Source organism: Rana temporaria, chromosome 2, assembly GCF_905171775.1.
Source record: "Rana temporaria chromosome 2, aRanTem1.1, whole genome shotgun sequence".
In the NCBI taxonomy this organism is placed as follows: Eukaryota; Metazoa; Chordata; class Amphibia; order Anura; family Ranidae; genus Rana; species Rana temporaria.
The window spans coordinates 392,672,280-392,744,368 of record NC_053490.1 but is presented as its reverse complement, the minus strand read 5'-3'; the positions used below and the strand labels follow the sequence as shown (position 1 = coordinate 392,744,368).

Sequence of the window (72,089 nt, the reverse complement as noted above, 5' to 3'; positions counted from 1 at the left end):
TGCCCACAAGTATTCAATCATTGAAGCCTATGGGTGACATCATCGCTTTAGACTTTTTTGGAGCACTCTCCCCTGCAGCTGACTTAGGGGAGATCATGTGACCAGACCAGAGTGGGCTGAAAATAGGTAAATATACAGATTTATTTTACACAGATTAGTAAGGAGGGGGGAGGGGACAGTTTTAGGAGTATTTAGGGTTAAGCGCGGAATTCCACTTTCAGTATCAGGGTTGCGGATCACCTGCAGTATTTCCTGTCTAAATGTATGCACTCCAGTGATGGTTGCATGATGTACTGAGGGTGGATTTCCCGATAGAAGCAACAGTGGACCATGCCTGCGTAGTTTGTGTTGAAAGAGCTGCTTTTAGCCTCCTTTAGAATCTCATATGACATGGTAACAACACAGGAACAAAATTGGGAGACAGAGCATTGCAATTCCATAACAGGATGTGCCTGAACAAAAACCTTCATGGCAGGATTACTGCACACACCAGTGGGCTGGTTAGGTCTCAGAAACCCCTAAAGCCAGTTCACAGGGGATGACATGACCACCCAATGGGTGGCAAATGGATGAAATATGAACCCCTGCTGCCAGCACCTCCTCCTGGGCACTGGGGGAGCCAAAAGGAAATGTGCCAGTCACCATCAAGCTAAGCCTTTAGGGGAACCTGTTTTTTGAGGGACCCACTCAAAGCAACCCCCCCCCCCCTCAGTTCTTAAAGTGACACTAAAAGACTATCTTATTCAATTATGTATTTTTAACTCCCTATTTGACTCCTCCAAATTTCTTTGTTTGATGCTGTGATCCAACTTCCTGTTAGAGGGTGGCTACATTCGTCTCCATGTTACCACTGTATGTAGAAGTGTAGCCACCCTCTCTTGATTGCTCCTGCGATGGATTAGGGATCATGAGATTTTTAGCATGCACTGTTCATGTTCATGACCACAACTAATTTGCACTGTTTGTTCCAAACAAGTATAAGTTTGGTGGGAACAGGAGAGGTTGGAGAGTTCACAAAGAATTTTTACAAGGAGGCAGAAAAGGCCAGTAAGCAATTATTTCATGAAAAAAAAAAACATTACTGGACCACTAAGTATTATATGTGCATGCATTATTTGTGGAGAATAAGGATATTACTTTGTGCAACTTTAAGGGCATGTACATTAGCACCAGTTTAGCAGGGTGGCTGCATGCTCAAATCTACCCTGCTATGAAGATACCAGTCTGCATGCATTGCATTTGGAGAGAGGAGACATGCTGTTTTAAAAAAAATATGCTCAACCTGTATTAAAAGCACAAGTTAAAGTGTTTGTTACCCTAAAAAAAATGGATCCTGTTCCTTTAAAGCATGAATAACAGCACATACTGTAGCTTGTACTGTGTAATTTGGCCCCTTCTATCACCTGAAATACCTGGCCGATCCTGCTTGGTTCTGCCCTCCCCTCTGTAATCTGACCACGGTATATCATGGCTGCTGAGCCCTGACACCGTAGTCAGTTTATGTACCTCCGTCAGCCGCAGCTCTCCTCTCTGCTCTTCTGTGTCCTCCTCCCCCTCCCTGTCAGCTATGTCCACTCCATGATTCTCCCCTCCTGCTGCTATCATATCTATAGTATATGCATGCCATGCCCTCTGTTAACCACTTCCAGCCCAAGGACGTCATATGACGTCCTGGACTTTCAGTGGGGATATCTGAATGATGCCTGCACCCACAGGCATCATTCAGATATCCATCTCTTCAGCCGACGAATCCCTGCACCTCAAGAATGATCATAGCGGCGGTTCCACCGCTTGATCGTTCTTATAGGCGGCGGGAGGGGACGCCCCCCCCCTCCCGCCGCCATCCGGTGCTTCTCCGGGCTCTCCTTTGAGACCCGGAGAAACGATCCGCCGGCGTCCGATGGAAACCATAGAGTAGACTGGTGACCAGATGGTGGTTCTTGTCAGGCTTGTCGAGAATCTTGTCAAGCTTTCTTTGCATACACACTGTCAAGACAAAATCTCGTAGTTCTCAAACGTGGTGACGTACAACGCGTACGACGGCACTATAAAGGGGAAGTTTGATTCCACTGGCACAAACCTTGGGGCTGCTTTTGCTAACCTCATGTTACTGCGTGTTAAGTAAAAGTTTGGTGAGAGACGATTCGCGCTTTTCAGTCTGTTACAGCGTGACGAATGTGCTATTTCCATTACGAACGCTACTTTTACCGAAGGTGCGCTCCCGTCTCATACTTTATTCTGAGCATGTGCGGGTTTCTAAGCATACACACAAACGTGTTTCTCGTCGTAAACCAGCCCGACGAGAAACACGACGAGGAAATTGAGACTGACGAGAAAAAAGAGAACATGTTCTCTTTTTTTTCTCGAGATCCACAACAGTTTTCTCAACGAAAAACATACGCACAACCGTTTTCCTCGGCAAAAAACCTCTGCCACCAATTTTCTTGGTGGATTTTGTGTACGAGGCCTCAGAGGGGGTTTGATAATGAAGTTAGCAGTGTCTCCACCCCAGCCAAGACCTCTGTGAACAAAGGGGATTCCATTCCATGTAAACGAAGAAGTAATCTCTCTTAGTACAAACCCCCCCCTCAGTGCAAACCCCCCTTAGTGAAAACCCCCTCAGTGTAAACACCCCCTTAGTACAACCCCCCCTCAGTGCAAACACCCCCCCTTCAGTGAAATCCCCCCAGGTGCAAACACCCCCCCTCCCCATTCATTACCTCAGATCATCGCAGCGCCGCGGCACATGGACAGAAGGTCCCTTCGGCCCCTCCCCCTCTGTACACACAAACAGAGAAGAGGGGGCTGTGCCTGTGTGCCGACTGCCGAGCACCGCTAACAGCCCGTGGCTGTGAGAGGAGGGGATGGATGGTGCTGCGGTGTCACCCCGCAACCCCCCTCCTCTTGTACCGTGGCGCTCGGCGCTCCGATTCCACGGCACTCATTGCTGCGAGGGGGGGTTCGCATCGCCGGCCCAAGTGTCAAAAAAAAATAAAAATAAAAATTTAAAAATAAAATAAAAAATCGGGATGGTGTCACCCCTCTAGCGGGTGTCACCCGGGTGCGGACCGCACCCCCCTAGCAACGCCTCTTCTCTAACCTATCCACCCTTCTAATTTGCTCGAACCCTCCCTTGGCACACCAGATAAATGTAAATGTATTGCAAATCCCTTACTTGGCTGGGACCACAATAACACAAGTAGAGTATATAATGACATGCAATAATATTGTTACCTCCTTCTGGATGCAGTAAAGAATAACTTTACTTGGCATAAGAGAGATAAAGAAATAAACAGCGGAATTAAACACACTTAAAGCGGTTGTAAACCCGCATCAAAATTTTTTATTTATTTTTTCCTGCAAGGCAAAAGTCATAATGAGCTAATATGCACCGCATATTAGCTCATTATGAAATACTTACCTCGGAACGAGGTGTGTAGAACTTACCTGGTCCACGCCAAGCGAGATATCATCTTGACTCGGCGTGTCTTCCGGGTATCGCCGCTCCAGCGATGTGATTGGCTGGAGCGGTGATGACGTCACTCCCGCGCATGCGCGCAGGAGATTTAAATTCGGCAAGGTCCGGCGGCTGCCAGTCCTTTCGCCGTAGATCCCCCCTGCGCATGCGCCGCTGCAATCAGCGGCGCATTGCGAGGGGAATATCTCCTAAACCGTGCAGGTTTAGGAGATATTCTCCTTACCTACAGGTAAGCCTTGTTATAGGCTTACCTATAGGTAAAAGTAAAAAAAGTGGGTTTACAACCACTTTAAGTAGATATCTATACATATAGCTGACTCTGCAAGCGTCCCTGCAGAGGTCAATAGAACAGCACTGAAAACACTAATATTACTAAATCTACCAGTAGCTATGGATAGTCTATGCTCGCGAGCTCCCCCTAGTGGGTAGTCCTGTAGAAAGACAGTTGCAGGCAACCTTAAACCAGGCTTGGCCCAAATAGATTGAGAATGCTCCTTAAAGGTGAAGTCTATGATGAAACGTTGGTGCACTTAACTTATTTATAATCCAAGGGATTTAGGCTCAATCAAAGGGGTATGACAACACAGGTGCTGTGGACCGATCCTCCAGTCAGTATCAGTCAACTCTGCTAGCGTGACTTTCAGATGTAGGCCTCTAAACTAATTCAGTGAACAATACGTGGCTCGGTTTATGGAGTGCTATTAGTCGATAGGCTGAGGTAATGTTGAACTTGGGCATGTGCCCTCTCACCCAAACAGGCCCAGTCCGCCTAAGTTCCTCACGGGAGATGCGCTGATCAAACGCCGCTCCGCAACACACCGTCTCCGGTCTCTCGCTTTCCGCTGTTACGACCCTCAGCCGATGAGTTCCTCCGGTCTCTGGAAACATGAGCTGGAGGCACTTTATCTTGTCTCTCTCCGGATAGCTGATCCTCCGATGGATCCCGCCTCAGGCTTCAGGCCTAGCTGCTTGGCTGTAGTACTCTCCCTCGTTCCGCAGTGGGGAGAGCGCCGATCCCAAGAGAGCGAAATCAGCTCCTCCCAGCCTTTAAGTAACCTCCCCCATAAACCTGTGCCAGGGGGCGCAGTGTTCTCTGGAAACCCAATGCACTGTGGGTACTGTAGTCTGTTTCTACCAAATGTCAATGAAGTCCGTTTCTCCTAATCCTTCAAACCCCACAATGCATTGCTGTAAGAGGAAAAAGTAAACACATATACACAACGTAACTGGAACTCCCGGGGATTTAAGTATACATTACTATCAAATAGTTCCTGATAGTATGACCCCGCTACACTCATATTCGTAACAAGTACAGTCCGCAATTTTTTTATGCTTTACGTACCTTGTAATCCATCTTTTCAATCTACTTCTCCCCACGGGAGTAGGCGTTTCTATGCCTAGGGGGATTGTCATTTGGGAGGTCGCCCAGATGACTGACGTCTGTTCCCCCCGGCGGATAAGGCCCCGCCCCCCGTATTGCGTAGGCGCGCACGAGTTGCAGGGTTTCCGAAAAAAGCCGAACATGCAGAGATGTAAGTCGGCTCTATACGGCTCCTGCGCTCTGCCTGTTCGGCTTCTTTCGGAAACCCCGTAACTCGTGTGCGTCTACGCCAGTGTTTCTCAATTCCAGTCCTCAGGCCCCCCCAACAGGTCAGGTTTTCAGGATTTCCATTATTTTGTACAGGTGATTTGATCAGTTTCACTGCCTTAGTAATCACCACAGCCTTTTCATCTGAGGGAAATCCTGAAAACCTGACCTGTTGGGGGGGCCTGAGGACTGGAATTGAGAAACACTGGTCTACGCAATACGGGGGGCGGGGCCTTATCCGCTGGGGGGAACAGACGTCAGTCATCTGGGCGACCTCCCAGATGACAATCCCCCTAGTCATAGAAACGCCTACTCCCGCGGGGAGAAGTAGATTGAAAAGATGGATTACAAGGTACGTAAAGCATAAAAAATAAATAAATTGCGGACCGTACTTGTTACGAATATAAGGAAGTTGGTCAGATATACATGTTATTAGGGTGAACCTCCGCTTTAACATAGTCTAATCCAGGGGTCTTCAAACTACGGCCCTCCAGGTGTTCAGGAAATACAATTCCCATCATGCCTAGTCATGTCTGTGAATGTCAGTATGTTACAATGCCTCATGGGATGTGTAGTTCTACAACAGCTGGAGGGCCGTAGTTTGAGGATGCCTGGTCTAATCTGTCATGCAACTTGACCTCTAACCACCAGAAGTGACCGTCGGATGCCTAACCTGGCTCTAACCTATGCTGGTTATTGAACCTTAAAGCGGATCTCCGCCTAAAAAAAAAAATATTAAAAGCCAGCAGCTACAAATACTGCAGCTGCTGACTTTTAATATTAGGACACTTACCTGTCCTAGAGTCCAGCGCCGTCGGCAGCAGAGGAAGAGCGATCGCTTGTCACTCTGCTGCCCCCACCACCATCCTCGGTGAGGGAACCAGGAAGTTAAGCATTGTGGCTTTACTGCCCGGTTCCCTACGGCGCATGCGCGAGTCATGCTACGCCGTGCTTACTGGTCCCCGCTGTGTTCTGGGAGCCGTGTGTTTTCCAGAACACAACGGGGGGGACGGGATCTGACGTCCTGCCCGCAGTATACCCACAGACTGTGTGCCTGGAAGTGGGTGCAAATACCTTTCTTTAGACAGGTATCTGCACCCCCCTCCCCCTGAAAGGTGTCAAATGTGACACCGGAGGGGGGGAGGGTTCAGATGAGCGGAAGTTCCACTTTAGGGTGCAGAGGCGTTGCTAGGGGGGTGCGGGGGGTGCGGGCCGCCCCGGGTGACACCCACTAGAGGGGTGACACCATCCCGATTTAAAAAAAAAAAAATATTTTTTATTTAGCTGACATGTGGGGGGGGGGCGGCTCCCCCCCCCCGCGACTGCAGCGATGAGCGCCATGGAATCGTAGCACCGCGTGCCGCAGTACAAGAGGAGGGGTGGTTGCGGGGTGACACCGCAGCACCATCCATCCCCTCCTCTCACAGCCACGGGCTGTTAGCGGTGGTTGGCAGTCGGCACACAGGCACAGCCCCCTCCTCTCTGTTTGTGTGTACAGAGGGGGAGGGGCCGAGGGGACCTTCTGTCCATGTGCCGTGGCGCTGCTGCCTGCGATGATCTGAGGTACTGAATGGGGAGGGGGGGTGTTTGCACCTGGGGGGATTTCACTGAAGGGGTGGGGGGGGATGTACTAAGGGGGTGTTTGCACTGAGGGGGTTTTCACTAAGGGGGGTTTGCACTGAGGGGGGGTTGTACTAAGGGGGGGTGTTTGCACTGGGGGTTTGCACTGAGGGGGGGGATTTGCACTGAGGGGGGGTTGCACTAAGGGGGGTGTCTGCACTGAGGGGGTGTCTGCACTGAAGGGGGGTCTGTGTAACATGCAGGGGTCCAGAGGTGCAGGTGGCTGTGTAATGTAAATGGGTCCAGTGATGCAGGGGGCTGTTTAATGTAAAGGGGTCCAGTGATGCAGGGGGCTGTGTAATGTAAAGGGGTCCAGAGGTGCAGTTGTGGAGAGGGGTACACAGTAGTAACAAAAAGATATTGAAGGATGCAGAGGTATGCAGGGGGCACAGTGGGGTGTTTTTACATTTTAACGTGGGGGTGCCAGATATTGGATCCGCCCCGGGTGCCAAATGCTCTAGGTACGCCCCTGGCCTATAGGCTCCTGAGATGTGAATTCCGGTCCTGGAGAAAGAGAGGTGGGGGGAGGGGACAAAGAAAAATGGAGAGAAAGAAGATGTTATATCCTCTGTGTTGTGAGGGACACAAGACTCTGGGCTGGAACAATGGATGTTTATTCAGTACAGGAGGTACACTGCAACATGCATCTCAGGACAATACATATCTCTGCTTCTTACATGTGGTCTCTCTAAGATGGCTACTATACCCCTTGACCCTTGTCATCACTGCTGGGTGGAGCCAGCCTTAAAGTGCCAGTACATGTGAAACCCTTCAGGTATAACACCTTCCATCCATCCCTAAAAAAATAAAAAAAAAAAAACAAAAAAAAAAAAAAACACAACAAAACAATAACAGGCACAAAACATTAACTGATAGCTGTCCAATAACAGTCCTCCAAACACAGGAGAATTATGGGACTTCAAGCTTCCAGGAACCATTGCAGGGTTAATATGTCATCGGATCACTTCCGTCGGCCCCGTCGAAAGTCTCGTAACCGCTCTTGCAACTGAAACCGGTCAGGAGGGCGACAGTGTCGTTGAGGCCGGGCATCCAGTGATTCTGGACTGGAGGAAACAGGGCTGGCCGGAATGGGTACCGGCGGGGCCAAGAAGGGATCCCCCAGCTCAGAGGGTAAACAGACCTCCGGACCAGAGCTGGAGGGCTCTGTTGGAGATGAGTTCAAAAGTTCAGAGTCCCCACAATCATCAGTCTCTGTGCATCCTGATTCACTGGGAGCAGATCCTTGAGACACTGATGGTTCAGCCGGCATCAGGGATTCGGGCAGTTGAGAACGAGGACGCAGTTGGTCCGCATGACGTCTGCAAATGGAACCATCTTCCAGGCGTACCTTGTACATCTTGGGTCCCAAGGTCTCTGCAATGACAGCAGGAAGCCAACGGGTGTTGGAAGCCCCATAAGATCGGGCCCATACCTTTTGTTGGGCTGTGAATCGGGGGAGCTCATTGTGTTGGACCATCTTGTCTTGGGACTGTAGTACATGTTCCTGGACTGTTTGAGGGCGGAGCATATCCAAAACAGTCCATGGCTGCCGCCCCAGAAGGAGTTCTGCTGGAGTTTTCCCAGTGGTTGCATGTGGTGTGTTTCTGTAAGCAGAAAGGAAGGAGTCCAGCTGCTGGGGTGACAGGGACTGTTGTTTACTTGCAGCCACTGTAGCTTTGAAATAGCGTTTAAAAGTCTGCACAAACCGCTCTGCTTGACCATTTGTAGCCGGGTGGTAAGGTGCGGTCAACTTGTGCTTGATGTTGTGGGCAGTCAGGAAACGCTGAAACTCCTGACTGGTGAATTGTGCACCGTTGTCTGTGACAATTTCTCTGGGGTATCCAAACGTAGCAGCGAGATGTAACAGTATGGAAACCGTTGCCTTAGTCGTTGGCTGAGTAACAGGAATGACCTCAGGCCACTTTGAATGGGCGTCCACTATGATCAAGAAGGTGTGTCCTCTGATCGGGCCTGCAAAGTCCAAGTGTAGGCGAAACCAAGGAACCGTGGGCCAAGTCCAGGGCTGGATGCACCCTCGAGGAGGGTCTCTTGCCGTTTGTGCACATCCAGCACAAGCATTCCCATATGTTGTGATATCTGAGTCTAGGTTTGGCCACCATACATAGCCTCTGGCCTTTTGTTTCATACATGTGCTCCCAAAATGACCAGTATGTAGCAAGTCCAGAATGTGTCTCCGGAGGGTCTGTGGAATGATCACTCGGTCTCCCCATAAAACACAGTTGCCAGCCACAGTTAATTCCATACGCCTACGGAAATAAGGTTCATACTCCTGTGTGACAGTTGCAGGCCAACCGGAACGTACCCAGGAGAGTATGGTTTTCAGAAAGGTATCCTTGTTTCTATGGGCTGCTATCTCCCCAGAAGACAAGAAGGACAGGCTGGTGTAACGACAACTCTTGACCGGTGGAGAAGAGTCCATGGACCTCCCTGTCAGTCGGGACATAGCGTCCGCATTAGCATTGGCATCATGACCACGATACTGAATTTTGTAGCTGTATGCCCCCAAGAATAGGGCATAGCGTTGGAGGCGGGCCGCAGTAGTCTGGGAGATGCCTTTGTCAGGGCTAAAGATCTGAAGGAGTGGTTTATGGTCCGTCAGTATGGTGAATTCCCTACCATACAGGTAAAGATGAAACTTCTTAATTGCCCATATCAGCGCAAGAGCCTCTTTGTCAATGTGTGAGTAATTGCTTTCTGCTTTTGTCAAAGACCTGGAGGCAAATGCCACTGGTTTTTCTGACCCATCTGGTAAGATGTGAGATAGTACCGCCCCCAGACCATAGGGTGAGGCATCACAAGCCAAGGTGAGAGGCTTCTGGAGGTCATAGTGCACGAGCATGCGTGACGCCAACAGCTTCCGCTTAGAAACTTCAAAAGCACGTTGGCATGCAGCCGACCAGTCCCATCTGGAGTGTTTCTCCAAAAGCTTGTTCAACGGAAACAAGGTGTGTGCCAGATCTGGCAGGAATTTGTGGTAATAGTTCAGCAAGCCAAGGTATGATCGCAGCTGCTGGACGTTGGTTGGGGCTGGAGCTTTGACTAAAGCATCAACCTTGGCTTCCGTGGTGTGTATACCTTCTGCATCCACAAGGTGGCCACAAAACTCCAATTTAGGCACCATGAATTGGCATTTTGCTAAGTTCACTTTCAGACCCTGTTCTTGGAGTCTCGCCAACACAAGCTCCACATTCTGCTTGTGTTCCTGGTCGGTCCGTCCTGTAATGAGCATGTCATCTAGCAGGCACTGAGTGAAAGGAATGTCCGCCAAAATCTCGTCCATTTTTCGTTGCCAAATGGCTGGGGCAGAGGCTACCCCAAACACCATCCGATTATATTGATACAGTCCCTTGTGGGTGTTGATGGTCAGAAACTTGCGGGAAGAAGGATGGACCTCAAATTGTAAATATGCTTGTTTGAGATCAAGCTTGGTGAACTTTTGACCTCCTGCAAGAGAGGCAAAAATGTCATCTACTCTGGGTAGGGGATACTGGTCTATTTCCAGTTGAGAGTTCAGTGCCATGCGGAAATCGCCACAAATGTGCAAGTCCCCATTCGATTTCTTTACCGGTACAACTGGTGATGCCCACTCACTGTGCTCTACCTTTGAGATGACACCTTGTTCCTCCAGCCGACTTAGTTCTGCTTCCACACCTGCTCGGAGTGCGAAAGGTACTGTCCGAGCTTTGAAGAACTTAGGCTGAGCGTTGGGTTTCAGCTTGAGTCTCACACAGTCATGCTTTATTTTTCCCAACTGGTCATCAAAAATCTTTGGGAACCGCTGCTTCAGGGACACCACCCATCCCTCATTATCTCCTAATGGAATTGTAACGGTGTTACAGGGACTTATGGCGATGTCTGGCATCCCAAAGTGAGCAATCCAGTCTCTCCCAAATAGAGGGGGTCCCCCATTTTCTAGGATATATAATGGTAGTCTCTTTGTCTGACCCTTGTACAATACCTTTACTTTTGCGTAACCCAGTGGGTGGAGTATCTGCTTTGAGTATGTCTGCAGTTTGATTGGTGTTGGGCGGACAGTTTTTCGGGTCTGAAGTTGTCTCCATTGTTTCTGGGTGATAACTGAAACTGCTGCTCCATCCTGAGTTTCTTTCCCTCAACGGTTACATCTACAGTCATTGCGGAGGGTGCTGAATGCATATGATGTATGTCTAACCTGTGGAGCACTTGCTCATCCTCTGACTCAGATGATGATGTATATCTTCCCACCATATATGTCTTAGTCTTGGGGTTCAGAGGTTGTTTATCTCGCACCTTCTTGCTACGGCAAACTCGTTTCAGATGGCCGGTCCTACCGCAATTATGACAGGTCTGATCCTTAAACCGGCAGACTTTGTGGTCATGGTCTGTATTCCCACAATATTGATACAAAAAAATCACTGGCGCTCAATGGGAAATAACTAATATCCCATGAAATACTTAAAACCCTCGTATGGGCTGAGAACAGTCCGTGCTGCAGAGATCCGGATACCCTGAAGTACCACAAATACACAAATACACCAAAAGGAAAACTCTGCGCTCCTGAAAGTTCACCAATTATAAATCCACTTAATGTTTGTGAAGAAAAAAACATACATTAACACTTTAATTTTCGGAAGATCCAGTCCTTTATATGGTTAAAAAAGGGAAAGTTTCCACAATGTACACAATATAATAAAAAAAGTATAAAAAAAACTTTCCAAATGTCTGCATCAGACCAGCACCCTCTTCAGACTTCAAATGGTTAAAGCTTGCGGTTTTAGTTTGTGGGCTGTCTAGCAAGACATCATTAGTGCAAATGGTGAGCACAGTACATTACCCAGCCAGATGTACACATCGATCGAATGTCCTTCTCCTGGCTGATGTAACAATGTCCGGGATCCTAAGCTCTCTCCTATGCGGGTATGGAAGCTTCACAGACCCGATAAATGTGACTGCTGGAGACACAGGGTGGATCAGCCTATCAGAAAGGACGCTCTCCCTGGGTGAACATGCAAGCGTTTCGCCCTTACAAGAGCTTTGTCACAGTCAAAAAGTTTGACTGTGACAAAGCTCTTGTAAGGGCGAAACGCGTCGTCTAGGACCCCTCTTAATATCCCCCTTTTATGATGGAAGATCCTATTCATGCATAAGAACTTTTATATCCGATTATTTTAATCGCCATGCAACGCTGTTGATTTTTCAACAAGCGCATACTGCAATTTGCCCACTGGAGGGCGCCTAAACTTCTCCCTGCAGTACAGCTGGTTTACTGAAACAGTGTCTCAGACGTGGGACGCTTGCATGTTCACCCAGGGAGAGCGTCCTTTCTGATAGGCTGATCCACCCTGTGTCTCCAGCAGTCACATTTATCGGGTCTGTGAAGCTTCCATACCCGCATAGGAGAGAGCTTAGGATCCCGGACATTGTTACATCAGCCAGGAGAAGGACATTCGATCGATGTGTACATCTGGCTGGGTAATGTACTGTGCTCACCATTTGCACTAATGATGTCTTGCTAGACAGCCCACAAACTAAAACCGCAAGCTTTAACCATTTGAAGTCTGAAGAGGGTGCTGGTCTGATGCAGACATTTGGAAAGTTTTTTTTATACTTTTTTTATTATATTGTGTACATTGTGGAAACTTTCCCTTTTTTAACCATATAAAGGACTGGATCTTCCGAAAATTAAAGTGTTAATGTATGTTTTTTTCTTCACAAACATTAAGTGGATTTATAATTGGTGAACTTTCAGGAGCGCAGAGTTTTCCTTTTTGGTGTATTTGTGTATTCCCACAATGGTAGCAAGCTGACTCCCGGCTTGGTGGGGGTCTGTAGTTCCAGTTTGCGACAGTTGGCTTGACTACTGTTCTGAAAACTTCCTGCTTCACCTCTTCCCTTCTGCTCTGGGGGTTCAATTCCTCTGTATCTTTCACAGCCATTTCCATCACTGAAGCTATCTCAATTGCCTTTGTAAGGGTAAGGTCTTTCTCTGTTAACAGTCTCTTTTGTGTTGACTCACAATTCAGTCCCATGACAAACTTATCTCTCAGTGCAGTAGGTAGGTAGTCCCCAAAAGAGCAGGTAGAGGCTAGTCTGCGAAGGGCGAGCACATAAACTTTAATCTGTTCACCTGTCTGTTGCTGCCTCTGATAGAAGCGAAATCTTTCTGCAATCTCTAGTGGTTTAGGCTGGAAGTGATCCTCTAGCAGTGTCAGCAGCTCTGCCAATGTCTTAGCTGCTGGTTTTACAGGGGAAAGCAGATCTCTAAGAGTGTCATATGTCTTGGCCCCAACCACTGTCAGAAACACTGCTACTTGCCTGTTGTCTGGGATGGCATTTGCACTGAAATACTGTTCCAGTCTCTCAACCCAGGAACTCCAGGATGTCTGTTCTCCATCAAACTCACTTAATGTCCCGATTAATGACATTTTCCTGCTGGGATCTGTGATTGCTTTAATCCAGGTGACAATCCACAATGTCTTTGTCTCTCTCTCAGACTGATTGACACTTTGTAAATCCCATCCTCGTCGCCACTGTTATATCCTCTGTGTTGTGAGGGACACAAGACTCTGGGCTGGAACAATGGATGTTTATTCAGTACAGGAGGTACACTGCAACATGCATCTCAGGACAATACATATCTCTGCTTCTTACATGTGGTCTCTCTAAGATGGCTACTATACCCCTTGACCCTTGTCATCACTGCTGGGTGGAGCCAGCCTTAAAGTGCCAGTACATGTGAAACACTTCAGGTATAACAGAAGAAGGGATAGAACGAACAAGAAAGATGGATAGGGAGAGAGAGAAAAGGGGAAGAAAGGAGAACAGAGAGCAAACAGTAGGGTAAAAAATATTTGAAAAATGTTATTGGGGGGGGGGGGGGGGTGACACCATATTTTACCGCACCAGGTGACACCAACCCTAGTGACGCCACTGTTAGGGTGGAGCTCCGCTTTAAGCTAAAACTAGTTATAGAATCCCAGATCAGGGTTAACAAAAATAACAATAGCTGAATATAGAGTACATTGCAATAAACAGGTTCCCATACTAACATACTTAAAGGTGATCCCTACATACATACAGTATTACAGACCTACTGTAGCTATCTGGCACTGTTCATGTGCAGTTAAACTATTATGCCGCGTACACACGACTGTTTTTAATGTCCTAGAAATAACGTTGTTTTTCTCAACGTGATTCTTGTCAAGCCTGCCTTGCATACACACGATCGTGAAAAATAAATGCTCGAGCAAAGCGCGGTGAAGTACAACACGTACAAAGGCACTATAAAGGGGAAGTTCCATTCAGATGGCACCACCCTTTGGGCTGCTTTTGCCGATTTTGTGTTAGTAAAAGTTTGGTGAGAGACATAACTTGCTTCTGAGCATGCAAGTTTTTTTCCCGTAGTTTATGCCTACACATGACTACGTGAAAAACAACGACGTGAAAATTTAGAGCATGTTCTAAATTTTTAATGCCCATTTTTCACGTTAATGAAAGCCGCCTCCCTGTTTGCCATTGCTTTACCCTGCACTGTGCCAATCAAGCTCATGTTGCGCTGATGTGTGGCGATAGATTGGGTTCTCAGTTCTTCTACCTGATCTCCGAGAACAACCGCAGCACCACTGACACACCAGGTTAAGCAAATGGATATTGTACTACTACTGGGAGCACAAATATAGATACCCTGCACACAACTGAGATGCAGTATCAAATAGCAAGCATCAGACTGGTTAGTGGTAAATGAACCCAATACAGTATATGGTCATGAGTTGCAGTAAATTGCAGTATGCACATAAATGAGTACGTAAAGGATTAAGTCAATCACAGTTCACTAGGCTACAGCTGCGTAGAATGAAGTTCTATGCAGCTAAATTAGAGTAGACCTGGTTATTCACAAAATCATCACTAATAGTATTAAAAAACAGTATTAGCAATGAAAATCAACACTGTGATAACTCCTCTGTAAACAGTAGGCTATATCCACTATAGAGTGTACGCTATGAAATTTAAGATACCTCTTAATATATCAACAGACAAAGTTCTTTTAACCACTTGACCACTGGGCACGTAAACCCCCTTAATAACCAGACCAATTTTCAGCTTTCGGTGCTCTCACAATTTGAATGACAATTACTCAGTCATACAACACTGTACCCAAATGAAATTTTCGTCCTTTTTTTCACACAAATAGAGCTTTCTTTTGGTGGTATTTAATCACCGTTGGGTTTTTTATTTTTTGCGCTATAAGAGAAAAAAGACTGAAAATTCTGTAAAAAAAAATAATTTTTCTTTTTTCTGTTATAAAATTTGGCAAATTTAGTATTTTTTCTTCATTCTTTTGCATAAATGTGAAAGATGAAGTTACGCCGAGTAAATAGATACCCAACATGTCACCCTTCAAAATTGCACAAGCTCGTGGAATGGCGCCAAACTTCGCTACTTAAAAATCCCCATAGACGACGTTGCAGGGTATTGTGGAGTATTGTGGGGTATTGCGGAGTATTGTGGGGTATTGCGGGGTATTGTGGGGTATTGCGGGGTATTGCGGAGTATTGCGGGGTATTGCGGGGTATTGTGGGGTATTGCGGGGTATTGCAGAGTATTGCGGGGTATTGCGGAGTATTGCGGAGTATTGTGGTGTTTTGGGAGGCATTGCGGAGTTTTGCGGGGCATTGCGGAGTATTGCGGGGCATTGCGGAGTATTGCGGGGCATTGCAGAGTATTTTGGGGCATTGCAGAGTATGGGGCATTGCAGAGTATGGGGGCATTGCAGAGTATGGGGGCATTGCAGAGTATGGGGGCATTGCAGAGTATGGGGGCATTGCAGAGTATGGGGGTATTGCAGAGTATGGGGGTATTGCAGAGTATGGGGGCATTGCAGAGTATTGCACAGGGAGGGATGGCTGGATCTGTGACTACATGTGTCACAGATCCAGCCCGCAGCAGCAGCAGCAGCTGCTGCTGCTTCCGCTCTCTCCCCTCTCACACTGTACCGTTCGGTACAGAGAGGAGAGGGAGGAACCGGCGTCATCACATGACGCCGGTTTGTTTACTAGTGATCGCTCCGTCATTGGACGGAGCGATCACGTGGTAAACCGTCGCTGTCAGCGGCGATTTACCGTGATCAGTCGGGTCCGGAGGACCCGGCGATCACGGAGACTCCCGTGTGCGCGCCCCACAGGGCGCGCGGGAGCGCGATTCTGGGAGGACGTACATTGACGCCCTCCCAGAGTTAAGCAACCGCCTTGTAGACGTATTTTGTCTATAGGGCGGTTGCTAACTGGTTAAGGCAGCTATCTAAGTGAGCAGTGTTTAACTCTAGTTCTTCAGCTGGCTAGCTTTGGGGCCAAGTCTTTACATTGGTGCACATGAGTACAGTCCCAGTAGTGCTGCTAGTTAGATGGGCAGTCCCTATGACCTCAGCCTATGATAGCAGCAACAGGTTAATGGCAACATTTTCCCAAAGATACAGCAACAGAGGTATTGCTGTTCAGATGTCAACTCACTTCTGGATCTGCCTAGAACAAGTTCGGTCCTAAGCCCACAGCCACAGGCTTCTAGCAGGTTGATGTGCACACACGAGCAGCAATGTTCACACCTTGGTCTCCTCATAGCAAAGAGAAAGTTCCTCGGTATTCAGCCTGAGAAAATACAATTCTTCTCTTCTCTTATAACTGGCTTGCATTGGGAATTGTAGTCCAAAGGTAATATACCACTTCCTGAATGCCCTATAGCAGTTTTACTACTACAGAGCGGCTGCTCTGCATAGGATCACATATATATGCGATCCTGCACTTCCGACTGCAGGGGGCGTGCGTGCACTGCCGGTGGGCCACATCTGCTGTGATTCTTCACAGCAGAAGCTGATCTGTGGGTGCCAGGCACTTGATGTCCTCCGGCACCCGCTGATCGTTGGTATACAACACAGAATGGGGATCTGTCTATGTAAACAAGGCAGATCTTCATTCTGACAGGGGGGAGGGATGGATTCTGTGTTCCTGCAAAGCAAGGACTAGAATCCATCTCTTACCCTAGTAAAAGCAGCACATACAGTACACAAAAACACTGGCTAGGCACAAAGTTAACCCTTTGATCACCTTGATCAACAGTGTCATTAGTACAGTGACATCATTTTAGCCCTGATCACTGTATTAGTGTCACTGGTTCTCGCAAAGTGTCAAAAGTGCCAGTTAGGCCGCATTCACACCTGAGCGTAGCATTTTCGGTCGTTTTTTCTGGCATTTTGTCGCACGTAAATACGTGTATTCACACGTATTTACGTGTTTGCATACAGCGTTGTCCGACGTTTTTTAACTTTGTCGTTTTTTATTTTAGCCAATAGGAAAAATTATCATCTTTTTCATCATTTGTTGCTATGTTTGTAGATTTTTTTTTATCTTCTTCCTGGGTAAATGTTCTATTTCACAGAACAGATTAAAGCGACAAAACGCCCATAGAAACGCTCGTTATCGCGCTAGACGCTTGAATTGAGCGTTTCCATTAGTTTCTATGGGAATACAAAGTTCAAAAACGCCCAAATCAGCCTGATTCGCGCAACAAAAAAGGGTCCAGAACTTGTTTGAGCTTCAGGCGTTGGGCTTCAGGCGTTTTGGAGTGGAGATGTGAACCACCTCCATTGAGAATAATGTATTTTTTCCCCTCTAGCGTTTTATAGCTTCAGGCTACAAAACGCTCAGGTGTGAATGCAGCCTTAGTGTGCCGATTGTCCACCACTGTTGACTCACCAACTGTCCCATTAACTTTAAAGCGGAGTTCCGGCCACAATTTCACTTTTTAAATATAAATACCCCTGTAATACACAAGCTTAATGTATTCTAGTAAAGTTAGTCTGTAAACTAAGGTCCGTTTTGTTAGGTTGTTACAGCATTTAGACACTTTATAAAATAGAAATTGACTGGGGCCATCTTAAGTGTGGGCATCATGAAGCCAGACTGTATGACTTCCTGGATTTCAGCCTTGCAGATCTCGCACAAGCTCAGTGCTGCACAAGCAGTGTCAGATCAGGTTTCAGCACCTGTGCTGTCCAAGTCACATGATTCTTTGAGACTGGGGAGTGCACAGACTCCTGGAAAGTTACACCCACTACATTCCCAGGAGTCTGCGCGGTGTAGGTTAGGAAGCTTAAGCACCTAAGTGCAGGAAGTGGGAAGATTAACTATTCTGCCTAGCAACAACACTGTGAAGGCATCTAAAAAAAAAAAAAAAAAAAATCGTAAAGGACTAATGACATTTTTTTTAAAACTACTGATGTAATGTTATATTTATGGGTGGAACTCCATTTTAAGGTGACACAATAAGGTGAGGGACGTGGCGGCAGCAGGTGAGTGGATGCCTGCTAACAGGCGCTGGCTTGATGGATCTGAAATGACAGGTGCTCTTTAAATGTAAGGACTTATTTTTGCCACTATTAGAACCATTAGAATCTTTAATATTTGCAAACAAAATTAAGGTTTCCTGTTTAGAATAAAAAGCTGTCATGTTAGTAAAACAGCGATATCAGAACCGATTCAATCATACAGTTTGTGGTGTACATAGATTTTCAAAACAATAGGATAAAGGAATATTCCTGTACTTTATTTTATCTCATGGTTACTGTGAAATTGTGTGAATGCATCAATGCAGTTCATGTTATCTCAGCTTGGATTCATTGAATGAGTTTACAAAGTGTAAATATTGCAGAATATACAGCCTCATGCTACATAAGTAAGCTCCATTTCATGCTGAATAAACTAAATTATTAATGTATCTTAATTATTATTATTATTAAAAATGTATCTCAATTATTATTATTAAAAATGTATTTGATTCATAGATTTTTATCCAGGCCGACAGAAATTACTGAGGATTTAGTCCACCTCAAGTCATAGCCTCATAGAGGCTCAAAACATTTACTTGAGTGTAGCTGATCGCATTTTCTAGATTTTCTCCAGAGATGGAGTTTATGGTGCTGGATTGTAGCTGCAATTAGAATGGAACTGAGCTCTGGAATCTGGGGCTGACATTCTGCAGTTTCTATTTTCAATGCTCCTTCACTTGACTGTCATACTTTTAAAATAAATGCCTTTATTTTTTTAAGCAACAAAATAAATGGCTGAAGAATGAAAGATAGTATGTGTGCATGTCATGTGACAAAACTTCATGTGAATATGTTGCATCTGAACTCATGACCATCCTACCATTTTCTGTCTCGGGTCTGTGTCAATGGACGCAGCAGCAGGACTCCGGAGCGTGCCCGCAAGAGTGTCTCCATGGAAATCATCTCTCCATGGGGGCACTCGATGAGGAGGAGCCAGGAGCGCCAGCCGGGCACCCCAGAACAGGAGAATCTGAGCCACAGAGGCTACCCCCCTTTTTTTATATATATTTTTCTTTATTCCTTTTTTTTTCGTAAATGGCCCCCCCACTTCTCAATTCGCGGCAGCCACCCCGCTTCTCAATTTCGGCAGCCCAACCCCCCCCCCCGGTTCTCTGCTCCAGGGGGCCCATGCCTGAAGCTGTGTAAGGGGCCCCATAATTCCTGATGGCGGCCCTGCTTCTGAAGTTGTATTTTGTTGTAGAAGGATTTTCGTAACTTTAGTAACCTCTTCATTTTCGATGCGAGACTAGTGTGCAAGAAAAAAAAAAAAAGACGATAATTTGTCTGAAATTCTCATCATTTGTACGAGGCGTTATACATTCTTTATGAATTATTCGATTCAAGTTTAACAGGCCTTGCCTTCACATGCACTTAAATCCTGGAACCTCATGCCACAGGGCTAAACGTGGAGAGGAATTCATCAAAACTTGAGCAGCCAGATTCTCCAGCGGCTGTGTGTGCCCTCCAATCAGCTTCTATCTGCAACTTGTTTAGTTAAGCTTTGAAAATGAAAGAAAGAAGCTGATTGGTGGCCATGCACAGCTGCTCAATTCTCCTCAGTGTTCATGAGGCCCTAGTGAGGGGACCCTGTCAACCAACAAGTGTGTACACGAATGTACATGTGACCTCAGCACTGAGGTGTCCAGCCCAGTCACTGTTATTGTGACACGAAGTAGCAGTCGTCTCTCATGTGCTCCTTAGAAGGTTCAGTGACAGACGATGACAGGCCTCCAATCCCCGTGTTCACGTACTCGCCCCGCCCCTGTCCAGGCTCACAGTCGCGCCCCCTCCGGGCAGCTCGGAGTGCGGGATGCCGAGCTGCCTGCCGCCCCGTTATCGGCTCTTGGACCTCTTATTCGCGCTGTGCGGGACGGTGGCCTTCCTGTGGGACCTCGGCACCGATGTGTGGAGCGCCGTGAGCTACTATAAGTCCGGGGACCCCGTGTTCGCTGCCCTGCACTTCGGCCTGTACGTCGTGTCCTCCCTTGTGCTGCAGCTCCTTAGCTGGGGCTGGTTCTGGGCTGACTGGAAGGACTGGGCGGCTGAGGCTACCAGTGAAAGGAAGGCAGCCAATGGGCACCCAGGAGTGAATGGGATGAAGAGTCCTGAGGGGACAGAAGAGAGGGGATGCTCTGTGGATGCGGCTGTGTGTATGGATGAGCAGCCAACAGATGACACAGCCTATCACCACGAGTCCGTACTACAAGCTAATGGGGACACCCAGCAAGCAACTGTCACCACAGGGGCACCAATGCCTCACACTCCACCACAGGGACCTGAGGATGAAGAGCCCGCATTTCTTACTAATTTCTATACCTCCAGCATCTGGCTGCGGCCCCCCTGCCTCTCTATACTCCACGTACTCCAGTTAGGGTACCCGTTTAGGTAAGTTTTACCGTCTGACGGTCTGAATTGTTAACCACTTGCTTACTGGGCACTTCCGCCCAAAAAAAATATTAAAAGCCAGCAGCTACAAATACTGCAGCTGCTGACTTTTAATATAAGGACACTTACCTGTCCTGGAGTCCAGCGGCGTCCGCAGAAGATGACGAGCGATCGCTCGTCACCCTGCTGCTCCCCCCTCCATCCACGCTGAGGGAACCAGGAAGTGAAGCGCTGCGGCTTCACTGCCCGGTTCCCTACGGCGCATGCGCGAGTCGTGCCGCGCCCGCCGATTGGCTCCCGCTGTGTGCTGGGAGCCGAGTGTTCCCAGCACACAACGGGGGGGGGCGACGGGATGTGACGCAATGCCAATGCACCCCCCTCCCCGCTGAAAGGTGTCAAATGTAACACCGGAGGGGGGGAGGGTTCCGATCAGCGGGACTTTAGGGTGGAGAACCGCTTTAAACCCCCCTCCTGCCCGGACCAATTTGCAGCGCTGTCGCATTTTGAATGATAATTGCGCTGTACCCAAATGACATTTTTATACTTTTATTCCCCACAAATAGTGCTTTCTTTTGGTGGTATTTGATCACCTCTGCAGTTTTTTTATTTTTTGTTAAAAAAAAAAAAAAAAAATACAGAATATTTTGTTATTATAATTTGCAAACGGGTAATTTTTCTCCTTCATTGATGTATGCTGATGAGGCTGCACTGATGGGCAATGATGGGCTGCACTGCTGGGCACTGATAGGCGGCACTGAAGGGCATTGATAGGTGACACTGGACACTGAGAAGTGGCACTAAAAGGTGGCAGTGATGGGCACTAATGGGTGGCAGTAATGGGCACTGATTGGCACCACTGGTAGGCATTAATAGGTGGCACGCATGGGCATTGATAGGTGGCACGCATGGGCACTTGCAGGGGGTACTGTGAGGAGGTACTGATGGCACAGAGGAGGCAGATGTGTCTCCTTCCTCTTTGGGACCGATGTGCCTTTCACATAAGCCAGTGATCGGCTTGAAAAAAAAAACAAAAAAACGATTACAGTCTTATGTTTACATCACGTGATCAGCTGTCGTTGGCTGACAGCTGATCACGTGGTAAGGGGCCGGGACTGGCCCCTTACTCGGATCTGTTACCACCCGAGTCTCAGTGACTCTGGTGATCACAGCGCGTGCCAAAGGGAGGACATCAACGTTCTCCCGGCATTTGGGGGCCGTGCTGCAGCCGTCATTCGGCTATAGCGCGGGCGCCAAGTGGGTAAAGTAGCACAAAAATTGTTTGTATACCTCTTACGGGACTTTGCCGCCAACCAAATCTATAGACAAAAATAATTATATAAAAATATTTTTATTGATCTCATCAGATAAGAGTGGCCAATAGAAATGGCCTCATCTTAAAGGGTAAGTTCCCCTTTGTACACCTTTCTTCTAAATTCCAGCTCCAATATAGCATTCATGAACTTTTTTTAGAAAAAATATCAAAGCTTTCCGTTAAATCTAGTCACTTCCTTTTCTTGTCCTAATCCACATTTCCAGAAATTTCTATTAGTAATGTCTCTCCTCCTGATCAGACTGTAGGTCATGACACAGGAAGGAGTTGACCAGCTGACCTCATTAGCACACACCCTGCATCATCCACCCTCCCACTCCCAGGTGCACATTTTTTAAAGGGAATGCAATCAATCAGTGATAACCCTTCTCACTAAATACACAATCATATTTATACAAGTACGTAGGAGGGAGTGGACAGAAACACTCAGTTGCCAAGCCCTATTCACATCTCTGCATAGTGGGAATGTATGGCCACATGCGTTTTTTTTTTATTATTATTTTTTTTTAGCGATGGGGAGGTGTTTAGGAGCATTTGTACTCATCGCACATAGGGCAGCCCATCCACCTGAATGTGTTTGGTGTCCCGTCAACAATTAATAGGCAGTTCCCTGTTCTGCCTCTCCTCACCATGATCGTGGGTCGCTGGCGGACATCGAGTCTACGGGACCCGCGGGAACGTGCCTGCTATACTCGTTTGCACGGACCGACATACAGGTACGTCGATTCGCACAGGAGAGCTGACCTCTCTACGTGAGCTGGTCGGCTAGTGGTTGTAATCCACTAAAATGAATAAAGCATATCCCTCTAAAGCAGGGGTCTCAAACTGGTGGCCCTCCAGCTGTTACGGAACTACAAGTCCCATCATGCCTTTGCCTGAGGGAGTCATGCTTGTAACTGTCAGCCTTGCAATACCTCATGGGACTTGTAGCTTTGCAACAGCTGGAGGGCCGCCAGTTTGAGACCCCAGCTCTAAAGTAAGGATGAGCTCCGGCGTGTTAGTACAGCCCACGTGCAGAGCCCGCCAGGAAGTCGGCTCTGCGCTAATCACAGGCAGGGAGAAATTTCCCGATCTCTGCAGCCGTGCATCGGGACAATGTCTCCCTGCCTGTGATTAGCGCAGCGCAGTGCCGACTTCCTGGCGGGCTCTGCACGTGGGCTGTGCAAACAGGCCGGAGCTCATCCTTACTCTAAGGCCTTGTACTCACGGCAGGACATGTCCGATGAAAACGGTCTGCAGACCGTTTCCATCGGACATGTCTGGCCGGGGACTTCTGTTCGATGGCTATACACACCATCGTCTGCGGACCAGTTTCAGCAGACATGTTTGGTCGTGAGTACGGGGCCTAAGTGTTGACTAACCACGAACCAGATGTGGTTCCTAACTGATTTCTCCACCCTCTACAATCGACATGAAATACTGACAGTCTAACGCCATACCATGCACTCCAGGGAGACAGAACCCCCCCAGCACACAGAAGGTGATTGCCCTGCCCCTCAGCTGTGGATGTTTCCCTATAAGTGTGTTGGGGGTCCATTCCCTCCATTAAGGTCTCAGATTACACTCAGCTCTCCTCTTGTGCAGTGTGTGATGTCAGATCTCCATCCCTTGCCTTCTGAAACTAAGGAAAAAAAAAAAGGGTTTAATCTGTGTGTTTTATAAGGATGTAGAAGAGAGATGGCGGCAGATAAACAGACACAACTTATGTAGGAGGATTTGTTTTATCTCTGTATATCACCAGAGGCCAGTCGCTTCACTGGGTATATGTAAGGCTTTACAACTACTACAAAAGGGTTTCTTTTACAAAAACGTTATTGACAAATAGACAGCCCCTGACGATGTCTATTACAACAAAATGCATTGGGTGGAGCTTGCGGTGACGCCATCATCATGCTTTGGCCAAGTGGTCTCTTCATTTTTGTGAGCACCTGTCTGTAATACATTAATGAATTCTTGTGATATTACACTATTGTTGCCTCTGTTTGCCTTCCTATTCGTATGGCGCTGTGGATGGATTGGGTCATTTTTGAGTACACCTTATAAAAGAGGACAATGACATTTTAAATGGATAATAAAAGTGGCCTGGATGTTAATGCAATAAGAGCACTTTGGACCTCTTATGATATAGAGGTCTTGCTGTTCGGTAAGGAGAGTGTGCACCCGGTGGTGTGGAGAAGAGCAGCTGGCATTGACATTAAAATATACCCTGGCACAGCACTTTTCATTTCAATGTGTTTATTACAGTTCTCAGAATTTAAGCAGAGTACATTAGTTTAATGTGTCAGTACATAGCACCTGAGTACAGTATTAGCACATCACTCATATGTCAGATTCCTCACTTATGCATTTATGGACTTGGTTTATGCAATTCATTTCACCTTCTGATATACGAGTTGCACATTTGTTTTTTTTCTATATGTTGCACTTATTTGTTTATTTTTTGAATAAATTCACTTATTTTTTTTACCTGTTCACTTTTAAAGCGATAGCGCACCCCCCTTATACTGGTTGTTGAGTTTATTAAAAGTCAGCAGCTATAAAAAGTGATGCAGCCTCCCGATGCCTTGCTCCTCTCCCCCGCCTCTCTGCAGCGCCGGCATTGTAAGTGCGGACGCCCGGCTGTGACAGCTTGCGGCTTCACAGCCGGGCACGCGCTGCGCTGTCAGTGGCCAGTCAATCTTCTGGGATGTGTCCCAGAAGATTGCAGGGGTTGCATAGAATGAAGATCAGGATTCTCTCACCATTCTCCAATTGTTTTTACTTAAAGCGGTTGTAAACGGCATAAACGTTTTTTTTTTTCCCCAAACCTGCAATGCAAAAGGCATAATAGGCTAGTATGCACCGCATACTTGCCTATTATGAAATACTTACCTCGGAACGAGGTGTGTACCACTTACCTGGTCCACGCCGAGCAGGATGTCATCTTGCTCCGGCGTGTCTTTGGGTATCGCCCGCTCCAGCGCTGTGATTGGCTGGAGCGGCGATGACGTCACTCCCGCGCAGTGCGCGCGGGAGATTTAAAATCTGCAGGGTCCGGCGGATGCCGGTCCTTCAGCCGTGGATTCCCCCCTGCGCATGCGCCGCCCGCATTGCGGGGGTAATATCTCCTAAACCGTGCAGGTTTAGGAGATATTCTCCTTACCTACAGGTAAGCCTTGTTGTAGGCTTACCTGTAGGTAAAAGTCCAAATAGTGGGTTTACAACCACTTTAACCTACCTGAAAGGCAAAAGCTATAATGAGCTAGTATGCAGTCACCCCTACTCATGTTGCCACCTCTACTCATGTTGTCACCATTCCCCATGTTGTTGTCACCCCTATCCATGTTGTCACCATTGCCCATGTTGTCACCCCCTACTCATATATGTATACTCTCGCTCAGGCCCCAGGTAGTACAATGGTTCTCTCTCAGGCTCCGGGTTACACGGAACCCCTCCACGGCCCTCACCTTGGTGCCCCCCATCTTCTGCTCCTCCAGCGGGCAAAGCTCCGGCCGGGCTCCCCCAGCACCTGCCCTCATCTCCCCGTCTCCGGTCAGCATTCTCCGCTCCGCTCCCTGTCTGGCACCAGGCACGCTAGGAATCCTGGGATTGGTAGTTCTACAAGGAGACCTCCCCCTTCACTAACAACAGAGGTGGCACTACATATCCCGGCATGCCATGAAAACGTCCTGCAGTATCTAAGGTAACATAACCTAATTACTGGCAGCGGGCGGTGGATGATAGCGTTTCTGCTGCGGATTGGAGGATGGTGGTGATGGGGAATGTTAGCGACTTCCGGGACACATGCACATGGGTGAGAATAATGCAGTGTGTCACAGCCATTGAGGAGGGAAGCGGAGCCAGCTGAGGCTCTGTGTGTCTAGGACACACAAAGCTGGCTCAGAAGCGGGCATGCACAAGTGCCCCCCATAGCAAAGGGGCCTACTATGGAGGGCACTTGGGAGGAAGGAGCCAGGATGATTGGAGCTGCTCTGTGCAAAGCATTGAGTAGGCAAGTATGACATGTTTGTTGTTTAAAAAAAAAAAAAAAAAAAAGGGTTTACAATCACTTTAACTTCTGCGGTCTCCAGCAGCACATACTTGCCTTTACTTTATTCCCTCACTACTACATTTGGCCATTGGAAGTCAAGAAAAATATGCATTTATGGGGAGCATATTTCTTATACATGCTGGTAATTGGCCAGTCAAGCCTCGTACACACGCTCCATTTACTTGGCAAGAACCAGCAAGAAAACTGCTGACAGAGCTTTCTTGCCGAGTATACCGAGCGTGTGTACGAGGCTTTCAGGTTCTCTGATTTCTCCTTGTGAGATTCTTGGCAATTTTCCTGCCGAGAAACCAGAGAGTGTGTATGCTTACCTGGTCGCCGTGGAAACCCACGCATGCTTGAAATGACTTTGACGCATGCGCGGTAGCTTCCTAAGCAATAGGTAGGGATGCAGCAAGATATCGGACGACGGCTTTGAATGTGACGAGCGCATGCTCGTCGTACGCGATGATGTCACTGCGTTCTTGCCTTTCAAGAGAACCAGATTTTTTTCCTGACGAGATTCTGGCCCGTGTGTACGAGGCTTCAGACTACTAACCCCCGTCGCATGGGTCTAATAGGAAACTTAGCCAGGTCCATCTCTAGGTCGAACTTGGAGGTTACACATTTTTGGTTCCTATCTCGACTCTTGGTGGCCAAACATAGAATCAGGGCAGGGGAAGTAAGGTGGACATGGGCAGCAGTTGGGTAAGCCTATGTTCAGTTTACGTTTTTAGGTTAGCGTGCTGATTAGGAGTAGATGCTACTATTTACTATCTTGCTGGTTCCTGACTTTCCCTTAAAAAAAAAAAAAAAAAAAAGGAAACAAGATTATAAATAGCGAATCAGTGCCCTGCCCACATAAAATCACATGAGTAACACTGCTGCTGCATCACAGGGAGTAATCACTGTTAAGAATAGCATTGCCATTAATAATTAGTTTAATCATAATGTAGTGCCATAAAAGGTCAAGCTGGACTTTCCCTAAATTAATGGCTAAATTCTACAAACTGCCATTAGTGTTCAATGAGATTTCTTCAGGAAAGGCCCCCTCACGGAATCAGAGAGGGGCACAAAAAAGGATTGTCTGACTAATAAATGTGACATTGGACATCTTGTGGTGCCTGCTCTAAGGGTCCTTTCACACAGAGCGGACCGTTTCTGTGTCCGCTCCGTGTGTCAGCCAAAGCTCAGCGGGGATCCTCCGTCATCCCCGCTGAGCTGTCGCGCGTGAATAGGGCGGTCCCCGCCACACAGTGCAGAGACCGCCCTGTCTCTGCTCCGCTCTCCCCTATGGGGGATCGGATGCAGACGGACCGTCTGTCCGTCTGCATCCGATCCGTTCCGCCGGACGGAAGAAAAATAGAGTTTCTTCCGTTCGCAAAAGCGGATGCGGATGGTCGCGGACGTTAGCGGATGGTCGCGGACGTTAGCGGATGCTCCATCCGCTAACGGACGCGATCCCTTAGGGATTCATTACAAGTCCGTAAACGGACTTGTAATGAACGGACGAGCGGAGCGGACCGTCTGAAAGGGGCCTTAGGTAGAACATTTCAAATTGAGGTTCACTTTAGTGCTATTTTCAGCTTGACCCTTTATGGGCACTACATCTATGATTAAACTAATTATTAATGGCAATGCTATTCTTACAGTGATTACTCCCTGTGATTGCAGCAGCAGCTGTTACTCATGTGATTTTATGTGGGCAGGGCACTGATTCGCCATTTATAATCTTGTTTCCTTTTTTTTTTTTTTTTTTAAGTTTGACAAACAAAACATTCTACTAAGGCGGCATGATAATCTACAAAGTAAATGGCTCCATACTGTGCAGTCAGAGCAGTTTATTTGTTCATATTTTACAGTGCTAAAAAACTTCCAGTTCCGCATATGCAAGAATGAAAACTGAAGATATGCGGTGTAAACGGCTGCTGTTATTTTCGGTGCCAGTAATCATTACTTCCCAAGTAGAACCTCTCCCTAAGGGCCGTTTCACACTATCGGATCCTGTGAGGATCCATTCCTTAAAATTGATCCCCGCTGAGCCAGCAGATGACAAGGTGGTCCCCGCACACTGTGCAGGGACCGCCCTGTCAGATCTCTGCTCTCCTCTATGGGGGGATCGGATGAACACGGACCGTCTGTCCATGTTCACCCGATCCGATCTGCAGATGGAGGGAAAAATAGGATTTTCCTCCTTCTGCAGAATCGGACCACAGCAAGGACTGGTGAGATCAGGTGTCGGTGGATGTTCATCCACTGACACCCGCTATCCCATAGGGATACATGTATTTCATCCAAAAACGGATGGATGAAATACGGACATACTGTCCACATGTGTGAACGGGCCCTTAAGCGCACCACACATGCTAGTCTGATTGCCCAATCTGTTTTAGATCTACACACACTATGTAGTGCCAGCGCCTGCTTGATTGGACACATTAAGCAGAAGTTACAGAAACAAAATGTGAAATGAATGATGATACAAATCCCTCCTCTTGAGAGCTTTTATTTTGCTCCAGTGCAGCATTTCAACTGATTTTCCACTATTCTAGATGTAAATACATTTTGTTGACTGCTTACATTTAAAAAGTATGATGGTGGGAAGGAGCAAAAATTGAGCAGAGATGATATACATAACATTGACGCACAGATATCGTGTCCCAGCCCTCCTCATCAACTCGTGACAAAGGACTGGCCAATCCCGCACTGCTCTGTCACTTATGCCACTCTCAGCTGCACCCTGCACAAAGATTTTACAGCTTGCAGGACCCAATCTAGGTGCCAGCAGCCTGAGAGTGATTTAAACCCTTAGGCCTTTAAACTCCAAACTGCCACCAGATAGCTTTGGGCCTATAAACCCTTCACACTATTGGCAATACAACCTATGATTTTAGAATAAATATCTGTAACAGAAATAAAAATTGAAGAAAGGAGAGGGGAATAGACATGAACAGGGGGGACTTTATATGGAGCACACAGTCTTCAAGGAAAACCAAATATCAACTAGTTGAAAATATAATTGTTTTATTCGGTACAGTTGAACAATAGTTAAACAGAAAATTATATAAATATAATATACTTAATAGTATTGAGAACCATAAATACATAAAAAAACAGCAAAATTGATATTGCTTGTACACTTCCCATAAAATTCAAAGAACAATCTGCACATGCATAAATATTGTAAACATTCTGTAGGAACAGCTACAACAAAGGTAGAAATAGCCTCCAACCTTCCCGACCTGCATCGGTATAACCCGAAAGGAACCCTAGGTAGTGGCGTCCCAATCTATGGTTCACAAAGCTGCATAAGGTAAAATGTAAAATTGTAGAATTCATAAAGGTGCAACCACAGCTTGTAGCTAGCTCGACGCGTTTCGTGGTTTGATAGTACCACTCATCAGGAGCAGGCACGTGATGCATTTCTAGAAAAAATATATAGAGTAATATAATAATTATATTTCATAATTACTTAGCATGTGGCAGAGGATATAGTTGCACATATATAGTAGGACGAACCACTCCCATAGTAGAACTTACAGACAGGCATGCTGTGTAGGGAAATATGGCGTGGCCCATTGGACCCAGAGGTCCATCAGTGAAGTCTCCCATGAGAAAAGAGGGAGCGTGTGCCAGGAACACAACCCACCACATAGCCCCTCAAGGAAGGCATGGATACTCATGGTATAAAGGCAAAATCTCAGTAGCTTTGGTAATGAGGTATGGTGTAGCAAGGAAACATCTATTGGAGGCTTCTGTGGAGATAGCAATAATAGCACTTGTATAAGACTCCATGAAAACGGAGTATGATATCCTAGTAATAAGGCTATGGGGATTGGCGTCTACAATATAATATACCAACCCCAGTAATAATTACATATAAGGGCCCAGGTGGAATAATGTTACCTTGTATAAAAGCGTAGATGTTAATCCTTGGGAATACGATGATTGTAAGAGACTGGGAGCCAAGAGAGAAACCAACCACTAACGGGATTATGAGGACACGGCCCAAACAACACACCCCCAACACCACCCTGCGTGCGTGTGGGTCGGGAGGCACCGCCGCTTGAACGTCATAGACGTCTGGCGGTTGGCACCAAAACAGACCCCCATAGTGCACGCGGATGGACAAGTACCGCCAACGCTGCGGCGTCCCAACCAGGACGCAACACACGTGGAGGCACGTACGTGATGTCGATGTGCAGCGCATGGCACCCGCCCACCCCAACGTAAGGGGGGAGGAGGGGTCATCAGACCCTAGGGAATAAAATGGCGCTTGGTGCAACTTTTTATGTCGCACGATTTTTCAAACGTGTTTTAAAACCATTAATAAAAAACATGAATTAAAAAAAAAACACAGTAAAGTTAGCCCAGTTTTGTTTGTATCATGTCAAAGACGATGTTACGCCAAGTAAATAGATACCTAACATGTCACGCTTTAAAATTGCGCACACTCGTGGAAAGGCGCCAAACTTCGATAATTAAAAATCTTCATAGGCGGCGCTTACATTTTTTTTACAGGTTACATGTTTAGAGTTACAGAAGAGGTCTTGGGCTAGAATTTGTTGCTTTTGCGCCAACGACCGTGGCGATACCTCACATGTGTGATTTGAACGCCGTTTACATATGTGGGCGTGACTTGCGTATGCGTTTGCTTCTGTGCACGCGGATGGGTGCGCTTTAATATTTTTGTTATTCTTTTACATTTATTTTTTTATTTTTACACTTTCTCTTTCAAATTGTATTTATTTTTATCACGTTTATTGCTATTACAAGGAATGTAAACATCCCTTGTAATAGGAATAGTGCGTGACAGGTCCTCTTTATGGAGAGATGTGGGGTCTTACATGACGTCATAACGTCGTCCCCGGGCCTCCGAGGGTCAGGGATGACTGGGGACCATCTAGTCACCAGAAATCTCTATGCTAAAATTCCGGCAGCGTCAGATTCTGTCTCCGGGTCGCTGATTGCACAGGGGAGCCCAAAGAAGCACCGGAGGGCTGGGGGGAGGTGGGAGAATGTCCCCTCCCGCTGCCTGTAAATGCGATCAAGCGGCTGAACTGCCGCTATGATTGTTCTTACGGTGCACAAAATTGCTGGTGGAAAAAAATATCTGGATGGTTCCTGTAGCTGCAGGCATCATCCAGATATCACCACTCAAAGTCCATGACGTCATATGACATACCTTGGGCAGGAAGTGGTTAATAGTTCTCATCCCTGCTAGTCATCCAGATATTCTGGAATAACTGCTTAAACTAGCATGTACAGGAAGCCATCAAGATATAATAGGTTTGCTGCCATTGATGGTCTCTTTGGGCTCTGACGCTGTCATCCTTACCCTTGCTTCATGACTCCTGTGTCACTGGATTTGATTGACAGCAGTGGGAGACAATTGCTCCTGCTGCTATCAATTCGTCCAAGGGGACCCGAGACAGCGGCTGGAGCTGCTGGGTTTGTTCTCTTCGCTGGAAAGATCGGGTTTAGGTAAGTAAAAGTGGAGGGAGGTCTTGAAGTTTTTTTTTACCTTAATGCATAGAATGCGTTAAGGTGAAAAACAAAAGCCACCAGAACAGCTCTTATAATTCAATCCCAGAAACTTTGTTTGTAAAAGTATTTTATGACCCTTTGAGTATACTAATATAAAAGAAATACCCAACCACATAATTTTTATGCTCTGGAAAATATGTGAACTGAAAATTAGTTTGATGCTTAACAACGATCTAGCCATTCTGCCTCGACTCTCCACCTCATTTAGCCCTGGTTCACACTGGTGCAATTTGACATGTCAAATCAGCGGCAATGGCACCATCCTAATCGGGCAACGCCGATTTCAAAAAGTTGTTTTTATACTACTTTTTGCGATCTCGGGCCGCAATTTACATTGACATCTGTGCAGAAACCTGCACAGATGTCTCTGTAATCGCGGCCCAAATCTGGACTGATAAGCGGGAGTGAAATTGTGCGAGTTTATCTGAAATCGCACGGCTTCACTCCCGCAGCCCAGTGTGAACCTTGGCTTATCCAGAGAATGTTTTGCATTGAGAAAATGCAAAGTGATCTCTAAATGGTGCCCATGCTGAGCAGCCAACCTCCTGGTCAATACTGCACAATAATATATTTTGGACCCTTGAAGGTCCGTAATTGGGTGTGTTCTAACTGTGTTGGGGATGAGCTCACTGGGACAACACAGGGATCGCTGATCCTGATCACTAGGAACAGCAGATCTCCATGTTGTCCCCTGTCAGAATGGGGATCCGCCTTGTTTACATAGGCAAATCCTCGTTCTGCCTCTCTTCACCGCGATTGCAGGTGGCTGGCTGACATCAAGTCCGCTGGACCTGCACATAAGATACCCCAGCGTGCAGCGCGCCCACAGTATGCCATGCACGAAACTATGTATGTGTGGTGGGTGGTCCAGAAGTGGTTAACCGATCTGACATTCTGAGTGCCAACGTGTGACTGACGTGCTCAAGGAGAAAACTGGCATAGCTGCAAGCACTGGAAGGAGAGAGCCTGAGATGGGTACATGTTCTGGAGGGAAGAACAGATGTACAGCTCCTGGGAGTTTTTAGGCGAGGCCGCGGCTTCGGCCTAGTCCGTGAGGCTGGACGCCGCGGACTAAGCCGAAGCCGCGGCCTCGCCTAAAATCTCCTGCCTGCAGCTCCTCAGGACTGGCGCAGTGTCCATCAAAATTTTTTTTTATTCAAATCGTAAATCAAGTTATTTTTTTTAAAAATTAATTGCGTTTTTTTTTTTTTTAGGGGGGGGGGGATTGCCCAGCTCTACCAATCAGCTTCTCAGGCTCTTTTTGTCTAGTGCTTGCAGCTCTGCCAGTTATCTCCTTGAGCTTGTCAGTCCAGGTTACACAAGTGCAGTGCTTGTAGCTATCCACACGGCAGTCATCTGTCAGCATGCCTCTCTGAACCTGGTACCCTTCTCAGTGTGTTAGATCAAAACTCAATTTTGTTCCAGGAACAGAACAGGAAATCCCTGTACCACTGCTGAAGCACAGCGCTTTGTGTGTAACTGTTGCTACATACAGCTATATAGAGATGACAGGGGACAGATGTGTTAATGAAGAAAATAGTTGCTTTGGCCCAAATAAAGTATTTAAAATGATGTTGTAAATGAAACCTGAAGATATGGCTTTATTAATTTTTTTTTATAATTTTTATAGTTCTTAAACCACTAAAGACCCGGACCAAAATGCAGGTAAAGGACTTGGCCAGTTTTTGCAATTCGGCACTGCGTTGCTTTAACTGCCAATTGCGTGGTCGTGCGACGTGGCTCCCAAACAAAATTGACATCCTTTTTTCCCCCACAAATAGAGCTTTCTTTTGCTGGTATTTGATCATCTCTGCGTTTTTTATTGTTTGCGCTATAAACAAAAATAGAGTGACAATTTAAAAAAAATTTTTTTTTACTACTAATGGTGGCGATCAGCGTTTTTTTTTCCTGACTGCGACATTATGGCGGACACATCGGACAATTTTGACACATTTTTGGGACCATTGTCATTTTCACAGCAAAAAATGCTATAAAAATGCATTGTTTACTGTGAAAATGACAATTGCAGTTTGGGAGTTAACCACTAGGGGGCGCTGAAGTGGTTAGGTGTGACCTCATATGTGTTTCTAACTGTAGGGGGGCGGGGCTGGACGTGTGACGTCATTGATCGTTTTTCCCTATATCAGGGAACAGACGATCAATGACAGCGCCACAGTGAAGAACGGGGAAGCTCTGTTTACACACAGCTCTCCCCGTTCTTCAGCTCCGGGGACCGATCGCGGGACTCCGGCGGCCATCGGGTCCGTGGGTCCCGCGGTCACGGAGCTTCGGACCAGGTCGCGGGTGCGCACCTGCGACCCACGGCTGGGCACTTAAAGAGGGCGTACAGGTGCGTGCTTGTGCCCAGCCGTGCCATTCTGCCGACGTATATGTGCAGGAGGCGGTCCTTAAGTGGTTAAATAACTGTGTGAATTTACATGTAAAAGTAGTACTTATGTTGGTATTAGTTGTTTATAGTAACTTATATTTGATTTGTATTTTATTCTTCTTTTCACTCTAAATACCTATGAATTAAAGTGTAAATTCAGATTTTGACGTAAAATACCCTATACCAGTGATGGCGACTCCTGGCATCCTAGATATTTTGGAACTACATTTGCTCAACTACACTTCACTTCAGAGTGCATGATCATAATGGGAAATGTAGTTCCAACACATCTGGGTTCTTCATCACTGCCCTACACCTTTCCCAGGGCCCCCTCCCCCAGTGCCCGCTGCACTTACCTATGTGAGTAATTAGCTGTCAACTGATGCAGCAGTTCTAGGTTTGGAAAGCCCCTCTTCTCCTCCATCTTTCCTTGGGCTCCCAGCAGTGATTTTAAATGGTAATAGTGGTCACATGCGAGCATATGATCAATCAGAATCCTGCTGATCTGTCAAGGAAGCTGTTTTTTTTTTTTTTTAAACAATTTACTGAACTGCAGTAGTTCTTAAGGGAGTCTATTGCACATGTTCACAGCTCTTACTGTGAAGAAGCCTTTCCATATGTGGACGTTTCTCTTTTCTGCAGAGGTAAAGAGTACCCTCTTTGTTCTTTGTAATGTCCTGAAAGTGAATAACTCAACACTAAGATCACTATATGGACCACTTTTTTGTAAACCCTGAAAAAAACAAACAAACAAAAAAAAAACCTGCAAGACAAAGGCATAATAAGCATACTAGCGCATTATGAATTACTTGCCTCACATCGAAGCCCCCGCAGTGGTCCTCGTACCCCCCTCTGGTTGGCGACATCTCTCCAGAGGGTTACTTCCGGGTATCACAGCTCAGGCGCTGTCATTGGCCCGAGCCGCAATGACGTCACTCCGGTAACGGCACACAGACTGAAGCAACGGCACATATGTACCATTGCTTCAGTTTGCTTTAGTGAGCATGTGCCGATGATATCGGCACATGCAGGGGATATCTCCTAAACCGTGAAGTTTTACAACCACTTTAATCTTCTTCTCTTCTCAAGAGAGAATACATTCAGTTCAGGTGGGTATAAGCCATCTGGTCCAGATGTTTTATTCAAATTTATTTTGCCATTTGCTCAAGGAACCTCCTAAAAGAACCCTGGTTGAGAAAGAAAAGCTGATCCATATTGTATACATTTCTGGAGCCAATTTTTTTTTTTTTGACTGCTTGCCAAACACAATTCACAGAAGTTGCCAGTGCTGCCACATTGCATATGTTCTATGAGTAAAACTGGCAAGATCTAAAATTAATTTTACACCAGGAACCAAGTTGGATTGTTATCTGCCTTATCCTGTCTGCAGTCATACTGATGATTCATGTGGCCTTAAAACATTTGTTATTTGTCCCAAAGCAATAAAAAGTCACCTTGGGTCAATGTATATTGATTAATTATCATTCTGTGAGAAATAAAATCACACTTGCTATAGATGTTAACTCATGTTGGCTTCCTAGCACCTGATCAAGCTATTGGGAAACTGTAGGGGGCTATTATAAATGAATGAGAAAAAGCTAGGTGCCTGTTATCACTGTCTTTGTTAGGATGAATCGCCATACGTGGGACACAATAAAAATGTACAAAGCAAAGAGTTTTGGCCAGGGTGGTGGTTAGGGCCTCATTCACACTTGTAAATGAGGCTATTTGCGATTAGCTGAAGCTGTGTCAGCCTTTTTATTTCAATAGGGCAATGCGCTCACAGCTAAGTGCAGGGAGTCTAAAGATGGCGATACATTGAAATCTTTCATGCCGCATTCACACGATCATTTTTCGGCATGTAAAAAACGACGTTTAAAAAAAAATGTAATTTAAAATGATCGTGTGTGTGGGCTTCACATCATTTTTCGGGTTCTGAAAAACGACAAACAAAAAATTCGAACATGCTGCATTTTTTAACGACGTTTAAAACGATGTCGTTTTTCGGGTTGTAAAAAATTATCGTGTGTGGGCTAAAACAACGTTAAAAACCTGCGCATGCTCAGAAGCAAGTTATGAGACGGGCGCGCTCGTTCTGGTAAAACTACCGTTCGTAATGGAGTAAGCACATTCATCACGCTGTAACAGACAGAAAAGCGCGAAGCGTCTTTTACTAACACAAAATCGGCTAAAGCGGCCCAAAGGCGAATGGAACTTCCCCTTTATAGTGCCGTTGTACGTGTTGTACGTCACCGCGCTTTGCTGGAGCATTTTTGTTTTTAACGATCGTGTGTGGGCAACGTCGTTTTAATGATGAAGTTGGAAAAACGTTGTTTTTTCTACATGCTGAAAAACGTCGTTTTTTACATGCCGAAAAATGCTTGTGTGTACGCGGCATTAGGTTTAGCAGAGATAGACGAGTTTCAGTCAATGTGTGGCCCTAAAGCTAATGCTGGATACACATGATACAACTTTTGTGGTTTGATTTCCTTTGGATTTACCAAAACCATTTAGTGCAAGGGCCTGCCTGACTGCATACAAATAAAACTGTTAAGGTTTGACATCATATTACAGTGCCTTGCGAAAGTATTCGGCCCCCTTAAACTTTGCAACCTTTAACCACATTTCAGGCTTCAAACATAAAGATATAAAACTGTAATTTTTTTGAAGAATCAACAACAAGTGGGACACAATCATGAAGTGGAACGAAATTTATTGGATATTTCAAACTTTTTTAACAAATAAAAAACTGAAAAATTGGGCGTGCAAAATTATTCAGCCCCTTTACTTTCAGTGCAGCAAACTCTCTCCAGAAGTTCAGTGAGGATCATTGAATGATCCAATGTTGACCTAAAAGACTAATGATGATAAATAGAATCCACCTGTGTGTAATCAAGTCTCCGTATAAATGCACCTGCACTGTGATAGTCTCAGAGGTCCGTTTAAAGCGCAGAGAGCATCATGAAGAACAAGGAACACACCAGGCAGGTCCGAGATACTGTTGTGGAGAAATTTAAAGCCGGATTTGGATACAAAAAGATTTTTCAAGACCTGGCCGTCCCTCTAAACTTTCAGCTCCTACAAGGAGAAGACTGATCAGAGATGCAGCCAAGAGGCCCATGATCACTCTGGATGAACTGCAGAGATCTACAGCTGAGGTGGGAGACTCTGTCCATAGGACAACAATCAGTCGTATACTGCACAAATCTGGCCTTTATGGAAGAGTGGCAAGAAGAAAGCCATTTCTTAAAGATATCCATAAAAAGTGTCGTTTAAAGTTTGCCACAAGCCACCCGGGAGACACACCAAACATGTGGAAGAAGACGCTCTGGTCAGATGAAACCAAAATCAAACTTTTTGGCAACATTGCAAAACGTTATGTTTTGGCGTAAAAGCAACACAGCTCATCACCCTAAACACACCATCCCCACTGTCAAACATGGTGGTGGCAGCATCATGGTTTGGGCTTGCTTTTCCTCAGCAGGGACAGGGAAGATGGTTAAAATTGATGGGAAGATGGATGGAGCCAAATACAGGACCATTCTGGAAGAAAACCTGATGGAGTCTGAAAAAGACCTGAGACTGGGACGGAGATTTGTCTTCCAACAAGACAATGATCCAAAACATAAAGCAAAATCTACAATGGAATGGTTCACAAATAAACATATCCAGGTGTTAGAATGGCCAAGTCAAAGTCCAGACCTGAATCCAATCGAGAATCTGTGGAAAGAACTGAAAACTGCTGTTCACAAACGCTCTCCATCCAACCTCACTGAGCTCGAGCTGTTTTGCAAGGAGGAATGGGCAAAAATTTCAGTCTCTCGATGTGCAAAACTGATAGAGACATACCCCAAGCGACTTAAGCTGTAATCGCAGCAAAAGGTGGCGCTACAAAGTATTAACTTAAGAGGGCTGAATAATTTTGCACGCCCAATTTTTCAGTTTTTTATTTTTTTTAAAAGTTTGAAATATCCAATAAATTTCGTTCCACTTTATGATTGTGTCCGACTTGTTGTTGATTCTTCAAAAAAAATTACAGTTTTATATCTTTGTTTGAAGCCTGAAATGTGGCAAAAGGTCGCAAAGTTTAAGGGGGCCGAATACTTTCGCAAGGCACTGTATATGGTTTTGGTAAATCTAAAGGAAAAAAATCTAAAGAAATATGTATAGTATGTATGGCCCCTTGGAAGAAATTGATTGACAAATTTCTGTCAAAGGAACGTGCTGGAAAAAATTTCTTTGACCAGTGTAGATGGTGAGTGCAGCTGTCAGAATACAACGTCCTCAGCAGGGAAGATTACTTCATTCACCTCCATTCTGTTACTGGAGGAATCTGTTAGTTTTTCACCTTGATCTGACAGTTTCCAGGGATTGTTTACATCCTGCACTGCAGGAAACCGTGTATGGCCAGCTTACAGATGTGTGTTTTTTTTTTTTTTTTAATGGGAACATTAGTTCTAAGCAGAAAGGGAGGCATTTTAAGCTTTTGAAAAAAAATCTGTATTTAGAACTCCACTGTAGGTTGTTGTACAGTATAAAAGTGTAACTATGGCCAAAATAAAAAAATGACATACTGTATATGATACAGTCTATCACTAGCAATAACACCGTGGTCTTTGTTTCTCAGTCCTTTCTGTAACATAGTTTTACTACCTGGCGATTCAGCCAGCAAGGCCCCTTTCACACCCTTTGTCAGTTTCAGGCAGACCTGATCGAACCCTCCAGTCTCTTCTATGGAGTGGCGGATGTCCGCTAACACCCGCCGCTATCCAATCTGATCCTTTTTGCCAAAAACAGTGACACCTGCTCTACAATTATTGACCCTTCTGGTTTAAGGGAGATATCTATTGGATCATTACACATTGACTGTTTGCAGTTCATGTACCAAGCCTAATCCAGATTGGAGTTTCCACCCTCCCTTCCCCTCGTTGTGCCTCAGTGGTGTGTATGAAGGGTGTGTATGACTGTGGAGCTTTCCTTACCTGCACCTGACAACGTTGTCTTTAAATTACCTGCACTGGTGGTAGTTTGTTATTTTCAACATTATTTAATAAAGCCTTTATTTACTTAAGAGAATTTTTTATTTTTTTTCTAATCATACTTATTTCGGTGGATGCTGCATCTGTCCCCCGGCGTCTCTGCACTGAGAACCGATCCACCGAACACCACGATGGCTCGGTTCTCACTCCTCCCCGAGCAGAGTGATACTGACTGTCAGTCAGCATCGCTTCTGCTTTACTTCTCCGCGTTCATTGGAGTGCTGAGCCATGGAGGGGCAGGGAGCGGCCGTCTCAGTGGCTCAATGAGATGCTGTGACCCAGAGGAGAAGCCCAGCCTAAAAAGCTCCTCCTTTAATCTATGGTGTATCTGTATAAGGTAATTTTGGGGATCTGTAATCTTCTTTTTTTTTTTTGGATGGTGTTTTTTTTCCTTAAAGAAGACCATACCTGTTGTGATCAGGAGGTATATGGATTTACGGGCTGGGGATAATGCCAAGCAATTGGGGAACCTACTTTATTACAGGGAGGTACTGCAGGGGTGATTTTTATCCTTTTTATATATTTAAAGCGGTGGTTCGCCCTTAAATGCAAGTTTCTAGCAAGAAATACAGCATAGTAGCGTGAGCTACAGTATGCCTTTATTTATTTTAAATGCGCCGTACTCACTGTTTAATCCCGGAGATAAGTTTCAGGCTCCCCGCGGGGAATGGGCGTTCCTAGTCAGAGGGGACAATGATTGACAGCCAGCTATTGTGCGTCACGCCTCCCGAGTAGGACACGGCGCTTTACGGCGCCTGCGCACAGACATCGGAGCTGACTGCGCAGGTGCCGTGAAGAGCCACGTCCTATTTCGGCTATTTCCGTGAGGCGTGACGCGCCATAGCCGGCCGTCAATCATGTTCCCCTCTGACTAGGAACGCCTACTAGACTGAAACTTATCTCCGGGATATCACAGTGAGTACGGCGCAAAAAAATAAAACAAAGGCATACTGTAGCTCACGCTAGTATGCTAGATGGCATGTTAGAAAATATTTTTTTTTTCTTAGGGTGAACCCCCGCTTTAAGTACGGTCCATTTCCATCTGATTGCCCCATAGAGGAGAGCCGGACTGTGTCCCCTCTGCATAGCGGAGCGGGCACGAGTCTGTCATCCGCCTGACCAGTGGAGAGCCCAAAGGGGTCTTACTCTGTTGTTTTTCTACCAGTACTAGCTGTCCTGCATATGTAGTAGTTATAAGGTTGAGACAAACTAACACTGACAGGGGTGTTTTACAATGATCAGCTTTTATTCATTTATGTAAAACCTTTATCCCAAAAAGAAAAAAAAAAAGCTATTGCTGTAACTACTTAAAAATCGATTGAGTTGGGCTTTACATTATTATTCGCTAATGTAAAGTCCATCTAAATCTTTTAGTCCATCCAACACCCTCTTCTCTACTCACTGACCATGCTGCTCTCCAAGGGTGGCTACGTTGTTCTTGTATAGGTGCGATGGAGAAGTAAGGGGTGTTACTGGTTGATCAGCAGATAACAATAAAGTAATAAAAGCCTGAAAAAAGAATAACAGATGCAGCCACCACATCCAGTGATAAGCTACAATATATAACATTTTTGTTTTTAGATTTAGTTATGCTTTAAAGCGGAGTTCCACCCAAAAGTGGAACATCCGCTTTAAGCACTCCTTGCCCCCTTACATGCCACATTTGGCTTGTAGTTTTTGTTTTTTGGTGGGGGTGCTTGGTTTTCAGTGGAACTTCCTGTCCCACTTCCTGCTTCCACCTAGGGGCCGCCTAGGTGACTCCCCCTATGCGGCTCCTCCCTCTCGACAATCTTCTGGAACACATCACAGGTCCCAGAAGATTGCCTGTCCACTGGGAGAGCACAGCGCGACTCGTGTATGCGCAGTGTGTGCCCAGCTGTGAAGCCGATAGCTGTCACGACCGGGTGCCCACAGTGGCTATGATGGTGATCCAGCCAGTAAGGCCCCTTTCACACAGGTTTATTAATCACAACAGAAGCTAATCTGTGGGTGCCAAGCACTGAATACACACCGATCGTTGGTAAAGCACACATAAAAGAGATCTGCCTATATAAACAAGGCAGATCTCCATTCTAACAGGGGGAAAGGGATGGATTTTGTGTCCCTGCAAAGCAGGGAATACAATCCAGCACTTCCCCCTAGTAAAAGCAGCACACATGTCACAAAAACACTGGCTAGGCACACAGTTAACCCTTTGATTGCCCTAGATGTATAACCTCTTCTCAGCCAGTGTCATTAGTACAGTGACCGTGTATATTTTTAGCACTGATCACTGTACTAGTGTCACTGGTTAATTTAGTGTCCAATTGCCGCAAATATTGCAGTCCCACTGTAAGTCGCCGATCGCCGCCATTACTAGTATAAAAAATAAAAATTCAATAAATATATGCCATGGCTTGTAGACGCTATAACATTGCGTAAACCAATAAATATACACTTATTTGGATTTTTTTTTTTTTACCAAAAACATGTAGCTAAATACATATTGGTCTAAATTTTGGATATGTTTTATAGCAGAAAGTTAAAAATATTGGTTATTTTTCCAACTTGTCAATCTTTTTTTGTTTATTGCGAAAAAATAAAAACAGTGGTGATCAAATACCACCAAAAGCATGCTATATTTGTTGGACCCCCCCCCCCCCCCCAAAAGGTGCCAAATGTTGCAGTGTAGGGAGGAGGGGGGAGGGGTTGGGGTTGGCAGACAAGTGGAGCTTCCCTTTTGGATGGAGCGCCACTTTAAGCTAGTAAGGGAGAATTTGTGAGGATCAATGTTGTCCTCCTTTTTAGGACCCTAAACAGTAGATGGCAGACAGTGTCAAAATGTATATTGTAGATCACTATGTGACAATTTGCAGTACTGCATTATGTATAAAACATATAGCACACTATACAAAGTGGAGCATTAAGAAGTACCTAATATGCTGCACCGTATGCAGAATAAGAGTCCAGGGTATGTATTGTAGGTAACATGGGGTATTGCAGCACAGTATTAGAGGGAACAGGCACGGATTATTTTATTCTAGATTTGGTACAATTCATCAATGGTTGCTGGATGGGGAGGAAGGAAATTTGCTGGGACAGAATGAGGGGAAGATATAGAAGCCAGAAGTGAGATTTGGAGGTGGAGGACACAGTGGGACCTGGATTTCTTTAGGATGTAGTTTAGAAGAAAGCGATTGATGAGTGCAGAATGTGGATGGGTAGTCATTGCTTTGTTTTCATAACAGCCATTGTCAGGACCTGTAGTTCTCAGAATGGAAGGTTGTAGTTCCGGTGTCCACCAGCGGGGTTTCTGGGAGGTTATATTTAGTTCCTCCTGTACATTTACCTTGTTTCCTTGTTTTTTCCTTCTAGCTAGACCAGGGGTCTCAAACTCAAATTACCTGAGGGCCACAAGACAAGTTTTCATATGCCATGGGGGGCCGCATGCAAACTTTCAAACTTCAAAAACAACAGTACTGGTGTCAGCGAACACATTATTAACCCCCAGCACTGGTGTCAGCGAGCGCATTATTACCACCAGCACTGGTGTAAGTCAGGGTTTGACAAATTTGCTTGGAATCTAGGAGCCAGCTAAAAAAGTTAGGAGCCAGAAAACGCACCCCGTCCCGACGAGCTTGCGCGCAGAAGCGAACACATACGTGAGCAGCGCCTGCATATGTAAACGGTGTTCAAAGCACACATGTGAGGTATCGCCGCGATTGGTAGAGTGAGAGCAATAATTCTAGCTCCTCTGTAACTTAAAACATGCAACCTGTAGATTTTTTTAAACGTCGCCTATGAAGATTTTAAAGGGTAAAAAAGTTTGTCGGCATTCCACAAGCGGACACAATTTTGAAGCGTGACATGTTGGGTATGAATTTACTCGGCGTAACATTATCTTTCATAATATTAAAAAAAATGGGGATAACTTTACTGTTGTCTTATTTTTTAATTAAAAAAAAGTGTAATTTTTTCCCAAAAAAGTGCGCTTGTAAGACCGCTGCGCAAATACGGCGTAACAGAAAGTATTGCAAAGATCGCTATTTTATTCTCTAGGGTGTTAGGATAAAAAATATATATAATGTTTGGGCGTTCTAATTAGAGGGAAGAATATGGCAGTGAAAATAGTGGTAATAACTTGTAATACCAACGGCTCACCACCAGATGGCGCCAGCTAAAAAAAAAAAATTCCACCCTACCTGCGGGCCATTTGTAACTGATCCGCGGGCCGCAAATGGCCCGCGGGCCGCAAATGGCCCGCGGGCCGGTACTTTGAGACCACTGAGCTAGACACTGCTCACCAATTTATCCTGTCCCTGCTCCTAATCATGCTCTTGCACTGCATCCTGTACCCTGCTGCCTTGTATCTGCTCCCCTTGTTCCTGATTCCTGTTCTGGTTTTCCCCCTTAATACTACTGTTTTTCTGTGTTCCACATTTTGTATATATTGTATATACAGGTGGTTCTCAAAATATTAGCATATTGTGATAAAGTTCATTATTTTCTGTAATGTACTGATAAACATTAGACTTTCATATATTTAAGATTCATTACACACAACTGAAGTAGTTCAAGCCTTTTTATTGTTTTAATATTGATGATTTTGGCATAAAGCTCATGAAAACACAAACTTCCTATCTCAAAAAATTAGCATATCATGAAAAGGTTCTCAAAACGAGCTCTTAACCTAATCATCTGAATCAACTAATTAACTCTAAACACCTGCAAAAGATTCCTGAGGCTTTTAAAAACTCCCAGCCTGGTTCCAGAAGGCCATCATTGACACTAGGGTTGTCCCGATACCGATACTAGTATCGGTATCGGGACCGATTCCGAGTATTTGCGGGAGTACTCGTACTCGCGCAAATACCCCCGATACCCAAATAGAATACTCCCCCGCCGCCGTTGCGGCGACGCCGCATCCCGCCGCCGGTCGCCGCATCCCCGCTGCCGCCGACTGTGTAATACGCGGCGGGAACATTACAGCTTTGAATAGCTGTAATGATTCGCATCGCGCATAGACACTCCCCCTTTCTCGGGTGAACTGTCCAATCCCGAGCAAGGGGGAGTGTCTATACGCAGCGCGAATCGTTACAGCTTTAGCTGTTATGTTCCCATGTTCCCGCGCATATTACGAGTCGGCGCTCGGCGGCAGCGGGATACAGGTAAGGGGGACATCGCTGGATATGGGGGGGACAATGTCTGCATATGGGGGAGACGATAGCTGCATGGGGGGACACGATAGCTGCATGGGGGGACAATGTCTGCATATGGGGGAGACGATAGCTGCATGGGGGGACAATGTCTGCATATGGGGGAGACGATAGCTGCATGGGGGGACAATGTCTGCATATGGGGGAGACGATGGCTGCATATGGGGGACAATGGCTGGATATGATAGCTGCATGGGGGGACGATGGCTGTATATGGGGGGAGACGATAGCTGCATGGGGGGACAATGTCTGCATATGGGGGAGACAATGGCTGTATATGGGGGGACAATGTCTGCATATGGGGGAGACGATGGCTGCATGGGGGGACGATGGCTGTATATGGGGGGAGACGATAGCTGCATGGGGGGACAATGTCTGCATATGGGGGAAACAATGGCTGTATATGGGGGGACAATGTCTGCATATGGGAGACAATGGCTGGATATGGGGGAGACAATGGCTGTATATGGGGGGGACAATGGCTGTATATGGGAGACAATGGCTGTATATGGGAGACAATGGCTGTATATGGGAGACAATGGCTGGATATGGGAGACATGGCTGGATATGGGGGAGACAATGGCTGTAAATAGGGGGGACAATGGCTGTATATGGGGGAGACAATGGCTGTATATGGGGGGGACAATGGCTGTATATGGGGGGGACAATGGCTGTATATGGGGGGGACAATGGCTGTATATGGGGGGGACAATGGCTGGATATGGGAGACAATGGCTGGATATGGGGGAGACAATGGCTGCATATGGGGGACATGGCTGTATATGGGGGGACAATGGCTGTATATGGGAGACAATGGCTGCATTTGGGGACACATTTAAAAATAAGTATCGGTATTCGGTATCGGCGACTACTTGAAAAACAGTATCGGTACTCGTATGAATACAATGTAATATAGCATGTATTGGCAGTTGATGATTTGGGTTTAATGACACTTTTTTTTTTTTTTTTAACAGAAAAGTTTTTATTAATCTCGAACGGGAGAGTAGTTTCCTTATACAGTACAGTTACAGTGGGGCAAAAAAGTATTTAGTCAGCCACCAATTGTGCAAGTTCTCCCACTTAAAAAGATGAGAGAGGCCCGTAATTGTCATCATAGGTATAACTCAACTATGAGAGACAAAATGTGGAAACAAATCCAGACAATCTCATTGTCTGATTTGGAAATAATTTATTTGCAAGATGGTGATTAAGCACTGAGCTACGGTGTGAAACGCGTCGGCTTGCATCTGGTTTTTGCTGTGGCATGTATTGTTTGTGATTTGATTTTACAATAAAAGGAACAATTTTTTGAGTGCGGCTGTCCAAGTCTTCCCCTTTGTTTTTGCACAGTAGAGCCCGTTGAAGTCTATGGGGCTTGTTTCCCTTCATCTCCTGGATGGAGTCAGAGATAGACGGACCCCATAGTCTTCTATGGAGCTCTACTGCACACGTGTGGCCAGGACACAGAAGACATAAAGCTTGGGTTGTAAACAATCCTCGGAGGCTGTGGCTGTAAGATCAGGGCAAGTATGAATCTCTGGCCGGGGGGAGAATAGGGATAATAATTGGGTCACCCTAAAGAAGCAAACGGGATAAGTGATGTGCGCTTATCCTTTAGGGCAGGGCTTCACAAATTTGCTTAGAATCTAGGAGCCAGCTAAAAAAGTTAGGAGACAGTTTTTTTAAATCTGCTGCCCAGCGCCCACTACTGCATGTTCTGGGCGTCGGGCAATAAGAATTGCTCACGCTTGATGCCAAGTAAAAAAAAAAGACAGGAAAAAAAAGAGGCTGCACTAATGGGCACTGATGGCCACGGACAGGTGGCACTGAGGGACACTGACATGCGATACCGATAGGCGGTACTCCTGGCGATAAGGGAAGATCAACTGATCAAGCCAGCAACCTCATCCCCAGCTGTCCAACTGGAAAGATGATGTCGGAGGTGGGCGGGCAGTGTAACCCAGGCTCCAAGTTGCAATTTTGAGTCGCCATTGCGACCTGGCGCCTGGATTTTGTCGAGCCCTTCTTTAGGGAGTATGTACAGGGATTGTATTCTGATTCCAATGTGTGTAGTTGGCCTCAGAATGAAGGTGGTCTTAAACATGTTAGTTCGTTTTTAATGCCTATTTTGCCACCTTATTTATAAGGCTCTACAGGCAATCCCCGAACTACAAACATCTGACTTGCGTACGACTTGTATTATAAGAACAGAGGCAGCATGATGGCACGCTGGTCCCAGGAACCACCGGGTGCCCATCTTGCTGCTCTCGGCATGCTGTACCTACTGTCCGGCTGACCTGTTGGCAATCCCACATCACTGCATGGCCAGTTAACCCTTCCTTGTGCTATCCAAAACTTAAAATAGATTTTTTGTCTGGAGGTAACTTAAAGGATCAGGTCACTAAAGGAATTTTTTTTTTTTAGCTAAATAGCTTCCTTTACCTTACTGCAGTCCTGGTTTCATGTCCTCATTGTTCGTTTTTGCTCTGATGTTGCTGTAATCCTTCATGGGAGCTTTCGCTCTGTGGCACCAATCAAGGGGGTGTGATTACTGTGTGTCTCAACAGCAATCGGTTTCGTTTTACAAACCATCACTGCCCTGTATTGGCTCTTTGTCTCTGTTCATCACAGAAGCATGAAACTAGATGCAAAAACAAAACTGAAACTCTGGGTACATTATATGATTGATTTTTATCTATTTTTAATCATTTTTAAAAGGAATCCGTTAACTATTATGTCTCTATACCCTGTAAACAGTCATTTCAGCAAAACATTTTTTCCTTTACAACTCCTTTAAGTTGAATTTTTATGTAAGTTGCAACAGGTACATCTTGTTTGTGACCCGGGGACTGCCTGTTCTTGTTTTGCTAGACAATTTGTTAGCTAGGTTTATTTTATACAGGATTAACTAAGAGCCGGTTCACACAGGGGCGACCTGGAATCCGACTTGAAGTTGCCCCAAGTCGTGTGGTTGAGAAAATCAATGGAAGTGAATGGAGCATCTTAATACACACTACTGCAGTCGCTCCGACTTCAGAAAAGGTTCCTGTACTACTTCAATCCGACTTGTAGGCGACTTGTACCCATTGATTTCAATGGAAGTCGCCTCAGAAGTCGGATCACTGTCTTAACTGAAGCAACACTACAGGAAGATAAACATTTCTCAGGCAAACCCCTCCCTCCCACAGAGCTGATTGTTGTTTGATTGGCCACTGGAAAGCCTCCTGTCCTGGAGGCGACTTGAAGTTGCCTTGTAAGTTGCCTGATGATTCATACTCAAGTCGTATCCAAGTTGCCTCCCAAAGTTGTGCTGGAAGTCGTGTTGCCCTGTGTGAATGGGCTCTAAATATTTTGTTTTATATTTAACTACTTAACCCCCGGAACATATTGCTGCCCAAAGACCAGAGGACTTTTTGCGATTCGGGACTGCGCCGCTTTAACTGACAATTGCGCGGTCGTGCGACGTGGCTCCCAAACAAAATTGGCGTCCTTTTTTTCCCACAAATAGAGCTTTCTTTTGGTGGTATTTGATCACCTCTGCGGTTTTTATTTTTTGCGCTATAAACAAAAATAGAGCGACAATTTAAAAAAAAATTAATATTTTTTACTTTTTGCTGTAATAAATATCCCCCAAAAATATATAAAAAAACTTTTTTTTTCCTCAGTTTAGGCCGATACGTATTCTTCTACATATTTTTCGTAAAAAAAATCGCAATAAGCGTTTATTGATTGGTTTGCGCAAAAGTTATAGCGTTTACAAAATAGGGGGTATTTTTATGGCATTTTTATTAATATTTTTTTTACTAGTAATGGCGGCGATCAGCGATTTTTTTTTTCGGTATTGCGACATTATGGCGGACACTTCGGACATTTTTGACACATTTTTGGGACCATTGGCATTTTTATAGCGATCAGTGCTATAAAAATGCATTAGATTACTATAAAAATGCCACTGGCAGTGAAGGGGTTAACACTAGGGGGCGGGGAAGGGGTTAAGTATGCCTGGGTGTGTTCTTACTGTGGGGGGGGGGGTGGCCTCACTTGGGGAAACACTGATTTTCTGTTCATACATTGTATGAACAGAAAATCAGCATTTCCCCTGCTGACAGGAACGAGAGCTGTGTGTTTACACACACAGCTCCCGTTCCCCGCTCTGTACCGAGCGATCGCGTGTGCCCGGCGGCGATCGCGCCCGCCGGGCACACGCACGGGAGTCGGGGGCGAGCGGGGAGCGCGCGCGCGCGCCTCCGGCGGCGCGCACGCGCCCCCTAGTGGCGGCTATACGATAGGACGTATAGCTACGGGCTCTCGCCCAGGAGAGCCGACCTGCCGCCGTATAATGACGGTGGCTGGTCGGCTAGTGGTTAAAGAACCAAGTAAAGCAGATGTAAAGTATACAAGATACAAACTTGCATAGTGTTATGATGGCATTACAGAGGTTTTACATTTTTTTTATTCAAAATACTTTTTTTCTTCACTGCTTTGTTAGTGATCAAGTGATTGTTGATCATTTGATTGCTATCGTCTCTGTTTATAAGGTCTGAAGAAATCGTAAGCGGTTACTCATTTATTTTATTGAAGTGCACTAGAAATAAATTATAATGTGCTATTTTAAAGGAACATGACCTGCAATATATATGGTTTTGTATTTGGTGTTTACATTGACTTTAATATTATTACAGGTGTCTACATTCGCTGGAAGTGGGGATAGCTGCATACAGAAGTCCAAAATGTAGCAACTACCAGGAATATGCCTATTTTTTAACTCATGACATTAGCATGATGCGACTTGTAGAGACCTTCCTGGAGAACACTCCTCAACTCATCCTTGTCTTATATGTTATAATACAGCGAGAAACTATACAAACCTTTCAGTGTAAGTAATGCACAACAATGTTTCGTTGCAATAACAGACCACAAAAATGACACATAATACTGTACATTTATAATTTACCAAAGGCCATATATTGTCACGTGGAGATCCCGATAGGTTAAACATGTACAGGCTGTGATGACTGATTGGTCTTTTGTCAAACTTTTATGATAAAACTTACTAATATCACATGGTCAGTACTGTACAGTCATAGCTGTAAACCTCCAAACTGACTGTATAATACAAAGGACCTGTGTCACTCTGAAAAATGAACGCCATTATATAGGTCATGTTTCACATATTATACTGGGTTTCATTCAGTAGACAAACAACTACTTAGCATATTTTTTTTTTTTTATTAATTTATCACTAGATGCATATAATAGCCTTATTAATATCACCAAGTTAAATGTGATCAGGGGCATTTTTCTTTTCTACACTTCATGGTGTCCTGCTATGGGAGGGAGTCAAGTATAGATTTCTGTAAGATATCAATGGAAGTAATTACTCTGCCCTCTTTTTTAATGCTGCATTAAAATTATTACCTGCAGAAAAGTAAGTGGTGGTCATTTAGCAGTTCAGCCAGTGCAAACCAGGTACAGGGGTAAAGGTGGCTGCTGGTTCCAAAACGTTTGTATTGCAAGCAGAAAGATTCCATGGGCATTCAATATAAAAATCCTCCTTGAGATTGGTAAATACAAAATCGGTATTTGGGAGGTGACAGTATCGCTTCTTGAATGCCTGCATACTTCTACTTTGCCACCTCTGAAAAGTGATCCACCACATATTGCTTCGGCTGAGTGTCTAAATCGACACAGGGAGCTGGGCTTGAGTGCCCCCATAGCAAACTGCTTGCTGTGCGGGTACTCAACAGGAGGGAGGAGCCAGGAGCATCGAATAGGGACCTGAGAAGAGGGGGATCTGAGCTGCTTTGTGCAAAACCACTGCACAGAGGAGGTAAGTATAACATGTTTATTATTTTTAACCAAAAAAAAAAAAACAAGACTTTAACCACTTCCTTACTGGGCACTTAAACCCCTTCCTGACCAGAGGACTTTTTGCGATTCGGCACTGCGTCGCTTTAACTGACAATTGCGCGGTCGTGCGACGTGGCTCCCAAACAAAATTAACGTCCTTTTTTCCCCACAAATAGAGCTTTCTTTTGGTGGTATTTGATCACCTCTGCGGTTTTTATTTTTTGCGCTATAAACAAAAATAGAGCGACAATTTTGAAAAAAAAACAACATTTTTTTACTTGTTGCTATAATAAATAGCTCAATTTTTTTTTTACGTTTTTTTTTTATCCTCAGTCTAGGCCGATACGTATTCTACATATTTTTAGTAAAAAAAAAAAATCGCAATAAGCGACTGGTTTGCGCAAAAGTTATAGCGCCTACAAAATAAGGGACAGAATTATTATTATTTTTTTTTTTTACTAGTAATGGCGGCGATCTGCGATTTTTATTGGGACTGCGACGTTATGGCGGACACATCGGACACTTTTGAAACATTTTTGGCGCCATTTACATTTATACTGCAATCAGTGCTATAAATATGCACTAATTACTGTATAAATGTGACTGGCAGGGAAGGGGTTAACACTAGGGGGTGATGAAGGGGTTAAATGTGTAGCCTAATTTGTGTTCTAACTGTGGGGGAAGGGGGGTGACTGGGGGGGGTGACCGATCTGTGTCTCTATGTACTATAAATATGCACTAATTACTGTATAAATGTGACTGGCAGGGAAGGGGTTAACACTAGGGGGTGAGGAAGGGGTTAAATGTGTAGCCTAATGTGTGTTCTAACTGTGGGGGAAGGGGGGTGACTGGGGGGGGTGACCGATCTGTGTCTCTATGACACAGATCCGTCTCCTCTCTCCCCTGACAGCACCGCTGTCTGCGAGAGCCGGGAATGAGAGATGATCTCATATGTAAACATATGAGATCATCTCTCATTGGCCGCACAGATCGCCTAGGAAACGGCCGCTCCGATTGGCCATTCACGGCGATCTGTTTGGACACAGCCAGCACAGCAGTTCCCCGCTGCGCGCTCGGGAGCGCGCGCGGGGAACGTGCAAATGGGGCGGCAGTAAAAAGACGGCCTGTTAGAGATTGGGAGCCGCGCTGAGGCCGTACAAAGTCATACGGCCGTCAGCTAGTGGTTAAAGTGGATGTAAAGCCTCTCCTTTACCCAGTGAACAGCCTCAGATGATACACAGGGATGAAACAAATCTCCCTACATAAGTTTTACTTGTATATCTGCTGTTTTCAGCTTGCTATATTCTTTAGAATTCTTACATCGTGTTCGAATTTTTACTTTCTTATACTGCAGTAGGAGTTTAGTCTTGGCTTACACTGTGTGAGAGCCGATTGGAGAAAAGGCAAACACCCCCACTTCACATAGGTAGAACAACAAAGATAACTGTGCTGCCACAAGACAAGCTCTCTGCTAATCTATTCATAGTACCCACCCCCGACACACATTTCAGGGGGCTTTTATCTCCTGTCTCTGAGAACTTGGCAGAAGTTATCATGATGATAACCGAGGAACGAAACGGCAGAAAGACACGGGACTCCAGACTTTGGAGAGAGACAAACACTACAAATTCATGTGCCCAGGTCAGATTTCATAAATCGGGCATACAGTTGTGGCCAAAAGTTTTGAGAATGACACAAATATTAGTTTTCACAAAGTTTTCTGCTAAACTGTTTTTAGATCTTTGTTTCAGTTGTTTCTGTGATGTAGTGAAATATAATTACACACACTTCATATGTTTCAAAAGCTTTTATCGACAGTTTCATGACATTTATGCAAAGAGTCAGTATTTGCAGTGTTGGCCCTTCTTTTTCATGACCTCTGCAATTCGACTGGGCATGCTCTAAATCAACTTCTGGGCCAATTCCTGACTGATAGCAACCCATTCTTTCATAATCACTTCTTGGAGTTTGTCAGAATTAGTGGGTTTTTGTTTGTCCACCCGCCTCTTGAGGAATGACCACAAGTTCTCAATGGGATTAAGATCTGGGGAGTTTCCAGGCCATAGACCCAAAATGTCAACGTTTTGGTCCCCGAGCCACTTAGTTATCACTTTTGCCTTATGGCACGGTGCTCCATCGTGCTGGAAAATGCATTGTTCTTCACCAAACTGTTGTTGGATTGTTGGAAGAAGTTGCTGTTGGAGGTGTTTTGGTACCATTTTTTATTCATGGCTGTGTTTTTGGGCAAAATTGTGAGTGAGCCCACTCCCTTGGATGAGAAGCAACCCCACACATGAATGGTCTCAGGATGCTTTACTGTTGGCATGACACAGGACTGATGGTAGCGCTCACCTTTTCTTCTCCGGACAAGCCTTTTTCCTGATGCATCAAACAATCGGAAAGAGGCTTCATCGGAGAATATGACTTTGCCCCAGTCCTCAGCAGTCCATTCACCATATTTTCTGCAGAAGATCAATCTGTCCCTGATTTTTTTTTTGGAGAGAAGTGGCTTCTTTGCTGCCCTTCTTGACACCAGGCCATCTTCCAAAAGTCTTCGCCTCACTGTGCGTGCAGATGCGCTCACACCTGCCTGCTGCCATTCCTGAGCAAGCTCTGCACTGGTGGCACTCCGATCCCGCAGCTGAATCCTCTTTTGGAGACGGTCCTGGCGCTTGCTGGACTTTCTTGGGCACCCTGAAGCCTTCTTTACAAATGCAGTGGAAATTGTTTTATGGGATTAAGTTAATTTTCATGGCAAAGAGGAACTTTGCAATTAATTGCAATTCGTCTGATCACTCTTCATAACATTCTGGAGTATATGCAATTTCCCATCTCAAAAACTGAGGCAACAGACTTTGTGAAAATTAGTATTTGCGTCATTCTCAAAACTTTTGGCCCTGGCTGTACATCCCTTTAATGCAATCTATGCATTAAGGTGAAAAACCTTCTGTGCTGCAGCTCCCCCACCTTTTTTTTTACCTGAGCCCATTCCAGCAATATGCAGGAGCGCATCCGCTCCAGCTGGTGTCGCTCTCCTCATTGTACAGATTGACAGCAGCGGGAGCCATTGGCTCTTCCTGCTGCTGTCAATCAAAAGCTGTGGTGCGGGGGATGGGGCCGAGTCCCGTTCTCTGTGTCAGTGAAGTGTCGGAAGTGAGCCTGCAAGGGTGCCCCCAGGGAAAGTGGCTTTCCCTGGGGGCACCAGATAAAGAGGAGGAGCCTGGAGCACAGAAGAAGCGGATTGGAGCTGCTCTGTGCAAAACAATTGCAATGAGCAGGGAAGTATAGACTGTTTCTTTTATTTTTATTTTTTAAATAACAAATATAATGTTAAATCACTTTAAATACTCACACAACCTGGACAGCTGCTAGTCTGCAGAAGGGCTCAATACCAGAGGGTCGAGCAGCCGAAGGTGACCAAGGGTGACTGCAGGAGAACAGGAATTGAGCAAGGATTGAAGTTCCATGGGGTGCTTGCAGTAGTGAGGAGATGCTTTCTCAATGCTGTTTGCTGGGAAAGAGAACAACGGTCTACCCAAAGGAACGACCCAGAATGTTAACCTTTTTTGGGGCAACCAGTCGGAAAAAAGGGAACAATGTTTGGTGCTCGTTGATAAAAAAGAAAAGCAGGGAACCTCCCAGTGCCTGACTCGAACAGCCTGTTTGTTTTTGACTACAGCAATTGCAGTGGCACTGTCCAGCTAACATAACTAAGCCAGTCTAGAAAGTGTTCATGCAGAGCCCAGGGCCTGCAGCTCACTTCCACGCTCACCCTGCAACATCCAGTCTCATGAAATTACATTCATTCTTAAAGGACTCTAGGAAAAAACTGAGGCATGCTGATAGTAGGAGGGGTCATACCCAGGGCTGGCCTACAGTTTCTTTTGTTTGACATGTTCGATCCTCCTGTAGATGATAGTAAAACTCGAAAGTTTGAGAATTCCCATGTCCCTTAAAGCGGGAGTTCACCCATTTATTTATTTTTTTACCTTTTCCCCTTGGATGGATGCTCGTTTTGTCTAGGGGAATCGGCTAGTTGTTTTAAAATATGAGCAGTACTTACCCGTTTTCGAGATGCATCTTCTCCGTCGCTTCCAGGTATGGGTCTTCGGGAGCGGGCGTTCCTTCTTGATTGACAGTCTTCCGAGAGGCTTCCGACGGTCGCATCCATCGCGTCACTAGTAGCCGAAAGAAGCCGAACGTCGGTGCGGCTCTATACTGCGCCTGCGCACCGACGTTCGGCTTCTTTCGGAAAATCGTGACGCGATGGATGCGACCGTCGGAAGCCTCTCGGAAGACTGTCAATCAAAATTGAACGCCCAGTCCCGCAGCCCATACCCGGAAGCGACGGAGAGGATGCATCTCATAAACCGTAAGTACAGCTCATATTTTAAAACAACTAGCCGATTCCCCTAGACAAAACGAGCATGAATCTAAGGGGAAAAAGTATATTGTACGGGTGAACCTCCGCTTTAATGAGCGAGATATTTACCTTAACCAGTGTTCCATACAAACATTGTTTACAGTTTCAAATGTATTTTTACTTCAAATTATATTTCTAGTAAGTTATAAAAAAAAATACACGCTAACTCTAGTTATATTTTTCTAGCTTTCAGCATAATAGTTTCATTGTTCTGCATTAGCTGGGCAATACTGGACTACCACCAGTCCCTAAGACTGTTTCTTAAAGATAAAGAAAAGCTGAACCTTTTATCATCAGGCATTTACTTCCTGTGGAACTTTTGCCTAATTTCATCACGTATCCTGTGTATCACACTATTTACTGTCACCTTTCATTGGATGATTGCTCTGCATTTTGTTGCGGTGTGCCTTGTATTTTTTCTATGGGCGTGCCTGCAGAAGACAAATTTTATGAAGAGTAAACGCCTGGAGCCTTTCTACAGAGCAACAGTAGCTGCGATCCTCTACTTCTCGTGGTTTAACATAGCTGATGGGAGAACAGTCTACAGATGTATTGTCTACCATATGTTTATTACCACAGATTCTGTGTTACTTCTGTTGTCGTGGAAGTATCTGAGGTTTCCATCCTTCATGGATAAGTATGAAAGTTACGTTATTTGGACAGCTGTTTCACTTACTTTTCTAGGTCTAATGACAAGGTTGTTTTATTACTGGTGTGTGCACCCCAATGTGACTAGAGAAACTAAAGAGTACTATGATGAACCTGATGGTATTGGGGAAGGAGCATACATGATGTTTACACCAACATTAAAGAAAAAGTCCTGGAAACAAAATGATCGAATGGTCCACTTGGCGCAGCAAATTTACTAGCAGTATTTCTGTCAAATGTAGAATTGGATTACATTGAAACACACCAGCATATGACCTTTAACACCAATAAAAATGTGTTTGTATAGAACAAACTATGAACAGCTCAGACCCAAATAATAAAGCCCTGGACACGTAAATGAACTTTGCATAAAAATATTGCAATGCCTATGTTTTATTTAGGCAAATTGCAGTAAGGCGTTTAGTATATGCGTTTACTTTTTTGTGGCCATTTCCACATCAGCCTGGCTTTAGGAACCCCCACTGACTTCCTTCCCAGTTGTCTCGCTAAGACAAGGGGTCTTCCTCTTCCTTTTGGGTTCTCTTTTACATTACGAAGAATGAGAAGCTCCTACTACAGCAGGAAATTTCAATAAAGCACCCCAGCGGGGAATTCCTGAATTCTTCTAGCGTTCATCTATAACTAAAATCCCATTTTAGGTGGTCTATTTAATAGATTGTAGTCATGTTCTGTTAAGTTTATAATAATATTTGAAATGCTTGACTGTCAGTATTTTCTATAAGTAAGACAATGGGGTTTATTTACTAAAGGCAAATCCACTTTGCACTACAAGTGCAAACTGCACTTGAAATTACATTGAAAGTGCAGTCGCTGTAAATCTGAGGGGTAGCTCTGAAATGAGGGGAAGCTGCTGATTTTATTATCCAATCATGTGTAAGCTAAAAAAAATTTTTTTATTATTTATTTATTTTCCTTGCATGTCCCCCTCGGATCTACAGTGACTACACTTCCAAGTGCACTTTCAGTGAAATTTCAAGTGCACTTTGCAATTGTAGTGCAAAGTTGATTTGCCTTTAGTAAAATAATCCCCATTGTCTCTGTTGTCTAGAAATGCAAAACAAATTCAGTTTCTCTGCTATTACAATGTCCTGTTCAAAATCCTAGATTACATTTTCCAGATGTATTGCATTATCAGTGTTCCGCAAACAAAAAGGTAAATCATATGCAGCTTGTAATAAACATATTTAAATAATTTGTTTACAATATACACCAATCAGCCATAACTTTATGGCCACCCACCTAATATTGAAAAGGTCCCACTTTTGCCACCAAAACAGCCCCAACCTGGGCACCACTAGGCCTCTGAAGGTATGATGTGGTGTCTAGTTGCAAGATGGGGCCTCCATGGCTTGGACTTGTTTTCTGAGTATAACCCACAGATGCTCGATTGGATTGAGATCAGGAGAACTTGGAGGCCAAGTCAGCGCCTCAAACTCAATGTTGTGTTCCTCAAACCAACAATTTTTCAGTGTAGCAGGGCGCATTATCATGTATAAAGCGGCCACTGCTATCGGGAAATGCGGTTTCCATGAATGACTGCTGGTCAGCAGCAGTGTTTAGGTAGGTGGTGCCTGCCATGCAGCATCCACATAAATGTTTCCCAGCAGAACATTGCCCAATGCATCACAATGCCTCTGCTATTTTGCTGTCTTCTCATACTGGTGCCATCTTATTATACCCAGGTAAGCTGCTCACAAGCACCCAACATGATGTAAAAGAAAAAGTGATTAATCAGACTAGCCAATCTTCTTTCTTTGCTCCATGGTCCAGTTCTGATTCTCAAATGCCCATTGTAGGCAATTTTGGCTATGGACACGGGTTAGCATGGGCAACCTGACCAGCCTCCATACACAACAGACTGTGACATCCATTTTTTTCCTCCTTTCAACATGTCGCCTTTCTTTTGCTGCTTAATATATCTTACAAACTTTCAGATGCCATTGTAAAAGGACAATCAATGTTATTTACTTAAAGGGTCACTAAAGGAATATTTTTTTTTGCTGAAATGACTGTTTACAGGGTATAGAGACATAATAGTTAACTGATTCCTTTTAAAAACGATTAAAAATAGATAAATATCAATCATATAATGTACCTGTAGTTTTTTAGTTTTGTTTTTGCATTTAGTTTCGTTTTAGCATGTTATGCTGTATCTGTGCTGGACAGAGCCATAGAGCAGTATTGGTTTGAAAACTAAACTAAAATCTCCCAGTACTGTGGTGATCAGGAAACAGACAACCAGGAAGTGTCTAAAACAGAGGAGAATTACAGCAACATCATAGCAAAAACGAACAATGAGGACATGAAACCAGGACTGCAGTAAGGTAAAGGAAGCTATTTAGCAAAAAAAAAAAATTCCTTTAGTGACCCTTTAACCTGTCAGTGATCATAATGTTATGGCTGAACGATGTATATTAATATGTTTGTTTAAAGTACACAGATCAAAACTATATGGAGGTATTTTTGAATGGAAATCGTGTTATGCAGTTTTTTGGTTGTCTTTCAATTTTTTTGTTATTTAAATGGCTGGTGTGGTTCACACATTATAACTGCAGGTTTATCGGGGTCAAATTGGAGGCTATGAGGGGCAGTGGGCAATTTTGCAACATATGAAAGACAATCATTTTGGAACACTTATTTAAAGCGGTATTAAACCCAAAAGCAAACATTTATTATATTGCAGGTTGTGACTTTTTAGATGTGATGGCTTTATTTGTTTTTTTGTTTTTGGGTTTAATACCGCTATCTGTGATTATTTAAGACCAGAATATGAGAACAAGTGCTCTGAAAGATAGCTCCTCTTCTGCAGATAACTGGGTTGACAGCTGATGTGTCAACGTTCTCTGCACAATCTTGTAGAATATGTCAGCGCTATATACAGGTAAATGTATAATATAAATAGTAATGTGACTTTAGAAGGACATTAGAGTGTAAGTTCTGCTGCTGCAAAGAATTGACATGAGTGGCTCATTATTCGCTGTACAAAATTGAGGAGAAACAGATAAACCACTGCATGCTTGCTGATGACCCCTGTGTCATTTGCTCAGTATGCTCCCCACTAAGTGTGCCATCTATGCAGCTACCCTTAAAGTAGAAGTCCACACAAAATCTAAAATCTCTGCATCTATAGATACCAGAGATCTAACACTAACCCCTCTATCCCTGTAAAGAAAAGAGGAATATACATACCTTTTTGGAAGCAGATCGGACCCGCTCCAACCTGATCTCCAGCGCCGGAAGCTCTGCAGAGGACACGGAGGACAATGGCTGTAAAATGAATGGGAAGTGACGTCACCCATAGAGTTACTCATGGGGCTTCCGTTGTCCTCCGTCTCCTCTGCACCCGCCCACACAGAGAAGCAGCATCTGACAGCGTGGCATCCAGTCGGTGTGGGTCTTATCGGCTTCCAAAAAGGTATGTATACTCGTTTTTTTCTTCTTTACAGGGATAGAGAGGTTTGTGTTTGATCCCTGGTGTCTATAGATGCAGAGATTTTAGAATTTGCATGGACTTCCACTTTAAGGTTATAGGACACTGGCATGGACAGCTGTTTTTGCTACTGTAGGTGATGGATGTCTTCTCTCTGCTGAGAGAAGCATACCACTTTCTCTTTATTTATTTTTTCTCAAGGATCTTCTAGCTGCTACATAGCCACTGTGGCTCCCCTATTTGCAATTTTCTGGATCAGTTTACTCCTTGGCTGAGCCTTGGGGGACTGTACCCGGATCCTGCCAGCCATAAGATCCGGGGCAGGCCTGTAGAGTTGCTTTGTGCACTAGATGCTGTGTTAAGTGCTCACCTTGGCACATAGTATGCCCACTAGTAAAGGTGAAGACTGGGAGGACTGCAAGTGTGCTGCAGTAATTCATGGCTTGTCATTTGCTGGTGCCCAGGGTGCCATTGATCCAGTCCCCCTGTGGGTTAGTGGAGCACAGGCTGTGATGTATTTAAATGATCTGTCGCAGCCATAGATTAGGAGCACTTGTTCTGTTGCCTCTATTTTTAAAAAGGCTACATTTTTTTTAAATTAAAATAAAAAACATATTATACTCACCTGCTCTATTCAATGACATAGTGGTCCTCCTCCTCCTTTGGGCACTGTCGGCTCCCCTTTTTTCTCTGTATGCCCCCTATATTTGCCATTTTTATACTAATTGCTGCAAAAAAATTGGTTTATTAGGAACATAAATGGTAACTCCACTTCTGTGGAAAAATATAGCACTTATATAGCCTCACAATGTTATTAAAAATGACCTTTTCTTTTCAAACTGCAGCTGTAATTTTCTGTGAAATGCAATATGACAATCTGGAGGCATTCTGTACATAGCTGGTGTGCAGAACGCCTCTCAAATGGTAAATTCCTACTTGTGTGAAGAATTCCGTACTTAAACACACACATTAGATTTTAGGCATCCTCTGTAACAATGTCCCTTTTGGTGATATACTCCCTTCTAAAGGGGTGCAGATACTGCAACTTTTTGCAGAGAGTGCAACCGTAGGTTCAAATTAGACGCTCTCATTCAGAATCACTCCGCATGGGACATAGTGTAACAAAGCAATTTCTGAAGAGCAGAAACAAGTAGGAGTGTGCAATAAAGTTTGTTGAAATCCTTGCAGCATGATCACCCAGTTTCCTCAACAATGGAGTTGCACTTTAAGTAGTGCCTGCTCCTGGAAGTGCCTTAAATATCCTGCAAAATTTAGGTCATGTGATCTATTTAAAAAGTTTTCACACAAGATTCATACTTTTTTTTTAACTGGATTCAATTTTAAATGTGTAAATTCTGGGTTAAAGTTGTGTGGAAAAAAATGATTATTTCTCATATGTATTTATGTCTGATGTTAAAGGTAGCATTAATAATTCTGTATTAAAACCATGTGCACACTGCAATAGATGACCATTTTTGCCAGAGAGGCCACATTCACCAACACCCAGCTGAAGGGTGCTTATGAGTCACTGAATACAAAACAGATCTCTGCAGTCAATGCAGCTATTGACACTTAAAGTGGATGTAAACCCGCTCTCATCCTTTCTAAACTACTGCCATAGTGCTGAACTATAAGGATATACATGTCTCTTGCATGTATCCTTACCTGTCAAATGTCTCCCCTCTGTCTGTTATGAGACCTGAAAAACTGCAGATTCTGTGGGCAGTTCTGTTGTCTGGAGCTCGGTGGGTGGAGTTGTGATGTCAGTAGACTCCCCCCCCCCCATCTCTACACTCCCCTTGTCAACTTGTATTTTCTCCTGTGTATTTCTTACACTGAACTTCTGCTGGTCGTGTGGATTATGCCCTATGATCACGAACATGATCACTAATATCTAGAAGAAAGGAGGGGGGTGGGAAGCACACACAGGGCTAGATTCAGATAGGTTAGCGGATCTTTAGATCCGCTAACCTATCTGATTTACGTTACGCCGACGCTATTTTTTGAAGCAAGTGCTTTATTCAGAAAGCACTTGCCTCTAAAGTTGCGCCGGCGTATCGTAAATCTCCTTGCGGAATTCAAATTCCGCGGCTAGGGGGCGTGTACTATTTAAATCAGGCGCGTCCCCGCGCCGATCGAACAGCGCATGCACCGTCCGCAAATTTTCCCGACGTGCATTGCTCCAAATGACGTTGCAAGGACGTCATTGGTTTCGACGTTAACGTAAATTACGTCCGGCCGTATTCGCGAACGACTTACGCAAACGACGTAAAAAATTCAAAACTCTGTGCGGGAACGACGCCCATACTTAACATAGGATACGCCGCACTTACCAGGGGTAACTTTTTGCCGGAAAAAGCCGAACGCAAACGACGTAAAAAAAAAGCGCCGGGCGGTCGTTCGTTTCTGAATCGGCGTAAATGCTCATTTGCATATTCGACGCGTAAAAGATATGGAAGCGCCACCTAGCGGCCGGCCTGGAATTGCAGCCTAAGATCCGACGGTGTAAGTCACTTACACCTGTCGGATCTTAGGCATATCTATGCGTAACCTCATTCTATGAATCGGGCGCATAGATACGACGGCCGGACTCAGATACGACGTTGTATCTTCTTTCTGAATCCGGCCCAGAATACCTTTCTCACACTTGTGCATGAGATATGTAAATCACCTGTCCCTCACAGCAAGCGGAGAAACTGACCTCTATTTCTCCATCTGACCATTTTTATCTCACTGAAAAAAGATAAGAGGGCTGCTCAGAGCTGGTTTAACTCTTTATGGCAAGACTGGGCACAGATGACATGAAATCCTATACTATACTAGCCTTAATTTAATAATAATAAAAATGGGTTTACATCAACTTTAAGCCTAGTACACACTAGTATTTTTTTTTTTATTATTATTATTCAACCCAGCAGGGCTGAACGAAAAAAAAAAAACTGACAGCGCAGGAGTCAGAAAGCCAATGTTGGTACAGAAATCTCCCCTGCTGTTCTATTGTGTTCTGACAGGGGAACGCACTGAACACTCCTGTCAGTGCTGATTAGGAGCCGATCACCAGAATTTTTTCGGTCGGCTTCTGCCGGACCGACTGCAGTACACATGGTCCGAATAGCGTCCGGTTTCAATTGATCTGGCCGATGCCACCCAACATTTGGCCCATGTTTACTAGGTTTTACTGTATAATGACACATGCATTAAGTTTTCAATTTGGGCGAATACCAGAATATCACAGCCCTTTGTAATAATTACATGTTCCTATGTTATGTGAGAAAACATTACAGTATTGATATATTCTTAAAGAGCAAGGCCACACATAGTTGATATTTATTTTATTTTTTTCTGAAAAGTAAGCAGCAGCACTGCTGGGTCCAGATAATATGCACACCCCACTGTGCCCGCGCATATCTGCAGCACGTTTCATTTGCTTTCTGCATTTCTAAATGCTAGGCTATGCTAAACCAACAAAGCTTTGGCATTTTCTTTCTTGCCCAGGTATTTCTATAGGCTCCTGGGAGAGCCCATCAAATCAATGTGATAATAGGAATGTGTGGGGGTGGGGAGATAATGGGTAAGCTCTCATAATCTATGATTGTGTCAGAGCTTTGAAAGTTCAGAACTGCCCACCATTCAGGCATGCAATAATCAAAGCGGATGGCATTCATTTGTAAAACTACACATACAATATTCTGTAATATGCTGCTGTACAATTTAACATAGTCCTAGTGTCTATGCATATAATAATTTATTTTACCTCCTGGGGATTGATATTTTTGCACTGGACTTTCCAAGCCTATGCACTTGCAGCAGCATAAGTGCCACACTTTCCTTGTGGGCAGGAACAGAACAAGGAAATATGGCAAGGATATCTCTCCCATGAAGTCACGAAACAGATCTATGAAACCAGTGGGCGATTAAATCAATGCACTTTACCTGTAAATGAAATATGGTGGGGATGCCAGTCCTTAAAGAAAAAGCTATATTTTTACATTTCTACTTGTTAATTTTTATACCCAAATATATAAAAACAAAACATATTTTACATGTATGTTGCCATCTGTTTAGAATAAGAGTATTTTTATCAAATAATTGTGTTAAAAAATGTATGCAACTGTTGTAAAATGTTAACCGTTTGCATATATCAATAAATACGTATTTTACATCTCTTTACTTGTCATAGTTGTGTTACCTAATGCCTTCCAAAACTATAGACAAACAAAATAATTGTGTGGCATTCTTCATTTAAAAATGTTTTTAATAATTTAATGAATCCTACTTAGCTGCTTTATCTTCTTGGCAATTATTCTGTGTAAACAAGGTGTACACTAACAGCTGTAGCTGGGAAGCCTGTACAAAGCATAGACAGGCTGACAGTAGCCACAGCTGTTGGCATGTATCCACACATCCAGCGTTTACCTGAGGTTAGCGACAGGTGTCTGACGCTGGATGTTTAAAGATTGTGTCCAGGGTCAGGCATCGGTCCTTAACTGCAGGTAACTGCTAGATGAGTAGATACAGGCGAACAGTAATGGCACCTGTTTGCATACACCTGTGATTCCAGCAGCCGGTGTCCACTATTTCTTGTCGTAGGTATCCGCTGTATGCCCCTAATCCCCATGTGAATGTAGCCTCTTTCTCTTTCGTTCATCGACAGACACAGCAACTTAAATCTTGACCTTAGGGTTCTATTGCCACCTTCAGGAGAGGACTAGGCAGAACATGTTAAAACAGCAAAACTGCACAGTATCGCCTAGGGGGCGGTCCTACTGGCTATAACCCCTCACACTGCATCCAGCAGCTCAGGTTTTTTTCTGCCTAGTGTAGGAGAAGGACCTGACTTCCGGTGGGGACCATTGGTCCTGGAGATTTTTTTTTCTTTTATTGTGATTTTTGATTCCTGTGATCTACTATCAACAGCCGGGCTGGGTGACAGGCTGGATAATATAGATCCTGGTAGTCTCCTCAGCCCGGCCATCGAGCGTGAGCAGGCCCTAGCTATGCGCTGGGTCGACCACGACATGCCCCGTTTGATCCAGGGGTGTCCGGCGAGCTATATGCTCCGGGGCACACATATGACCAGGCTACTGCTGTCCGTGTCACAGTGTGCCATGGCCGACAGCCACCCCGTACCGCTTGTGCGATGGGTCTTTCCGGAATGCGTCCAGCAGTCCCCACAGGAGGGGTAAGTATGGTTCCTCCTGTCTCGGCAGGACGGAGCAGCTGGGCATTCCCTGGGAGGTCGAATTGGGGGTCTCCTCTCCCTGTCCTTTCCCTCCTCCCCATGCTTGGGCCGCTGCTCTACTGAACAGGGGGCTCCGGATCCAGCGGGGGGGCTACACTGGGTGCTGGGGGTCCGCTGCCTCTTCCCTATGTTTTCTGGGGTGTTTTTAGTGTGCACATTGTGGAAATCCTCCGCGCGGACACGCCCCTTTCCTGAAGTGTTTTTTTTTTTTTTTTTTAAGGAAGTTTGGCGGCCATTTTTCATGTAGTTTAGTCAGGAAGTCCAGTGGTCATATCCCGTAGCCTTAGTCTAAAAGTTTGGCGGCCATCTTTCAGGAGCCCTCAGACATTTTCTGCTAAGGCGGCCAGCGGCAATTTTCTTGTAGTTTACACCTTAGTTTTGGCCTCTAGCGCTGGTCTCTCCTTCTGGAACGGCGCAAATTGCACAGAACACCTTGTGAGGGAGAGCGGACGGCAATAGTACAGCACAGCGCAGTAGCTGAGCTGGGGTGGTGAGTCCTGCGGGGGGGGCCCTCAGTCTGTGGCAGCTAGGAGGGTGGACTTTTGGTGTAACTGGCCTGCGGTCCCTACCGAGTGTCAGGCGAGCGTGGGTCAGCATGGCGTCAGAAGCTGCCGTTCCTTCCCCAGACACACCTGTGGTGGCAACCGGTTCCCCTGCAACTGCGGTGCCCATGGATGTCAGAACAGGGGCCTATGAACGCTCCCTTCCCCACAGTCTTCTGGGGAAAGCTCTGATTCAGGCTCAGGCCTGGCTGTGGCACACGGCCCCTGTTCTGAAGTGTCAGAGGATGCGGACCAGAAACATTCGTACAGTGAGGATGACTCCCTGTCCGGGTCAGCTCAGGAAAGGGCACTTGTAATGCCGCGTACACACCATCACTTTATGTGATGAAAAAAAATTACGTTTTTAAAAACGTCACTTTAATTGACTGTGTGTGGGGAAAAACGTCGTTTTATGTCTTGTAAAAAACGACCAAAAAAAATTGAAGCATGCTTCAATTTTATGTGTCGTTTTTCAAAAGTGCACTTTTTACTTCACAGAAATTGACCGTGTGTAGCAAAAAACGTTGTTTTCTAAGACGTTTTTTCATCCACGCATGCCCAGAAGCTACTTATGAAGCAAGCTTCAATGGTAAAACGTGGTGGAACGTAACCTCGCTTTGCAAGATCATTGTGAGAAAACGATGGTGTGTAGGCAACTTCGTCTTTGAAAATTGAAGTTTCAAAAACATCATTTTTTACTTCACAGAAAGTGTCATTTTTTTTCATCACATAAAGTGATGGTGTGTACGCGGCATAAGAGCACTTATCACAGCAGTGCGGTATACCCTAAAGATAGAGGATACGGCGGGGACATCTACAGAGGTGTCGGTCCCACAAGCCGGTCCGCATGGCTCCTTTGCTTTCTAGAGCCTCAGTATCTGCTGTGGTGCTCCGTCGCCTGATTTGGCTAAAATGCTGGTCTGCGGACCAGGCATCTAAGAAGATTTACCCTTCCAGGGAGAGAAGCTATTTGGAGCCTCACTGGATGACAATATTAAGAATGTTACTGGGGTAAGAGTACGCCGTAGGCCAGGGCCCTCTTTTTCTGCTCAGAAGCGTTTTTTGCCTGCCCGGGTCGGCAGGTAAGCGTTCCCAGGCCGACAAGGCGCCAGCTGAGGGACAGAAGCGTCCCTGGTTTTGCAAGCCTGCAAGCAAATCTACGGCTGCATGAAGGTTTGCCCCCACCCTAGTCTGAGTTTGCAGCTCAGTCGACCTCCCTCCTTTCCGACCAGTGGGTTTGCGAACTGGTGTTACCAGGATGCAAGATAGCTTCTTTCTTGTCCGCCAAACAGGTTTTTTCCTGCCAACCTTCATCTTCTTCTGGCGCGCCGAGACGCCCTGTTTGGGGCAGTGTAAGACCTGCTGAGGTGCGGGGTGATGGTACCCTTACCGCCGTCGGAAAGGTTTTAGGGATTCTACTCTATCCAATCTGTTTGTGGTCCGAAAGAAGGACTGGGTCCGTCTGGTCCTGGACCTCAACTGCTTTGTGAAGGTACAAAGGTTCAGGATGGAATCAGTTTGCTCTGTGGTCGCTGCACTCCATCCGGGGGATTTTCTGGCGTCCTTGGATATCAATGACGCAAACTTGCATGTTCTCATATGTGTCAGGCATCAGAAGTTTCTGTGCTTTGCGGTCGGGTACGAGCACTACCAATTTGTAGCTCTCCCCTTTGACCTGATAGCGGCACCAAGGGTTTTCACCATGGTGCTCGTCCCAATTCTGGCCTTGCTGAGGCAGCGAGGAATCACAATCGTGGGCTACCTGGACAACCTCCTTCTGAGAGCAACTTCCGCCTCAGAATTTGTGGAGGATGTGGTGATCACCAGTCAGACTCTTCGGGAGTTTGGTTGGGTACTAAACCTCCAGAAATTGGTGTTGGTGTCGACTCAAAGCCTGGAGTACCTGGGCTTGATTCTGGACTCCTCAGAGGCAAGAGTTTTTCTCCCTTCAGACAAGCTACAGACTCTTCAGGCTGCAGTGAAGATGTTAGCATCCCACATGTGGTTGTCACTGCGCTTTTGCATGCGGGTCCTGGGTCTCACGGTGGCCACTTTCGTGGCAGTACCGTATGCTCAATTTCACAAGAGTCTTGCAAAAGGAGATCCTGTCTTAATGGGACAAGTCACTGTTGTCTCTGGATTGTCAGATTCGGGTGAGCCACCTAGTAAGAGAATCCCTGGTCTGGTGGCTGAGGTCTCTAGCCCTTCAGTCTTGGAGGTCGTTCCTTCCTTTTCATTGGACGGTGATCACGATGGACGCCAGCCTGTCCGGTTGGGGGGGGTTTTGGGGCGTTTAGTCGGTACAGGGTTGCTGGACGCAAGAAGAATCCCGCCTGCCAATCAATGTGCTGGAACTTTGGGCAATCAGGCGGTGCCTCTCCACTTGGTCACGGAGGCTGCAGGATACAGTCGGACAACGCCACGGCAGTGGCGTATGTCAACCATCAAGGTGGAACGAGGAGTTTGGCTGCAGCATTGGAGGTCCCTCGCATCCTGCGGTGGGCAGAGCGGCGCGTGTCTGCTCTATCGGCCGAGTACATTCCGGCCGTAGAAAACTGGCAACCAGACTACCGATCATCAGATGCTGGACCAAGGGGAATGGTCACTACATCCGGATGTATTTCGACTCCTTTGCCTGAGATGGGGCACGCCAAACGTGGAGCTCCTGGCTTCTCGACTCAATCGGAGGGTATTGAGGTTTATGGCCAGGTCCATTGGTAGCCCCATTTCCTCGTCTGCTTTGCAGAGTGGAGACCGAGGGGATTCCGGTGATTCAAATCGCCCCAGATTGGCCTCTGCATCCCTGGTACGCCGACATAGTTCAGATGGTGGCAGATGTTCCTTGGCGACTGCTGATGCGAGAGGACCTTCTGTTGCAAGGTTCTATACTTCATCCTGCTTTACAGTCGCTGGCTTTAATGGTATGGCTGTTAAGGGTCAGGTGCTAAGGGACCAAGGCCTGTTGAATTCGGTGATCTCCACCATGCTGAGGGCACGGACATCATCTTCTTGGAAGATTTATTATCACACGTGGAAGGCCTACATCTCTATGTGTGAGGAGATGGGGTGGCGTTCGTGTACATATTCGGTTTCCAGGATCCTATTTTTGCAGCAGGGAGTGGACCAATAACTTGCCTTAAGCACCAGTAAGAGACAGATTTTCAGCCTTGGCTGTCTTTTTTCAGCGGCAGCTGGCGGCTCATTCATTGGTGAGTACATTTGTACAAGGGGTTCGACATGTTGCCCCTCCGGTTCGGCCACCGCTACCTCCGTGGGATTTGAATTTGGTGCTCTCGGTGCTTCAGAAAACGCCGTTTGAAAACATTAGGGAGATCCCCTTATTGACACTCTCTCAGTAGGTAGCCTTTCTGGTGGCTATTACATCTGCCAGGAGGGTTTCTGAGTTGGCGGTCTTGTCTAGCAAGTCTCCCTACTTGGTCCTCCACAAGGATAAGGCGGTGCTGTGCCCGCAGCCTTCATTTCTTTCTAAGGTTGTTTTGGCATGTCATCTAAATGAGGACATTGTGCTTCTGTCCTCGGCCGTCGCACGCGAAGGAGGTTGCTTTACATTCCTTGGACGTGGTCTGGGCTCTGCGGGTGTATCTGTCTGCTACGGCTCAGTTTCAGAGGTCAGACTCACCGTTTGTGTTGGTAGCTGGTCCGAAGAAGGGCCTGACGGTCTCGTCGGCCACCATTTCTCGGTGGATTAGACAGATCGTGATCCAGGCCTTTGCCTTAAAAGGGCAGACGCCTCCTTTTTCTGTCACGGCATATTCGACCAGGGCAATTGGTGCCTCTTGGGCTTTCGAACATCAAGCATCAGTTTCCCAGGTGTGCAAGGCGGCGAGCTGGTCGTCCGTTCACACAATTTTACAAGGTTGATGTGGGCACATCTGCAGATGCTTCCTTCGGCCGCAAGGTTTTGCAGGCGGCTGTTTTAGGTTGCAACTCCTCCATTGAGGAGCTCTGGTTGTTATGGTTGGAGTTTTTTTTTTTTTCTGTTCCTGCCCCTCATTTTTTTTTTTACACTGCCTGGGGACGTCCCTGAGGTCAAGATTTAAGTTGCTGTGTCCGTCAATGAACGAAAGAGAAAATAGGATTTTTGTACTTACTGAAAACAATTTTTTCTCTGAAGTTCATTGACAGACACAGCACCCCCCTCCTTTTTTCTGTTTGTACTGCATTTTGACAAACTGAGGTGCTGAATGCAGTATGAGGGGTTATAGACATTAGGACCGCCCCCTGGGTGGTACTGTGCAGCTTTGCTGTTTTAACATGTTCTGCCTAGTTCTCTCCTGAAAGGTGGTGATATAACCCCAAGGTCAAGATTTAAGTTGCTGTGTCCATCAATAAACTTCAGAGAAAAAGATTTTACGGTGAGTACAAAAATCCTATTTATTTTTTTGTAAAGCACAGGACACTAGATTGGTTATTCTTGAACAAATAGGTTATGGTTCACCTCCAGGTGAATGGGCACTGGTAATATCAATAGTGAGGGGGACGCTAGTGGTGAGCAAAGACCTGAGTGGTACGCTATAAACTTATCGCTATAGCAAAAGCTAGCACTGCTGCCAAAACCGTGACCTATTGATTCAATACAATGTGCAAAATAAATTATACAACATTTCAAAATGTCTTTTGGAACAGTTCGTGGGTTCTTCTATGTAATCTTCAATAAGATAAATTGGGGGAAGACCATCATCACCTGCTTGGAACATATTTAAAATCACCTAGTGCTCTAGTTAAATGTCAACTCACCAGAAGACCATGACCCCTTCAACAAGTTCTGGACTGCCCACCTGTGCAAAACAATGTACCTGTACATTGCTTCTTCCATGTCTGGTGTGTGCACTGCCATGTTTGGACACAGCGGGTCCGGTGGAACTCTCACGAGAGGGGCAGAACAGCGGTCTGCCTATGTAAAGAAGGCAGATTGCTGTTCTGTCAGAGGGGAAGATGGAGATCTTCTGTTTCTGCTAAGCAGGAACACTGATCGCTCTCTACACCCAGTCAAAGCATCCTCTCCAAAGCGTTGCTTAGTGTCAGATTTGTCTGCCACAATGTCGCAGTCCAGCTAAAGATCTCTGATCTCCGCCATTACAAGTGAAAAATAAAAATGCCATAAAAACATCCCATAGTATGGGTTGCGCAAAAGTTATTGCATCTACAATCAATATACGCTTATTGGGATTTTTTTTTTACCAAAAACATGTAGCAGAATACATATTGGCCTAAATTGATGAAAAAAATTGATTTTTTTTTTTAAAAAAGGACATACAGTGTTGCATGAACGTGCAATTACCAGTCAACGTAGCGCTGTGCAAAAAATGCTCTGATCAGGAAGGGGGTAAAACCTGGGCCTGAAGTGGTTAACTAAAAAGAGGGTCAAATAGCGCCTCTGTGGATGGGTCTTTGATCTTGATTGGCACCTCTCTGAAGTTGGTCAAGAATCTCTCCTCTTCACCATAACACCACATTAAAGCAAGAGAAAGGGGAGCCAATAGCGTGATACCATTTATTGTAAAAGATGGAAACGTACATCGAGGATGGGAGAGGCTTTTGAGAAGTCCTGAAGGCGACCTTTGGAGGAGCCAACAAGGGAGATAGAAAGCAGGAGGTCCTGGGAGGAGCCGATATCTGCAGATAAGGTTGGTGATGTAGATGGGGGCAATGTTGTGGATGGCCTTGTATGCTGTGGTTAGCATTTTGAATTTTATACGGTGGGGTAGGAGAAGGGATTGGCAGAGAGGAGCAGCAGTCACGGATCGGTTAGTGAGGTGTATTAGTCTAGCAGCAGAATTCATAATAGACTGAAGGGAGGATGGTCTGTGTAAGGGTAGGCAATTAAGGAGATAGTTGCAGTAGTCATGGCGGAAAATAATCAAGGCGTGAATAAGTTGCTTTGTGGTGTCGACAGTCAGGAAGGGTCGAATTCTGGAGATGTTGCAGACATCAGATGGCAGGATTTAGCCAGTGATTGATGTGGGGGCTAAAGGAGAGGTCAGAGTCAAGGATTACACCTAGCACCCTGGCATGTGTGGAGGGACCAATGGTTGTGTTGTTGATCTCAATGGTAAAGTCATAGGGGGGGGTCCGGGAAGGAGGAGTTTGAGAAAGATTGAGCTTGAGGCTGGGTTCACACTTGTCCGACAAATGGTCCTACATTGGGAGCTCATGTAGCATGACGTGTGAAAATTAATGTTTTCCTATGAGAGCGGTCTTAACTGGTCCTACACAAGTCGGTCCGACTTTGAAAATGCTCCCTGTACTACTTTGGTCCTACATTGATCCTACTTCAGGCCATTGAATATCATTGAAGTCGGACCAAAGTAGGAGCCTTGTCCTAACCATCCGACTTTTGACATGTGATTACAGCAGCAATAAAAGGAATTTATCTCACTCTGGGATTGTTTTGATTGGTCAAAAAACAAGTCAGACTATCACAAAGTCGGATCAAAGTAGTATCCTGTTCATGAAAGTAGGATAGATGTAGGACCAATGTAGGATCATTGTAGGATAAATGTAGGACCAATGTAGGATCAGTGTAGGACCAATGTAGCAGAGCAAAGTAGGATGAAAGTAGTGCAGTAGTGTGAACCCAGCCTGAGGAAGTGATGTTACATCCATACCGATATGTCATTCAGTAGGTTTGAGATCCGTAAAGGGAGATCGAGTAGGTTAGTTGAGGAGTGGAGAGACAGATCTGGGTGTCATCAGCATATAGGTGGTATTGGAAGCCATGGGAAGTTATCAACTGGCCCAGGGAAGAAGTATAGAGTGAGAATAAGAGTACCCCAACATGAAGAGGAGCGGAAGAGATGGAGTTGCAAGTGACACCGAAAGTGTGCCGAAATAAGTAGGAGAACCAGGATAAAGCAGAATTACAGAGGCCAAGAGAGTGTAGTTTGCTAAAGAGCAGCAGGTGGTAAACTGTGTCCAAGGCAGCAGAGATGTCTACGAGTATGGATTAATGGCCATTGGTTTTAGCAGTTAGTAGGTCATTGGTGAGTTTTAGTAGGGCAGTTTCAGTAGAATGTTGTGGGCGGAAGCTGGACTGTAGGGTCAAGAAGGTTGTCAGTGAGGTAGCCACTCATTCGTTCATGGACAAAGAGTTCGATGATTTTGGAGGCAAACGGGAGCAGGGAGATGGGTCTTAAGTTATTGAAACAGGTGGAGTCGATTAAGGGTTTTTTAAGTATGAGGGTAACCAGTGCACGTTTGAGAGGGGAAGTAAAGGTGCCAGAGGAGAGGTTGAAGATGTGGGTTAGGGAGTTTAGGATAGAGTGGGATGGTGCCCGCAGTAATTGTGAGGGGATAGGTAGTGAGGTGGGCCATGGAGAGGCGTTTATCAACTTCATCGGTGGTAACTGGGCCGTAGGTAAAAGCTTTAATGTGATGTTATAGTGGAGAGGAGGAGAGATACTTGACCAACTTCAGAGAGATGGCAATCGCGATCAAAGACCCAACCACACAGGCGATATTGACCCTCTTTTTAGGCAAAGGGGTCATGGTCTTCAGGGGAGTGGGCATCTAACTGAGCACTTCTGGGTGATTTTAGCCCTGAAAGGATTTACCCCCTTAATGACCAGGCCATTTTTTGAGATACAGCACTTTTTTTTTTAGTAAAGACGGTGATCAGCGATTTTTAGTAGGACTGCGACACTGCAGCAAACAGATCGGACACATTTTTTGGGACCAGTGACATTCATACAGTGATCACTGTTATAAAAAATGAACCAATTACTGTATAAATGATACTGGCACAGAAGGGGTTAACACTAGGGGCGATTAGGGTGTTAAACATATTCCCTGGGAGGTGTTTCTAACTGTGGAGGGAGTAGACTGACTGGAAGTAGAGAGAGAGCGCCGTTCCTGATAACTAGGAACAGACAGAAAATCTCTCTACTCCCCTGTCAGAACAAGGATATGTTTGTTTACATTGACAAATCCCCATTCTG

At 45.4% G+C, this 72,089-nt stretch overlaps 1 protein-coding gene across 1 annotated transcript; it reads left to right on the top strand.

Moving 5' to 3' along the window:
• Positions 1–19,740: 19,740 nt before the first annotated feature.
• On the top strand, positions 19,741–55,704 carry XKR8 (XK related 8). Its single transcript, XM_040338041.1, has 3 exons — positions 19,741–20,448; positions 48,658–48,851; positions 54,435–55,704. The coding sequence occupies exons 1-3, from the start codon at positions 19,874–19,876 to the stop codon at positions 55,115–55,117; spliced, it is 1,452 nt and encodes a 483-aa protein (XP_040193975.1). The 5' UTR covers positions 19,741–19,873; the 3' UTR covers positions 55,118–55,704.
• Positions 55,705–72,089: the final 16,385 nt, after the last annotated feature.

Coding starts and splice junctions, on each gene's coding strand:
- XKR8 (XM_040338041.1), top strand. CDS start 19,874: ATGCCGAGCTGCCTGCCGCCCCGTTATCGGCTCTTGGACCTCTTATTC. Junction 20,449..48,657: donor CAGTTAGGGTACCCGTTTAG/GTAAGTTTTACC, acceptor ATATTATTACAG/GTGTCTACATTCGCTGGAAG. Junction 48,852..54,434: donor AACTATACAAACCTTTCAGT/GTAAGTAATGCA, acceptor ATATTTTTCTAG/CTTTCAGCATAATAGTTTCA.